This window comes from Grampus griseus, assembly GCF_964374135.1.
Source record: "Grampus griseus genome assembly, chromosome: 2".
Taxonomy (NCBI): Eukaryota; Metazoa; Chordata; class Mammalia; order Artiodactyla; family Delphinidae; genus Grampus; species Grampus griseus.
The window spans coordinates 28,885,202-28,957,137 of NC_139018.1; the positions used below are offsets into that span (position 1 = coordinate 28,885,202).

A 71,936-nucleotide genomic window follows, 5' to 3' on the forward strand; every position below is an offset into this window, starting at 1 on the left:
AGAAACTTGATGTGGGGAGCCGGGGCCCCAGCTCTAGAGGTACCACGCAGGTACTGAGTCTCAGTTTCCTCATCTGTAAAATGAAGACGACACCTGCCTCACAATGGTATAGAAGGAAAAAACAGCTGGCAAAACAAAAAGAGTTCTGTATTGTTTTTGAATTTTGAGAAAAAACACCTATCAGGAATTGCTTTACTGAAAAAGAAAGTTGAGGAACTGGAATACCATATCACAAATTAAGGTGTTTTTTATTTTAAACACATTAAGCTTTAGAAAAGTTCAGTAAGTTTAATATGGAACTATTTATATCAAGTGGTACAAAACTGAACAATTTATTTGCACGCTAATCATTATTAAAGTCACTTATGAAATTCATCTAAATGTTTTACCAGCTTTCAAAATAACTAGATCACAAAGGTCCATATGTGAAGATACAAAAATAACTTAAAATACACTTGCATGAGGAGAATGCTTACTCATTCAAGGAGAAGATATCAAAGAACTAAAACCGTACTTGCTTTGAAAATTTTTAGTAATTTTTTTCATCTAAGTAGTTCTATAACTAGTAATTTACAGCTAAGATGTTCACTTCCATTCTTAAATTAGAAAGTCAGATCTGATAATATTTTTGATATTTTGTATGCTTTTCTTCCACAGTAGGTAATCATTTATTTATAAATTAATTATTAAACAAAATCAATAATAAATTATTCAAATAATAACTAAGCACCAATTGTGTACCAGGTATTACTCTTTTCCTTTCAGAGCTAAAGTCTTGTCAGTTATGTGTTGTTAGACACTAAAGGGCATGCTTTCTCCACCTGTTGTGTTTTCTGTAGAATCACTCTCCTCCCAAACAACTGAAAAAGTATGTAATTTAGAAATATCTTGAAAATTTCTTGGTACATTCACTTTAACACTGAAGTAATTATCAAAAAGAAAAAACCTACACATATACACTAATTGTGGCAGCTGTCCCCGGGATAAACGATTACAGCATTCCTGGGATTGGCCCCTTTTCCCCACCCAAGTGTTTGTGGAAGAAAGTCTGGAGCTGCTGCCAAGCATCCACCTGGGCCCTGGCATGAGCCCTGGGCTCCCCTCCCCAGATGACAGGACTGCCCACCAAGGTGTGCAGGGAAGCCCGGCACATGGGGAAGTAAGGAGGCTCAATGTAGTGTCCCGCCCCTGGGTAACAGATGATCTGGGGCTTCGCCTTACTATGGGCCTGCAAGCGTTTAGAGGCCTCATTAGCATAGAATTCACTCTTCCAGTTGTGGTCATCCTGACCCACAAGGAACAGGAAGGCACACTCAGCCCTTTCCACAGGAATGAAGCTCTTCTGATCAGGTCCTTCCAGAGGGCTGTTCAGGACATCCAAAATGTCTGTTAGGCCATCTGTGGTCACCTTGAATCGACTTCGGCTGACACCCACAGGCGGCAGTGTCTCTCCCTTGTAGTGTAAGGTTCCGCCGACACTGGCCACAGAGCCATTGATTATGACAGCCGCGGTGATGCCCTTCAGGAACGAGGCCATGGAGAGGCAGAGTTCGCCTCCTTTGGAAATCCCAAGCAGCCCTACCCCTGGGCCCTTTACCTGAGAAAAGGCCAAAGGGAAAAGGAGAATGAGTCCGTGAACAGTGCAGTGTGGCGAGTAGCGCCTGGACTTGAGAGTCGGTTAGAACTGAGCGTGGATCTGGGCTCTCCCACTTATCAGGGTTTGCAGCCTTGGGATACTGACTTAGCCTTCCTCTCTACCTTGCTTTCCACAATTTCTCCATCACCATTCCTGGTGTCTTCAACCATGTGGACGACAACTAAATACTTTGGCCTCTCAGTTCCTTGACCTCCAAACCTCCCATTATCTTTTTCTCTCCCCGACCTCAGACACACACTCCCATTGTCATAACCTAAGTCAAGTCATCAATAAGTACATCATCTCCAAAACATCAGCTTCGAGCATTCTACTGTCTAATCACCAACTTATTTACCTCCAGTTTAGCAATTCTAGTACTGCCCACTCCCACCTCTTTGAGACCCTGACTACCATTTTTTCCCTATCAGTACCTCTCATTTTCTCACTTCTCACCTCATCCGGCTTAGATTTCAAGCTTAGATTTCAAGCTTCATCGTTATTATCGCTCCCCTGCAAACACTCCTAACTCCCTTAATACCGCTCTCCCTTTGGTCCTACTCGCCTAGAAAAGTGCTCACCTCAGTTAGCACCTGTTATTCACTTCCTCCTGGCCTGCATTTGTGCAAATGAACACTGCTGGAGGAAAAAATGCATGCTTGTTGGGCTTCCCTGGTGGTGTAGTGGTTAAGAATTCACCTGCCAATGCAGGGGGCACGGGTTCGAGCCCTGGTCCAGGAAGATCCCACATGCCGTAGAGCAGCTAAGCCCGTGCGCCACAACTACTGAACCTGTTCTCTAGAGCCCGCGAGCCACAACTACTGAGCCTGTGTGCCTAGAGCCCATGCACCTCAACAAGAGAAGCCACCGCAATGAGAAGCCTGCGCACCGCAACGGAGTAGCCCCACTTGCCACAACTAGAGAAAGCCTGCACGCAGCAACAAAGACCCAACGCAGCCAAAAATAAATTAATTAATTTAAAATATATATATATGCTTGTGCGGACAGATCTTACTTTCATGTCATGAACACAAATTTCAAATAAGCGTCCATATTGCCCCTCAATCCTGCTTCCCTGATGTTTGCTTTCCACTTCTCCAAAAGGCCATTCCACCTTGTCTCCTACCTCTGTAAGCCCCTTTAACCCCTATTCCCCTTCACTAAAAATAGAAGCTATCAGGTAGGAACTTGTCCTTAATTTTCCCTTCCAAGTCTACATAGTTCTACATGAATCAAGCTCTCCTCCTTCCTTCCTGTTTCCAAGGTATCTCTAATTCAAGGCCACCCTCTGCTTGTGCTTGGGATCCCATCTATTCTCATCCTCAGGGACTTTGCTCCTGCAATTACTTCCTCCTTCTCTCCTTCATAACTTTCCTCTCTACTGGCTCATCCCCGTCAGTGTACCCCAGGCTCTAGTACCTCTTACATTTTAATAACAATCCTTTGAGCTTAAATCCACTCTGCCCCAGTTTTCTACTCCCTTTCACAGCAAAACTTGTGGGAAATTTTGTAGTTATTTTCTTTCTTCATTTTCTACTCAATCCCCTCCAGGGTAATTTGGGTATGCCCTATTCCATAAGGACTCTTCTTGTCAATTACCAAACTCTTCTGTTACAAATGCCTTTTTATTGACCTCTCAACAGCACTTTTTGTTGTTGTTGTTGTTGTTATGGTTTCTACAAGAGCACTCTTAACTGTTTTCAGCCACTTATTTCTCATAAAGATACTCGGAATGGGATATTACTGTCATCCCAACTTTTGAGAGGAAGAAACAGAGGCCCCAAGGTCATGAAGCTAGTTAAGTGGCAAAATCAAACCTCAAATTTAACTTTTCTCTATCAAACATATTGTGCCGGTTCCACTACACCCCATCACATTTTCTAAGAGCTCCAGCACTTCCATCCGCCTTGAGCTCTGACTGAATTATAAAATAAGCAAGGTCTATCTTCTAATCCTCTGATATCCTGAGCCCTCCAAACGCTCCGTACTACCTAGGTTCTTTGTCACCAGGTTCTTTAAAACTGAATCCTCTGCTCTCAGAGGGGCACATGGAGGAGAGGTTTATTAAACACAAACATTTAAACTAGAGACACTGATCTCGTTCCCCTTTTCCTCTACTTCCTGTGTCAAACCCAGGGTTCTCAATGTGTTTGGGCTTGTAATGAAATAGTATAAAATACTGGAATTTAAAATTCCATAATTCCAACTAGGACATCTTTACTAGCAGGAAATCTATTACGGCTACATCTAATTGCATGGAAACTGTCTGGGAAAAGCGACTATGAAAGGTAGTGTGTGTTGGGGGCAGGAAAGGGCTGTCATGAATTTGTCAAGTTCTGTGAAAACCAAGAGCATTTAAGAGAAGGAGAACTAATAGGCAGAACATAAAAATTAGAGGAAGTTCCAACCTTAGGGTGATTAAGCAGGTAGTTCATAGCTTCTTCAAAGTACTCCAGGTGGAGGTTCTCTATGCTCTTGGGGAGGTCTTCATAGTTATAATAAGCCAGAGCCATCACAGCAAAACCCTTCCCAGCCAGCAGACTAGCTCGATATTCCGGAAGGCCACGTCCAGTTCCAGAAATGTCCACAATCCCAGGAAAGGGTGCAGGTCCTTGGGAGGAAACAAAACACAAAACTAAACTATACTTGAAACTCTTTGCAGTGGCGTCAAAAGCCATTTTTACCTATTTGGTGATGTCAAAGTTTTCTGTTGACAATCAGAAATGCTGAATGGCTCTGGTCTTCAAAGATCCAGACTGTGGCATAGGCTAAACCCACATTCCCTGCTATACCTGGGGCCTCAAAGCCCCACAGATTTTTACAAAGAACATGTACTATTTTTATGGTTAAAAATAATTTAAAGGGACTTCCCTGGTGGCGCAGTGGTTAAGAATCTACCTGCCAATGCAGGGGACATGGGTTCAAGCCCTGGTCCAGGAAGATCCCACATGCTGCAGAGCGACTTAAGCCCGTGCACCACAACTACTGAGCCTGTGCTCTAGAGCCTGCAATGAACACCCAGTGCAGCCAAAACAACAACAACAACAACAAAGACTCAATTGGCAGGACTTCCCTGGTGGCCCAGTGGGTAAGACTCTGTGTTCCCAATGCAGGGGGCCGGGATTCAATCCCTGGTCAGGGAACTAGATCCTGAATGCATGCCGCAGCTAACAGTCCACATGCTGCAACTAAGAAGTCTGCATGCCGCAACAAAGATCCCAAGTGCTGCAACTAAGATCCAACGCAGCCAATAAATAAATATTTTTTTTTTAAAAAAAGACTAAATTGGCAAAATTCATACAAACCCTCCAAATACCTTGGCCAAAAGCATTGCCGTTGGTCCTTCTAAATCTCAGATCCACCCCCTCTGGAACTCATAAGCTCTCACCCTTTGCGATAGTCACAAGACATCTAATGCACCTGGCCCCTGCCTCTTTTGATTCACAGCTGATAAAAGGAGGTATATTTCATACTGTAAAGACCTAGTTGCTTCCATTAAAAATAATCATGCTTTGGCAGAGCAATCTTGTCACAGAGCAATCCCAGGAGATGAAGACCTTAAGCATCATACCTTGTATCCTGGAGATTTCCTCTTGAAAAAGACACCTCCAGAAAGACTTTTTTTGACCCCACTGGGAAGGCCCCTTTCAATTACTTTCAATTACTGCTAAACAACCCTTGTGCTGCCAAACTCCAGGGAACAGACTCTTCACTTACATGACACATCTGAAAAAAAGCACCAAACCCTCACTGGACCTCACATCATAGGATGACCTGAACGTAAAGATTTCCTAGAATTGAAGCGCACGACATCTGACCAGACAGCTTTGCTAAGACGTCAGGGCCAGTACTGTTAGAAAGTTCAGGATTCACATTCGTCTTTTCATCTGGACTGTTAACTGACTCTGGATTCTTATCCAGATTCAGGGTAACTGAACTTGCAACCTCACATGCTATGCCAGTAATAACACATTTGGTTACAAACAGTTCTTTTAAGGTAAGAATACTGTTTTAAAATGTCTTTGAAGTTTTGCTATCTTCATGAAGAGTTCATTAGCTGTTGCCTCATGTTTATGCCTGCACTGTACCTTCCTGAATGCACTTGGTTAACTGTTTTAGATTGACGATGCCCTTGTTGTATTTGCTAGTCTGTTTTGCTCTCCTGGCTGCTTTAAACGGGGACTTCCAGGAGGCATCCATGGCTCTGGGTTCACCTCAGTAGGGAGAACTTTTCTCCCCGAAATCAGAGTAAGTGCCAATAAATATTTGTTCAGTTGGCTATCTTCAGGCCTAGGATCCTGGTTTAGAATCATCATACAATTTGGAATTGTCATGTTACTTTTGATTCTATACTTGTTTCCTGTCAAACCTCTGTAAAAATGATATATACCAAAAGAGATGATCTCTAGTTCTTAGGGTCTTGAGAAATATGGACTATAGATGGAAAGTTCCTGAAAGTTCTCCCTCCTACCCCTCCTTGTTACTCAAATGTGACCTCAATAGGTTTCCACTCTGTGCAGTTTCCCTCTAACAAGGGACATGACACCCAGGAAAGGTCCTTCCTGACACAGAAGGACAAAAAGCCACTCCACTGACTCTTGATCATCGATGGTTTTGGAGAAAGATCGTGATTAAAAGGGAGAAATGTGAAAACTAATAAAGGGAAACCTCACTACAATGGCGTAAGGAGGACAGAATTGGGGAGCTTTCCCGCAGTACCACTCCATGTCAGTTATAGGAAGAATTGTCAATTACATCAACAGGAAAGAATCATCAACTACAGGCCCCAACAGCAAAAGATGTAAATGGCCTCCCCTCCAAGAAACTGACTACCCCAACAACTCAACAGTAAAAAATCACCATTATCCCAAACTCTCTTTTCTCTGATGGACTTTTGTTCAAAACAACCCCTCCCAGCTTCCTCCTTTTTCTCTATAAAATAGCGTTCTTCTCCTTGCTTTGTTGCACTTGCCTATGGTTTTAGCCGTAGCTTGCTTGTTCCAATTTGCAATTCTCTGCTGTTCCCAAATTAACCCATTTTTGTTAGTCAAGTAACTAACTTTTATATTTAAGGGCAACAGTGGGGGTGCAAAATGATACAATCACTTTGGAAAACAGCTTGCAATTTCTTATAAAGTTAAACATACACTTAGGTTATGACCCAGCAATCTCACTCCCTGGTATTTACCCAAGAAAAATGAAAACTTGTGTTCACACAAAAACTTGGATGCAAGCGTTTCCAGTGACTTTATTCTTAATCTCCAAAGACTTGAAACCCAAATGTCCTCCAACTGGCGAAAGAATAAACAAACTGTGCCACATCCATCTAATGGGAAACTTCTAAGACACAAGAAGAAGGAACTACCAATATATGGAGCAACAGGAATGAATCTCAAATACATTATGCTAGACTCAGACAGCTACCTATGGGCTTCCCTGGTGGCACGGTGGTTGAGAGTCCGCCTGCCGATGCAGGGGACATGGGTTCGTGCCCCGGTCCAGGAGGATCCCACATGCCGCGGAGCGGCTGGGCCCGAGAGCCATGGCCGCTGAGCCTGCGCGTCTGGAGCCTGTGCTCCGCAACGGGAGAGGCCACAACAGTGAGAGGCCCGCGTACTGCAAAAAAAAAAAAAAAAAGCTACCTACTGTGTATAAGTCTAGTTATGTCACATTTTCACTATTTACATTAAAAGTTTGTATTTAATGTGCAAATTTTAAGGACAATTTATAAGGCAAGTACTTTATACTCAGAACTTTAATAATTCAGTACTAACCATCAAAGCCCTGTCAGTACCTGTTCCCCTTCCCTCACTTTCCACTATTCTGAATTTTATCAATCTCTTGATTTTCTTTACAGTCTTACTACTTGTAAGTATTCCTTAAATGGCATTTTGTTTATTTTGCCTAATTTTTGAATTTTATCTGAATGTAATGATACTGAATGTGTTCTTTGGGGACTTGATGTTTCCATCAACACTGTTTTTGAGGTTCATCCATTTTGATTCTTGGTTTTTAAAAAATATTTATTTTGGGCTGTGTGGGGTCTTAGTTGCTGTGGCACGTGGGCTTAGTTGCCCTGCGGCATGTGGGATCTTAGTTCCCTCACCAGGGATCGAACCCGTGTCCCCTGCATTGGAAGGTGGATTCTTAACCACTGGACCATCAGGGAAGTCCCTTGATTCTTGTGACTATATTTCAATCACTTTTGTGCTATAAATATACCTCAATTTATTCATCAGTTTTATTGCTGATGGACATTTAGGCTGTTTCCAGTTGTTTTTGCTCTTACAAACATAAATACCTATTGGTGCACGAGGAGTAGAATGACAGTCAACTTTCTAAGTAAAAGCAATTTTTTCCAGAGTAGATGAATAATTGTGTTCCTTTTTTAAAAACAATTATTTATTTTATTTATTTTTGGCTGCGTTGGGTCTTTGTTGCTGCTGGCAGGCTTTCTCTAGTTGCGGTGAGCAGGGGCTACTCTTTGCAGTGGGCTTCTCAATGTGGTGGCTTCTCTTGTTGTGGAGCGCAGGCTCAGTAGTTGTGGTGCACTGGGTTAGTTGCTCTGCGGCATGTGGGATCTTCCCGGACCAGGGCTTGAACCCGTGTCCCCTGAATTGGCAGGCAGATTCTGGGTTCCTTTTAGCAGTGTATGGGAGTTCCTTTTCCTCCACATACTGGTCAAAAACTGGTAATGTTAGACTTCTAAATTTTGAGGGTGTTGAGTGTAGTGTTTAGTTTTACTTTGCATTTCCCTGATCCTAATCAGGACAAGCATCTTTTAACTTTTTCATTGGCCTGTTGCTTTTTATGTAATGGTAAAATTAACCAATAATTCAGAAGATTTCCAGTGGATAGCAAGAGGCCTTCTTCCTTCATGGTAATTTTCTTAAATCTTAATATACTCTGGGAGTTAGAAGCAAAGTTGTAAAACTGAGAAACTTTAGAAAGAAAACTTTAAAAACTGCAAACTCCTTATACTTTTTTTTTTTTTAATTACAACTGTCTTTACCCTTTCCTCGCGATGTCTTCGTTCTGACCTCTGTCTTGGAGCAGCAGAGCCACCTCCCCAGCCAGCCTTACGTTCCATTCTTGTCTACTCGAAATTTTCAGGCCCCACAGACCTTCGGAATGTTGGGAGCTACCTACTTACTACCTTTCTCTCCCACAGACAAGATAAACAGTTAGGGAAGCAGGGGGCTTACCCGGCGGCAAGAAGAGCGTGGCGCGCACCCGGCCCGAGCGCACGGGCTCGCGCCGCACCCCCGGCGCCAGGAAGTCGCGCTCGTGCACCGCGCGGCCCAGGAGCCCTCCGGCCTCCGGGTCGTGGCCATGGAGCACCTCCAGCTCCACGGCGAAGGGCGTCTGCACGTCCCGCTTCACCAGCCGCAGCAAGGGCTTCTCGGGCTCTAAAGCCCAGAGGAGCCCCATGGGCTCGAGGCCCGTGAAGCTGCCGCCCAGCGCGGGCGCGCGCTCGAGGTCCAGCTGGCCGTGGGCGTCGGCGCAGTAGCGCGCGTGGGCTCGGAAGAGCTCGTCCTTCTCGTCGCGCAGGGACGCGCGCAGCGTGACCGCCTGTCCCGGGGCCAGGCCGCGCACGGCGATGCTCACCGGCTCGTCCCAGCGGCAGCGGCCCGCGGGCTCCAGCGTCACTGTCACCGCCATCCTGGCAGGGGCCCAAGAGTTTGGGTCACCGGTCCTGAGCTTTGTAGGCCCTGCCAACCGCGCCCAGGGTGTCGGGTCCCATCGACAGAGTCGGAAGGGTCGCAGGAGAGCCGGAAATGAGACCACCATTTTGCGCCTTTTTCAGATCTCAGGTCAACTTCAGAGGGCTGTGAAGAAGGTTAGAAACTAGAGTCCCTCTAGCGGCAGGCTGCCTACCTGCAGCCTAAGGCCTCATGGGGCCGAGCAGCCTGCTATAACTCTTTGGAGGGCCGCGAAGTCCTGCCGATCAGTGGCCGACCTTTAAAAAGCAAGAGCGAAAGCAGACACACAGGAACTTTATGTTGGGAAGAATTTTCCTAGTTTTGCCTCTCAGAAGTTCTTTGGCTCGTGCAGCGTGGGCTGGACCGGGCTGCCCCTGAAGGAACCTGGCACTTAACAAAGTGTCCAGTCTCCAAAATTAATGTAATAGGGCAGGGCGCGCCGGCCGGACCCCGGGCCTCTATGATGTAGGAGAGTGCGGCCGCCGCTGCCTCCTGCAGCCATCCGCCCGACTGGCTCCGACGTGGGCCCCGGGCCGACCGGGGCGACCCCGGTCTCTGGCCCCGCCCCCAGCCCAGCTGCTAAGGCAGACGGCAGCTGAGGCAGCGCCGGCCCCTCGGCGGTACCGAGCCCCTGAGCCTGCCCGGGATCCTGTGGTGGAGCGGGGCAGCGAGCAGCCCTTGGCGCGCAGCATTTGCTGCACGCAGTTACTCTGGGTGACCGGTTACCGTGAGAACCCCAAAGTGGGAAGGTTAGAAAGGCGATTAGCGGTCCTTCTCCGCCAACTGTCCGACCGGCGGTGGTCCTCCAGAGGAGAGTGAGGTAAGAGGTGGATCAGACCACGGCCTTCTCCCTGGGGCCCTCCAGGCCCTCCGCAGCCTCCTGCCAGCAGGTGCGCTGGGGAGCCCCAGGACAGGCTGGGGGCTGTGTCCTGTAGGGCTTCAGAGCCCTTGCCAAGAATGCCCACTGGCGGGGCCCAGGCCTTGAGGCAGTGGTGAAGCTCTCCCCCACGCCCGTCTCTGCGACCTAATGGCAGCGGTAGTCTGCCTGTGTCGCAGTCTGTGGGACCTGACCTCCGCCTTTTGGGCGGCCTGAGGAGCCTGAGGGCCAGTTGGGTTCTGGACGCCTTGCTCCCTCAGTGATGACGGCTGGTCAGGGTCTGGGGACCCGGCCCTGAGGGTGAAAGTTGTGCCTTGGGACCTTGCCCTTTCAGGCCGGAACAGAGAATAACATTTGTTTGGTGGAGATTTATGAGAACATCGTTACCTGACCTTGACCTAACCTGACCTCAAGAACAAAGGATCTGGGACATCCCTGGTGGTCCAGTGGGTAAGACTCCCTGCTCCCAATGCAGGGGGTCGGGGAACTAGATCCTGCAAGCATGCTGCAACTAGGACCTGGTGCTGACTAAATAAATACATAATTTTTTTTTTTTAAAAAAGGATCTAACATCAAGAAGTTTGCAACTAACCACGCCCCCTCCACCTTTCCTATAAAAGGTCTTTGCTGAAAGCTTTAGGGGAGTTTGGGGTTTTTAAGGCATGAGCCACCAATCTCTTTGCATGGCCCTGCAATAAACCTTTCTCTGTTCCAAACTCCAACGTTTTGGTATTGTTTGGCCTCACTGTGCGTCAGGCACATGGACTTATGTTCGGTAACATTAATTGCCAGAGGAGTGGACTGGAATTGAGTTTTGTCACTTTGTTGAGTAATTCACACCAGCTAATAATCATGTCTTTTCTTTTAAAATGTGCACCATAAAAAAAAAAAAAAAAAAAAGACCTCCCTGGCGGTCCAGTGGCTAAGACACTGCCCTTCCAATACAGGGAGCATGAGTTCGATCCCTGTTAGGGGAAGTTCTCCATGCTGTGCGGCACGGCCAAAAAAAAAAAAGAAAATAAAAATAAAATGTGCACCATGGTGTTTTGCTTGTATGTTATTTGTCTATTATGATTATTTTTCCACACCATTCCACAACTAAGGGGCCTGGCGTCTTACTAGCTGTGTGACCTCACTTTCATTCCTTATGGGTGTAAAAACAGCCAAATGAGGTAATAGTTGTTATTTTGTTATCTGGACTCTTATATTGCTCCATTTAGGCAAACGTTATCTCCCTCTCGCCCTGGACTGCTCACCTTTTCCCACTATTTCATAAGCTATGGGTTCCATCCAGTGGTGAATTTTTCATCAAACTTAACTGCAGGCCCCTTCCAAGGCCTTGTACTTGATTTTACATTCATGAATTCATATCCTTTCTATTAGAGAAACCTGCAAATTGTATAAGCTTCAAACCCACAAAACCTGTGTTTGCCTCTGCTCCTAATAAGGCCACCCCCATGAGCTTCCCAGACAAGACTTTTTACCTAGTTTCAAATGTTCTCCTGTCCTGCTGGTCATTAATCATGCAACTCCCTTTAGCTCTAATTACTTTTGTACTGGTTCTGTGGGATACTTCACAGTGTATTTTGTGCACGAGACTCAAACTAAAGACGGTAAATAATAATAGCTAACTCTTAATCCTTACAAGAACCTTATGAGAAAATTAAGGCCCAGAGAGGTGAATTGATTTGCTGAAGATCACACAGCTAGAAAGTGGAAATGCTGGGATTTATACCTTTGCAATCCAATTCCAGAGCCTGTGCTCTGAACCATTATGCTTTGTTTCTCACATGATGATGTCCTAGTTGAGAAGATTTGGGAAACAGACATTCATATACTGTTGGTGGATGTACACACTGGTATGAGCTTTTCAGAGCAACCTGGTTAAAAATATTTAAAAGATGCATTCTCTTTGACTCACAATTCCACTCTAGAAACTTTGCCTAAATAAACATTCATAAATGTGTGTAAATATTTGGCTATAATAATGTTTACCATATCGTTGTTTTAACAGAGGAAAAAGAAACTAGCAAGATAAATTTGGTTTAGTCAATTTGATTGTAATGCAGTAATACAACAGAAGAGATGTAGCCATTAAAAATGATATAGCAGAATATGATGAGGAAATTTTCATGACATTGAAAGCAGGTAGAGAACAGTTTGTAGAACTTTATATATATATATATATATAAACATTAAAAAAAAAAAGACTAGTAGAAAGCTACCCTAAACTGTTGTCTCTTAGGCTTTGGGGTATCATGAGTAGTTTTAATTTTCTTCTTTGTGCAGAATTTCTATCACCAAAAAACACATGGCTTTTATAATTAAACAGGGTTGTTTTTTTTAAACTGTGGTAATATACAAAGATAAAATTTACCATTTTAAAATGCATAGTTACTTAAGTACATTCACATTGTTGTGCAACCTTTAACCCTATCTCCTTTTTCATCACCCAAACTGAAATTCTGTACCTATTAAACAACTCCTCATTCCTCCCTCTCTACCACAGCCCCTTGGACATCATTATTCCACTTTCTGTAGCTATTATTTGACTATTCTAAGTACCTTAGATCAGTGGAATCATACAGTATTTGTCCTTTTGCGTCTGGCTTATTTCACTTTGCATAATATCTTCCAGGTTCACCCATATATGTAGCATGTACCGGCATTTTATTCCTTTTTAAAGCTGAATAATATTCTATTGTATGTATATACCACATTCTGTTTATCCATTCATCCATCGATGGACATTTAGGTTGCTTCCACCTTTTGGCTGTTGTGAATATGCTATGAGCATGGGCGTACAAACATCTGTATGAGCCTCTGCTTTCAGTTCTTTGGGTATATACCCAGAAATGGAATTGCTGGATCACATGTTAATTTTAATTTCTTGAGGAACCTTAACCAGTGTTTTTGTTTTTGTTTTTTTGCGTTACGTGGGCCTCTCGCTGCTGTGGCCTCTCCCGTTGCGGAGCACAGGCTCCAGACGTGCAGGCTCAGCGGCCATGGCCCACGGGCCCAGCTGCTCCGCGGCATGTGGGATCCTCCCGTACCGGGGCACGAACCCGCGTCCCCTGCATCGGCAGGCGGACTCCCAACCACTGCGCCACCAGGGAAGCCCTTAACCAGTGTTTTAATATTTAATTTCTTAATTCTTTCATTCATTTCATCTCAGAGAACATGTCCTTTCACTCTTTTGTGAGGGACCCAGAGTCTGAGCACAAACTGAGCCCTGGTACTAAAGTTAGTGTTCAGGTTGGTCAGCAAGAGATGGTAACCACCTGAATAGCACAGCCCCAGATCAACGAGACAGACAGAACATTATGGCCAGAGATCTTCTTTACTGTCAGGACAAATTAGTTCTCTTCACAAGGGGAAGCCTGAAGACCAGTATTCTGTAGGCCTGGAATTTTATTATTAAAAATATAGGACCTGAAGAGTCCCCTTGTAAAAAAAATAGTGTTATTGGCTGAAAACCTAGCCAGAATTTGGGAAGCAGGGGAGATGGAACTGAACTGTGTGAAGGAAGGAGATTAAGCAGGGGCAGAGACGAAAGGGGAATGGGAAAGGTCCCAAAGACACTCATTCTGCTTTACCGTTTGTTCTGTCAACCTGGTGGTCTGAAGCATGCCAGAGCTGGGTGTTCATGTGTTCCCTTGCTCTGTCTCTTTCTCAGTAGGACTTATGAACGAATGGTGGGGCGGGGGGGTGGACATTGAGCTGCATAGACCTAGAGGTTTATTTTTCAAAGGATGACCAAGAAATCCATTTTGCCACCAATCAGTGAATACAATGCAACTTCCCAAAGTTCAATTTACAAAGAAGGAAATTTAATAAATAGCTGAAGATACCCCTGATTGAACCCATAGTTTCTCTGAGTAGACTCATGGAATTCTAAAGAGGTGGTTGCCTAGTAACCAATATAAGCAGCTTTGGAACCTAAAACTAAGGAAGGTTTAAGATGGAAGAAACTTGCTTCCCTTTGAAGACTGTGTGTGGGAAGCCACTTTGAAGGTAATTTCAAAACACTGCTGCTTCACCAGTATGTGAAAGGAGCTTATTAGCATCAGATGAATGATAAGAGACAGACAGAAGTAGTTGAAAATATTTTGGATTAAGTGTCAAAGTATCAGTGTGTTGCTTCAGGTACTAAGCAGTGCTGTGATCTTAGTCACGTCTGCTCTCCAGACCTTGGTTTTGAAACCTAATATAAAAGAGTTTTAACAGATTATCTTTATGGCAGCATTTCCAGAGTAATCTCATGAGACAGCAGTGTACCTGTATGAGTGCATGGCAAAGAATGGGAATTAGAAAGTAGAGGGGAGGGAATTCCCTGGCAGTCCAGTGGTTAGGACTTTCACTGCTCTGGCCCAGGTTCAGTCCCTGGTAGGGGAACTAAAATCCCCCAAGCCACTCGGCATGCCAAAAAAAAAAAAAGAAAGAAAGAAAGAAGAAAGTAGAGGGGGAAAAAAATGAAGGGAACTTTCTGTTAAGAAAGAGGCAGCAGGGAATGGTTAAAGAAGATGTGGCACATATATACAATGGAATATTACTCAGCCATAAAAAGAAACGAAATTGAGCTATTTGTAATGAGGTGGATAGACGTAGAGTCTGTCATACAGAGTGAAGTAAGTCAGAAAGACAAAGACAAATACCGTATGCTAACACATATATATGAAATTTAAGAAAAAAAATGTCATGAAGAACCTAGGGGTAAGACAGGAATAAAGACGCAGACCTACTGGAGAACAGACTTGAGGATATGGGGAGGGGGAAGGGTGAGCTGTGACAGGGCGAGAGAGAGTAATGGACATATACACACTAACAAACGTAAGGTAGATAGCTAGTGGGAAGCAGCCGCATGGCACAGGGATATTGGCTCGGTGCTTTGTGACAGCCTGGAGGGGTGGGATAGGGAGGGTGGGAGGGAGGGAGACGCAAGACGGAAGACATACGGGAACATATGTATATGTATAACTGATTCACTTTGTTATAAAGCAGAAACTAACACACCATTGTAAAGCAATTATACCCCAATAAAGATGTTAAAAAAAAAAAAAAAGAAAGAGGAGCAGGGACCTCCCTGGTGGCGCACTGGTTAAGAATCCACCTGCCAATGCAGGGCACACGGGTTCGAGCCCTGGTCTGGGAGGATCCCACATGCCGCAGAGCAACTAAGCCCACGCACCACAACTACTGAAGTAGGCTCTGAGCCTGCGCTCTAGAGCCCATGAGTCACAAATACTGAGCCTGCGCACTACAACTACTGAAGCCCACATGCCACAGCTACTGAAGACTGCGCACCTAGAGCTCATGCTCCGCAACAAGAGAAGCCACCGCAATGAGAAGCCTGTACACCGCAACGAAGAGTAGCCCCTGCTCGCCGCAACTAGAGAAAGCCCATGGGCAGCAACGAAGACCCAACACAGCCAAAAAATAAATTAATTAATTTTAAAAATACTTAACTTAAAAAAAAAAGGCAGCAGAGAGAGGGTATTTGAAATAAGCCAGGTTAAAAGGCTGTGTTCCCTGATCCCACTCTCCCCACTAACCAAACTTCCTTCACAAATCTGACAGATACATTTTGGAGCTATGGTTTCTCTAAATTTAATGTGTATAAAAACCTCTGAGAGCTTGTTAAAATGCAGATCTTCTAAGCTTCAATTGCAGCCCACTGAATCAATATTCTAGAGTGTGGGACACAAGAATATGCATTTTAACAAACTCCTCAGGTGACCTTGATGCAGAAGGTCCTTTAACTGTATCTAACAAGCACTGTCACAGAAGCTGACTGTCCCCTCTTGGGCCCTTCCTCAGAACTTCAGAATCTGTGGATGTAGATCAGAGTGTATTACTTGTCTAAAACGCTCAGAAGATGGGACTTCCCTGGTGGTCCAGTGGATAAGACTCCACACTCCCAATGCAGGGGGCCCGGGTTCCATCCCTGGTCAGGGAACTAGATCCCGCATGCCGCAACTAAGAAGTCCATGTGCCGCAACTAAAACCCCGAGTGCTGCAACTAAGAAGATCCCACAGGCTGTGACGAAGACCCTGCGTGGTGCAACTAAGACCCGGCGCAGCCCAAATAAATTAAATAAATAAATTAAAAAAAAAAAAACAACCTCTCAAGATACTGTGCTAAGGTTTATAGCCTTTCCTTCTGTGGCAGTTTCCACTGCTTTAGTAACAGAAGGAAAGAAACAAGATATTTCTCCTTTCAGCATGCATTATTTAGCCCACTTCAACTATTTCTGCAGAATAAAGGCAACAGACCAGGGGGTGAGGGTCGGGGACTGGGAAGTGAACAGAAGAGTGGAACTAAATTTGGAACCTCTGAGATAGCATCCATTTTGAGTCTGGATTTTTATATCAGGTGTTAACTGGACACATGTGGCATAAACCTTCGAGCCCCACTCCTGCCTGTCTAGCCAAGTTCCTAGAAATGCAAGAGATAATCTGGTGGTTGCTGCTTACCAGATTACAGGGCCTGATCTGCAGTTATGCCAGCTTTGAATAACTGTAGGATGCAATTTATTCAATTTCTTATGCTGTCAGTGCACAAAAGCACGCGGAACCTGCCACTCTGCTTTTGGTTCTTAAGGGCTATTTGTTGGGAGGGAACCCTGCCTCGATGTTAGTCCAAGTAATACTTAAGTTTGGATAATATGGAGCTTCCAAACTCTGTTTGTAGGTCTTTTCTTCCCTCTCTTAATTGCCTAGGGCCCCAGTATTCCTAAACTTTTCCCTAAGTGCCCAGTGCATCTACCTGTGGGGCCCCAGAGACTTGCCTTCCAAGGACAATACTCCAGGCTCTAAATCAATAACAATTCCTCACAGTTATGTAATACTTTGCAGCTTGCAGAGAACTTTCATACATGTTCCCTAATTTTGAGCTTCATATCAACACTAAATTAGAACAGGTATCAGACTCTATTTTCAGATTGGCAAACTAAGGCAAACCAGGGATATTAAATCGTTTAAACATGGCTGGGAAGTGCAGAACCTGGCCTGACACTTGTCTTCTGACTCTAAGTCCGTCCAGGACAGACCTCTTTTGACCAAACCTTAGAACATTTTGTCCTGTCCCAATTCCTTTACAAAAACATATCTATCATGTGTTCATCCTTTTTCAACAAGCCATTATCTTAGATGATGATAACTATTCCTTGAGAATTTATAATAACTGATAATGATAACATGGTATTCTTTCTGTGATGATAGCATTGTAACCAAAGATTCTGTATGTCACAGGCTAAAGGGCATATATCTGGGGACATCCCAAATCATTCCATATAGGTAGTCATCTTAGGGTGAAACCAGTCCTCATTCTGTTTTTCAAGTGTTTAGGCTCAAAATGCCCCCTGACTTAGGAGCAAGATACTGACACACTGATATGTTAAGAATAAGATGTTCTATTAGGCAATACACAAGGCAGGAGAACACTAATATTGTGTTCATCTCGCAGTTCATTTTCAACCAGTGAGAGTAGACACTGTTTAAAGAAAAACAGCACCTTGTGACCACCCTCTAGCCTTGCCCTAATTTTTTTAGGCTGACTTTTAAAATACTCAGTGCCCGGTGGCCATGTTGCCTTTGTGACTGTGAAGAGATGGAACGACTAAATTTAACCTTATGTGCAAAAATTCCTGGAGGGACATCACATTAATCATATGTGACTTAATGTGAGTTAGGTCATTAATTCTGGCCTAGTGACATCTAGGTAAAAGCTGACCCTTAACAAAAAGACACACCAAGAGGACAGATTTAATACACAGAAGACAATGGAATAAATCAAGCCCTAAAAAGAGAAGGTACTGTGCTGGGTGTTGTGGAAGAGAGAGAGAAGAGTCAGATCCAGGCTAAGGGGTACCTTGTGCACAGGGCAGGAAAGGCAGGAGTTGGCACTAAGCACAACAGAATAATGGTCTCACCTTCATGCTTGGGGCAGAGGTTGGGGGGCAGTGTCACCTGCCCCTGGGAATGGCAAGGCCAACAAAATGAGTGGTATGGAGCCAAAGCCAGTGTGGCACAGAAGTTAAGTGCTCTGGGGTGGAATCTGGCAGCTGACTTTGAAGCCTGGCTCTGCTACTTATGGCCTATGTGATCTGAAGTAATTTACCTACCTCTCTGAGCCTCAGCTTCTTCCCACAGGCAATAAAGACCATAATATCACCCCAGTGTAAAGCCCTTAGCAAAGTACCCATAATTGTCAATTATTATTATTAGGCCAAGGAAGTGCTTCAGAAGGAAAAATTTTTAAAAAGCACTAACTCTGGGCAATTGTTCTCTACAGTGTTTTCCATGCTAGCTAAAACCTGGAAACAACTTGCCTGATAATTAAGAGCTAAGGTGATTTACCTATTTGATAAAATATTCTGTAGCTGTAAAACATTTTAACAATGAAGACTATGTAACAATATGGAAAAGTACTGGGTGACTCTGAAGGACAACAGACTGGAGACGTGGTCCTTACGGTGCAGTTAAGGAGCCAAATATTTAACGATGTGAGGTGTCACAGGGTTAAAAGTTAAAATAACTGGAATGGACTAGGAGTGATTTGTAAATCTGTGTATGACAGGGAGGCCTGGATAGGTCAAGAAAGAGTTACGGAGTAGGCAGGAATTGAGCTGGGCCTGGAAGAATGGACAGAATTTGTGTCAAGTATGGAAGAAAGGCTTCACATGGCACAGAAGGAAGAGCTACTTGTGGAGGGAAGAACACTCGGAGAAGAGCTAGGAGAGTCGAGAGGAGAGGTTACATGTCAGGACAAGGTCATAAACTGGGGTCATACTCAGGGAGAACCCTGAATGCCAGGCTGAGTTGTCTGAACTTTACGCTGTAAGTTCTTTGAACAGGGAGGAAGCAACTTTTGGGGAAAAACTGGAAACCTGGGATACTGCTGAAAAGCAGTAATCCCTCATAAGGAGATGAGGGTCTGAGCTTTGGGACAAATGTGAGAACTGGAAGCAAAGGTCTGAACAAGGACCATTTCAAATGTTGCAGCATTTCTTTCTTTTGTCTTTCTAATTCCCATGGCTTCCCCCCTCCCCTACCTGTTCTCCAAGTTCTTTTCTTACTGACTGCTATGGGCTACCAATTTCTACTGACCTAGAGCTCTCACCAGTTCTTGCCATCCCCTTAACAGGTGCCTGGTCATGCCTCCAGGTCCTCCTCTGGATCAGGCAGTGTGGAAGGAAGCATTTGCTGGGAAACAATGACTAAGACCGAGAAGGGAAAGACCTTTCTCTCCCAGCATTTCCGTCAGTCACTCCCCCCACGGCTGGGATGGGGCATGATTTTCTCCTACTTAAAACCAAGAAACAAGGAGGAGTGCGCCTCCGTTTCCAGTGTGCCTCCAGTCTTCCACTCCAGCCCGCAGCACTGTGCAAACCTCAAGAACCAATATTTGAAACAGGCAGCTGCAAACCTCACCTTTTCTCGGGAGGTGGTGCAGCAGCGAGGGCTGGCCAGCATTCCTTACAGCCAAAACAGCTTTGACCATCTCTACGATGCAGACGGCATCATCCAGCCTCCCCAAGTCAGGAAGCCCCGAGCTGAGAAGCCCGTCAGCTTCAAGTTCCTGGATTTTTCAGGTCCCTCAACAAGGGTCACCTCCCAGGCTATGAAGACGGAAAGCTCTGCCAATCTTAAGAAGCTGAAGAAATCAAAGCCAGCAAGCGCAGTCCAGGAAGCATCTGGTCCTCTCAGTCTTCATCCAAGCAGGGAGCTAGACGTGCTGGATCTGTCACTTTCTCCAGATGTCTACCTGGAGGAGAGGGAAACCTGGCTTCCCCCTTCTGAGAAGGAGGCCAGAGCATGGCAGGCTGTCGTGCTGGAAAAGCTTAACAAGCGCACTGCCCGATGGATCCAGAACAAGAGTCCTCTGAGGCCTGGGGTGTCCCCCAGTAAGTGGCAGAGCTTCTTGCACCAGCAATACGACTGGAGCCACATCCGGGATGAGCTCACTTCCTCCAGCGACCTGGAGCTCTTGAAACAGCTGGAGGAAGAAGAGACAGCAGAATTTGAGGATCGAAGTGTCGTTCTGCCCACCCAGGAGGAAAACAAGCCAGAGCTGCTGCTTCCTGTCTATTATAGGTAGACTGGCTGGGGCCTCGGGCGTGCCTTTGAGAATCCCTGGCTCCCCTTCAAGGACTCCTGGGTGGCCTCACACTCCTTATTTCAGAACACACTGTCACATTAACCTCTTGTGTTTTCCACCACCAACCTGCTAAGATTTCCACAAAGTAAGGTTTCGCAACCTCAGCACTCCTGAGGTTGGATAATTCTTTGTTGTGGGGCTGGTCCTGTGCACTGTAGGATGTTTAGCAGCAGCCTACTGCATGCCAGTAGCACTCTCCAGGTGTGACAACCAAAGATGTCTCCAGACACTGACGCATGTCCCTTTGAGGGACAAAGCTGCTCCCAGCTGAGAACCACTGCCTTTAAAGGAATGGGTTCTCAGCCTTTCCCAGCAGACTGAGCCATTCTGCTGTTCCAGGTACTATCCAGGTGCTCCTAGAAACGAATCCATGGTGGGAGTGAGGAAGGCAGAGACCTCATGAGGTTTGGTCCTGCCTCAGTCTGAATAAGGAGCCAGTGTGTCAACTGACTTGAAAACTGACTGGCGCAGGATGGAGAACTAAACAAGCTTAGAGAAGAGGATAACTGCACGTTTCTCACATTGCTTCCTTTTCATTTATAACTCTAAGGAAGACTGGAGCTATAACATCCCTGATTCCTAAAAGTGAACTAAAGATAAGTGGAAACATTTATTTATTCATCTATTGGACAAATATAAATTGCATTGCCACCACTTTCCAGGCACTCTGCAAAGTGCTGGGAATACAATGTAAATGAAACCGACACGGACCTATCCTTTAAAGAGCTTACAGTCTGTCCACTAAACAACCACACACATAATAGGTAAAGTGAGGTAATGTAGGAGGTGGGTTCCCTTCCCCAAGTCCATGCACCCTCTAAGGGCACCAGTTTTAAAGCTACCCGTCCCCCCTTTTCTCCCCATGTCACTCATTCCAAGATTGCCCAATTACTTGCCGCAAGTGCAGACAGTTGAAATCACACCTGGCATCAGTAAGACTGCTGAGGACATCGATGGAAAGGGGAGCATCTACCAGCCCCCAAGGCAGAGCCACTTCCGACAGGTGAATCCCCGAGCTGGAAAGTTTGCTTACTCCACAGACAACACCTTTGAACAGGAGATTTACTTTGGTAATGGAGCTTGGGCCCTGTAGTGGGGGCCTAGGGGGACATGGAGCAGGGAGGTGGAAGGTAGCTGGGGGATAACACAGTCATGGGTGTGGATGAGAGGCCCTGGATGAACCAAGTGTTCATGTTGACACTTCCTGGTTACTAGCACATGAGGTTTTTTTTGGGTTTGTGGGGTGGAGGCCGGGGACAGGGGGTAGGTATCTGATAGGAAGGAAACTCTTCTTCCTCTTTCCCCTCTCTCTATCCCTTTATGTTTACTAAAGAGGTAGTGGAGGTAGGATTGCAAAGTAAGCAAGATTCAGCTTTGGGAACAACCTACCTCTTCTCTGTTCTCCCTTCTCTCACTGAGATAATTCCCCCAATGAGGTGCTGTGTTGGAAAAAACAACCACAGGCTCTGGAGATCTGAGCTTAAATCCTGGCTTAGCCCCTTCCTACTAACCTTCAGCAAATTATATAAGCTGTCCAAGCCTTACATACCTTATTTGTAAAACAATATTAACAAAAATGCACTTTAAGTAGACAAGAAATATAGTGCTTCTTGCCCAATACCCATGAATGTCCACTACCTTCCCCTTCCATCCTGCTACCCTTTAGATGCCTGGGCTTCCAGGATACACAATCTAGGATTGCACGTTCCAAGCTGTTTATTCTTCCCTACCCTCATCTTGTTCCGAAACTGCTTTCAACTGAAAGTCTTCTTAAAATGTTTAACAAAATTATTCAGACAAAGGTATTTATGACTGATAAGAGATGAATTAGGTAACCCTTCATTAGTATCTAGCTTTTCATAGCGGACAATGCCTGTAAGTTAGGTTCTGACTTGGCTTCCAGGCTTTTATGAGGCCACCAGGTCATACTTCCAAGCAACAGTCACCTTCAAGGGATGCCCCCAGAGCATGGTAGTCATGAGTCCTAGAGGCTTAGAGTAGGGCAAAAGGAAACTTGGTTGATCCTGGTGACCAAAAACCCAGGAAGAGAGGAAGGAGGCGGGTTCTAGGGACTCATTATTTATCTGTTCACAGATAAAGTCCAGATCATCCACCAGATTGGTGCAAAGAGAGACCAAATTTTCCTGGAAAACCTCAATCGATACAGCAAGCAGCTATCTAAGGTCTTCCCTGAAACCCCAGAAAGGTGGACTTCCCAGCCAGTTCCTGAATCATGTAAGCACGAAGCTGATAATGGGGGTAAAGGTGGATGTAGGGTTAGTTCTTTAAGGTCCCTGTTTCATAGGCTGGGACACCACCAGCATCTAGGTGAGTCCCTTCCTACTAACTAAAAATCATCTCATAAAATTATAAAATACTAATTGTAACAGGAAAAGCCTTTGTGGCCCATACAGCTGAAATGAGATGGAACTTAGTTGTAACCAAGTGGTTTAGGGCCAGTAATTCCTAATAAGACAGATCTCACCTTAATGCTTCCAAATGAAGTACATCAAACCCCTGATCTAGCACTCTGCCCTTTTTCCTTGGGCTGGCTCTACCCTCCCACTCCATTCTCAGGCCCATACCTGCTTCAGGCCCTAGAATCAACCTGTGTTTCAAATTTCTGTTTCATGAGTACATCATCCTTCATTCTGTAAGTTAGGTAAGGTAGAGGGAAAGGAGTTAACCAAGAAATAAACTTATGAAACAAAAAGTGCCCATCCTCGGGCTTCCCTGGTGGCACAGTGGTTGAGAGTCCGCCTGCCGATGCAGAGGACACGGGTTCGTGCCCCGGTCCGGGAAGATCCCACATGCTGCGGAGCGGCTGGGCCCGTGAGCCATGGCCGCTGAGCCTGCGCGTCCGGAGCCTGTGCTCTGCAACGGGAGAGGCCACAACAGTGAGAGGCCCGCGTACCGCAAAAAAAAAAAAAAGTGCCCATCCTCCAGAGACTACGTCTCCATTCCCCATGACTCTTTTTTTTGCAGTGTCACTGTTCAGATGGGCCCACTGGTGTGCAGAAACTAGCAGCAGTAGTGAACCATTCTTTTTCCTACCAGCCCCAAACCTCTGTCTCTAGTGCTGCCTGGCTCTAGAGGCAATAGCCACTAGAGCAGAGGAGGTGCTAATGATGGCAGATGTGGGCAGCTTCCACCAAACTCACACAGCCTCCTCCTTTGTTGAGGGCTACGATTATAAAGCAGTGAAGAAAGCATGTAGCAAAGCCTTGGGTTGGGTCTTAGCAAGTCACCTCCCAGGGCTTCAGCTGCCTCATTAAAACTGAGACACTAATCATTCCTATAGCAAGGCACTCGTAAACACTTAGCTTATAGCACCATTCCTCCTCCCAAATTAAAAACATTAAAAAGAAAACAATAAATTAGGAATTAATGGCCAATTACATTCTACTTTAAATGGCAATATATCAAGTATTGAATTTTATGAGCAAACGTTGTTACATATAAACATATTTATATTCCTAAAGATTTATTAAACTTATAAAAAGGCTTATATGTATCTCAACTTTTCTTCCCCAAATTTCTCTGCTCCATCATCATGGCTTTATCATGTTTGTAGTCAGGACTTGTCATAACTCCCTATGGGACTTGTACTCAGTTTCCTACATAATCACAGGAAAGTTGGCTCTTGACAGTTTTGTTTTGCCTTAGTGCTAGCCAGGAATAGGAATGTGATGCTGGCTGGGGACACACGCTTAGGGCAGTGGGCAGAATACCTCATACTGCTGCCCCGCACAGCTTGCAGGCCTGTGAAAGGAGCCAGGCGCTGGACAGCTCTGCCCATACCGGCCAAGGATCTGCTGCTGCAGGTGGGTGAGGAGGACATGCCCACGAAGACCAGGAGACTGAAGAAGCAGGCAGAGTCACTGAAGGAGAATGTGACTTGGGAACTGGTGGTCCTGCGGAGGATGCTGCAGGAATGGAAGATGGCCTGGGCTCTAAGTGAGTGAAGGGGGTGGGGCGGGCGGGGGTCCTGACATATCAGCATGTTATTTGTGAAGGAGGAGGTTCTCACCTTGGACTAGTGTTTCTCAGTCTTTGAAAATCCATCCCTCTCTTGTGAGACATAAAAATCTGGTTGCCTCATCAAGGTTAGACTAGAAAAGAGCTTTTCACACAATGACAGCTGCATTTATCTAGATACTTTTTGCACGGGCAGGTTTTACATCAGTAATTTGTGGAAACTCACTATGCTGAGAACTCTTCACAGGCCGAGACCCTATCTTACTGACCTCTGAAACTTTACACTCAATGAGTGATGCGTGAAAGAAAGGCTGAAATGTGCCGCCCAAGCAATGGAAATGCAGTGATCAAAAGAAGCTTCAGTTGGCCGCGGTATATGCAACCCTTTTCCAAAATTCATTTGTAAATTTGGGATTATCATATATTTACTTTGCCTTCAGCGATATGGGAATAGAACGCTGAGTGCCTGGGACAGAGGAAGGGCCCAGCAAGGAGTGTTGAAAGCTGCAAGATTTGAGGACTCAAGGGCTGCTGGCTTTCAGAACATGAAAAACTAGTTTAGTTAGTGCAGGAAAAAGAGAGGTGATTCATCACATAAACTGGTTCAGGTAAACAAAAAGAGAGTTGAAAAAGAGATTCTGAGTAAAAGCTACCAGTGGGGAGCACCTACAGGTGGTGGGAGCACTGAAATAAAAGCTCCAAAGCTATAAAGAGAGCAGTTAGCAATAAAAGGAAGAAGCCCTTGAAAGCCAGATGGAAGAGCCCTAGAAGTCAAGGAAACCTAATGATAACCACAACCATTAACATGTGAGCCCTTATTATCTTGCAGGCATTTTGCTAAACACTTTGTCCAGTTAACTCATTTAACACTCAACGTAACTCAATACAATGGGTTCCAGCATTATTCTCATCTTACAAATGAGAAATCTCAAGCCCAGTGAGGTTAAGTAATTTGTCCAAGGTCACATAGCTAGTAATTGCGATTCCAAACCAGGTATGTCTGATGACTAAGTCTCCTTAACCGCTATGTTTTATTGTACCTAACTATTTACCAGGTGATAACAATAAAGAGTTATTTAAGCCAAAAAAAAAAAAAAAGAATATAGGATGGGATTAGGAGTTTTGTTTGGGAACTACCTAAGAGGGTACATGGATCATCAGAGAAATAACTTCCCTCAGGACAGGACTCCATCTCTGGAGCCCTTTATTCTTCTGAACTGTTTTGCTTGAATTGTCCTAGGGGAAGGGGACTTCTTGTCATCTGCCTGCAGCACAATATCTAGCCCTAACCAGGTGGTTCTCTTCTAATTTTCCTCCTCATGGTAGTCATCGAGTGGCACCATAAGACAATAGAGGGCCTGCTGCAGAGCTTGGTGGACATCCATGATGACGTCCGCATCCAAGCCATCATCACTTGTGCCACAGCTGCTTTAGAACGGCCCCGTACTGCCATCAGCCAGGGGGACTCAGGTGAGAGCCAGAACTGGACTGCTTGAGAATATAAGCAATTCGCAGAGCCATAGAAATTTTGAACTGGCGGAGACCCTGAAGCTTATCTGAGATCATTTCACAAAATGGAAACCAAGACCCAGAGACTGGCCTGAAAAACCAAGACCCATCTCTTATCAGCAATAGAGATGAATTTAAAATTCCTGACTCCTAGTCTAGTGCTTTTTGCATGAATTTCATCACCCTTTGATGATCAGTAGCTTACAAGTAAGTTCACATTGTTCTACCTTGAGAGATCCCATTCATAATACCCAAAAAGTATGTGTATGTGTGTGTGAATGCACACACTTTTCTCCCGACTCCACTTTAGCGCTTCTTTTGACAGCACATCTCAAACTCAACATGTCCCATACTGAACTCATCACCCTCTCCACAGACCCCTCCCCACATTCCACATCGCAATCGGCATCCCCACAATCCATGCAGTTTCTGAGCTAGGACCCTGGGAGTCATCCTGGATAAAATCTTTCCTCTTCCCACAACCGATCGACCAATAAATTCTACAGATTCTGCTTCCTAAACATTTTTTTTATTATGAAAGAAATATAAAGTGTCATTATCAGTCAACACAGAGGAGTATAAAAAGAGGTGGGACTTCCCTGGTGGCTCAGTGGTTAAGAATCTGCCTGCCAATGCAGGAGACACGGGTTAGATCCGTGGTCCAGGAAGATCCCACATGCCACAGAGGAACTAAGCCCCTGCACCAAAAATACTGAGCCTGCGCTCTAGAGTCCACAAGCCACAATTACCGAGCCCACGCAACTACGGAAGCCCGTGTGCCTAGAGCCCCTGCTCCACAACAAGAGAAGCCACCGCAATGAGAAGCCCGCGCACTGCAACAAAGAGTAGCCCCCGCTCACCACAACTAGAGAAAGCCCGCACGCAGCAAAGACCCAGTGCAGACAAAAAAATTTTTAAAAAAAGAGGTGATTACCTTCCCCCAACTCACTTCCCAGTCCCAATCCCACCCCCATGCCATTCCCCAGGGTAACCAATGTTTAGTTTGGCATTCCACCATTTTCCCTATGCTTTTACAAACATATGCCAACATACATGTGAGCTTTTCTATTTATTACAAAAATGAGTGCTGAATTTTACCAGCCATTTTCTAGTTTCTTCTCCTTTAATTTGTGGATATAATGAATTCTGTTGTTAAACTCTTGGAAAAAATCCTAATGGATCTTTCTTTCACTCCACTGGGTTTGATTTGTTAATATTTTAGAATATTTTACTACATTTGTAAGTGAAATCGGTAGTTTTGTGTTTATTTATACTATCTTTATCAAGTTTTAGTTTTTACTAGCCTTTTAAAATGAATTAAGGACTTGGCCATTTTCCCCAATGGTCTGTAATCTTTTGAAAAAGAAATGTCAATAGTTTTTTCTTTGCTAGCAATAAGCAGTTAAAAAGGAAAATTTCCCATCTACAAGAGCCAGAACTGTAATCTACCAAGGAGCTGGCTTAACAAGACACAGGACCCAGATGACAGAAACTATAAAATGCTGCTGAAAGGACATAAAACCAACTGACTTACTAACCCCCAAGTACCCTCTCAGATACCACCTTTTGTGAGAAGCCTGGGCTGATACTTCTTCCTTCTCTGCTGATGGTAGCATCTTTTTAAAATTTTTATTTATTTTTAATTTTTGGCTGCGCTGGGTCTTCGTTGCTGCGTGAGGTCTTTCTCTAGATGCAGCAAGCGGGGGCTACTCTTTGTTGCGGTGTGCAGGCTTCTCATTGCGGTGGCTTCTCTTGTGGAGCATGGGCTCTAGGCACATGGGCTTCAGTAGTTGCAGCACACAGGCTTCAGTAGTTGCAGCACGTGGGCTCAGTAGTTGTGGCACAGGGGCTTAGTTGCTCCATGGCATGTGGGATCTTCCCGAACAAGGGATTGAACCTGTGTCTCCTGCACTGGCAGGCAGATTCTTAACCACTGCGCCACCAGGGAAGTCTGGTAGCATCCTGATATTATTCTGCCCTAACATTTATCATTCTGTCATAATTGTCTGTTTACTTTTCTGCCATCTCTACCAAACAAGGAACTTCTTAGAGGTGGGAACTAATTTTATCTCTACAAAGTTGTCAGGTTTTTAAAGTTTCATTTCACTTATTTCCTGTCTTCTGAGTTCCAGATATGGGCATTTTAACTCCAGGTTTTCAAATTTGCTGCTCCCTCTGCTGGGAAACTCTCCCTCTCCCTCTTTACCTGATTAACTTCTATACATGCCCTTCAATTTTCAGCTAAGGTATCACTTCCTCTGAGGAGTCTTCCCTGCCCCACCACCCAGACTTGGTTTGATGTCCCTGCTAATATGCTTCCACATGTACACATCCTTTATTTTAAACGCTTATTTCCTTGGGTATTAAATGGGATGATGTATGTTAGTGCCTGGCACATAGAGAAAACCTTCAATAGGTGGCAAGAGATATTATCTTATCCCCAAATCTTCCACATACATTAGAGAATACCTTTGTCTTTCCCTTTCATGTGATCCCTTTCCTGGGTGTCTAGATTTTGATTTTGTCTTGTTTCCTCCCCACAACTTCCCAAAGAAAATTATCTTACTCATTATTTCTTGAAATAATTGACTTCTGTCTGTTCCCCTGAAATGCACATATTTCCACCTAGCCCGTTCTTAACAGATGGCACAGTGGCCCACAGTAGTAGCAAAAAGGACAGATCAGAAATTCTAAAACCTTAGCTATAGAACTAGCTCTGCCACATCTTGGGAGGTCAGTTAACCTCTCTGAACTTCAAATTCCTTATCTATAAAATGAAACTAGTTGTGGACAAAAGGTTAACAAAACACTTTCCCCTCTTACTTGAGAAATGAGCTTTAGTTAAATGCCTACCTGTTGTCCCGATAACCTGATAAGGATAGGAACTATCTTTGCAGGCAACATTGCTTATGATAAAAATGAACCCTGACTGATAAATTACATCTGGACTGGGAAGAACTGTAAGTGAAATATACATGCCTGAAGGAGGCACCATCCTTTGGGCTCCCATGAATGCTGTAACTTGTCAAAGCATGCCCTTTGAGGACCTTGGAATTATATCTATGGAGTTGTTCTATAAAAGAGATAATAACTCCGGTGGAACATAAGACACATACCTGGGGATCGATTCCATGCTCCTGAACTGTCCCCAGAAGGCTCTATGGAATGCTAGACAAACCACCTCAAGAACTCTTGCCAAAAGGAACGCCTGATGCTGTCCTGTTGGCAAACTATGCTTCCATCCTATTTCCTTCCAAAGATTAGTGCCATGCGTGGCCTATGATAGTCTTGTGAGACTGTGTAGTTAAACCTGAAAGGACTCCTGCAATACACATATTTCAGGTGAGCTCTGCAGTCATACCTGCCTTGCCTACTTCAATGAGGGTTAGAAGACTGAATGAGATAATGAATATGAAACACCATATAAGCAGCAAAGCACTACCTAAATATATTTGCTATTATTATTAAAAGTACAAAAATATTTAAATAGGTTGATTTTCATCACTAAAACTAATGGTGATGGTCACCATAGTCTAGCTGGAAACATTCTCCTTTGGCTTGAATATAGCTCTGTAGAGGCCAGATGATAAAGGATTGGGAACAGGAATACCCAGCACAAAAGTCAGCCTTAAAATCCTGCCCATTGTAGGGGCTCAGCTAAACTCTAATTATATTAAGAAGCAGTAAGCATGTGCAACTGAGACTGAGGTTGGCCACCATGTGACTACAGGAACAAGTTCTGTTTCAGAGGAAAGCAAAGGGGCTAGCTAGCACCCTCTTACTGGCTTTCTTTTGATCACAGACAAGGAAACCGTCAAAGCTCCACCTATCCAGGACTTGCCAGAGGTTCTACAGGCCCCCCTAAAGGCTGCTCTTTGTGACAAGAACGCCAGTGTGCGGATGGCAGCAGCAGTATGCCAATATGCCATGCAGTCAGATAATCTTCTTGCCCGGGAAATCATGCAGACTGCCCTTTTGAAGGGTGAGTAACTCCTTCTTACTTTTGACCTGGAAATATGGGGTAAAGAGAGGACACCTCACCATCAGCTTTTCCTAATCCTTTCCTCTCCACCATCATGCTCTATGATGTCTACTGTATTGGGTCTGGGCTTCCATTTAGATACTCAGAGATTTGTTCTTCCCAGGTACTTTACAAAATAGGTACACTGCCACCTAGTGGTACCTGGGCTAAACGTTTCATAAGTGCATTTGAACAGAAACCATGTCCCCTTTCATAAACCAGATTTTCAATTGAAAAGATAATGTAATATTAAAGAATACGTTCTAAAAATTTTTTAAATCACTACTTGAACACATCTTGCTTCCATTTTTGCACATGAACTTACAGGCATTGTCCACAAGCATTGCTGGAGTAATACAAGCAGAAAGGTTCTGTCAGATGATAGGCCCAAGGTGCCCAAATGCTCTGTCTGAAAGATGTACCTGCTCCTTGCGTGGCGGCAGGGGTGGAGGACAACTGGCTGACCAGTTTGGCCTTCAGCATGGAGATACTCAACGATTTAATTCATCTGTCTTAAGAAAGCCTCCACTCCAGACTTCCCAATCTCTAGTGAGGGGGACAACTGTATCTCTCACCCAGGCCGGGAAGTGCCTTCCTGCTGTTACCTAACAAAAACATATTAGGATTTGACTTTGCAGGTTAAGATTTTCAGTCTATATTTAGAACCTTGATACAATCCATTTAAATATGATTTAAATAAGGATTGAATTTTGAGACAGGGGGCAGAGGGAAGTGAGATATCAGGCAGGTAGCAGCCTTGTGTACCAACCCAAAGGCTGCTCTCTCTGTGGGGAGAAGAGATCGCCATTCTGGACTCCTTTTTCACCCCACTGTGGCAGGTAATAGCGTGGACAGCTGGGCTGCAGCTCAGTGCCTGGCTCTGGAAGGTGCTGCCACTTACCCCGTGATTACGAGGATCCTCCATCAGCTGTTTAACAAGAAGAATGAGGACACTGAGCAACAGTCTTGTATGCTCTTGAGCCATCTAAGTGCAAAGACAGTATGTGTCCATTACGGGGTCAGAGAAAGAAACCGAGTTTGGGGGGAACAATTGGGTCTTTGAGGTCGGTGCATGTAAGGAACTGAAAATGCAGGTGGTTGGATAGGGATCATCTCAAGCACAGGTAAAACCGGACTAAGTGTGGGTGAACCAGCGTGTATACAAGGAAGAGTGACAACAGCTAGCTGAGAAAGGTGAGAAAAGTAGGCTGCAGATGGCTTTTAACTGTGTAGGCAAGGAAAGTTGTGATATGCAGAATTTGCTTCTGCTAGAAGTTTACCACTGAAAACTACACAGACCTACAATTCTGTTTACTTCCAGTAGAAATGTGAAACTCACAGATTGAGGCATATACAAATCATTTTAGGGGGAAAGATAGTTAAGAAGAGAAGGTCCTAGGAATTTTCTGTTCAGATTACTAAATCTGTATATTGTTCCCCAGAAATCAGTTGGCTTGGATGGAAGAGTGCCCCATTGTAAACCCACTCTCCTTTGCTAGCAGCGGGCATCTCATGTGTTTGTGACATTAACTATGCTGGATGCCAGGTTAGGATATAACTTCTTCAAGGCCCCATCATCTCTAAAAGTGATCTTGGATATCCATACACGTCTTCCATTTCCTCAGACCCTGATACATACCATGCTTGCCGTGGAGCTGAATAGCCATCAATGGAAAGACCGGATTGTAGCCTGCCGAGCTCTCTCCCAGATTGGTGGAAATGTCAATGTGGTAAGCCTTCTCTTCCTGTGTTTCCAGGACAGAAAGTCTAAGCAAAACTGAGCTAGGAGGGGTCTTCCCTGGTGGCGCAGTGGTTGAGAGTCCGCCTGCCGATGCAGGGGACACGGGTTCGTGCCCCAATCTGGGAAGATCCCACATGCCGCGGAGCGGATGGGCCCGTGAGCCATGGCCGCTGAGCCTGCGCGTCTGGAGCCTGTGCTCCACAACGGGAGAGGCCACAACAGTGAGAGGCCCGCGTACCGCAAAAATAATAATAAAAAAACTGAGCTAGGGAGCTCTTCCACTTTTTGCTGCTATCTAGTATCCCATTCTTGCCACACAGATCTCTGTTCCCATACTGCTACCTCTTACTCCTAACCCATAATTCTCTTCAAATGCCAGCATATCGTTCTATTACTTAAGACACTGCTTCTCAGCCTGGTGGCAGTCCACAAACTGTTTGTAACCTACCTACAATGAAGTAAGCAAGAAAAAAAAAAGAGAAAAGTTTAGAAACTTTTATAGTAATTTGACATTGCCTCCACATCAAGGTACTTTTATAAGTATCAGTCAATACTGTCCCTACTTTCAAAAACCTGACATTAGAGTTAGAGTAACAAGACTAACATACACAAATGATTCAAGAACAAGTGATAAATGTAATGTACTCAAAACTTTTCAGAGAGAGATTAGTGTGGGCTGAACCCATCAGTTAAAGTTCTGTGAAGGAAGGAGTGTGGGTCAGCTGAGCAAGACTTGGGACAGAACTGAAAAAAAGACTTCCAGGCACGGGAAACCCTGACCATCATTTAGGCTTTCACCTGACCTCCTTCTTGCCATTATTTTAAAATCAACTTCAGCTGTCCAAATGGGATTTTTCCCTTCTTCCTATGTGCCACTATCTTTTCCTTATAACACTAAGTAACTCCAAAATGGCCCAGAACACTGCCATTCCCACGAGAAGAGAGCACCCTCCATCCTGACCCTCACATTTTGATGTGGGAAGCACAAAACCTGGCCATTCAGTGTAATCAGTATAATTCTAGTCTGGGTTAATTCTGCCTCGACTGCCATAGTAGTACCCTGCTGCTAAAGTCTTGGACCAGCAGCATAGGTATCACCCGGGAGTTTGCTGGAAGTGAAAAATCTCACCTCTGGTCAATTCAATCAGAACCTGAATTTAACAACACCATTTTAACAACATCTGATTAATTTGTACATTCACCTCCTCAGCACTTGTTACTCAGGATGGCCAGCTGAAAGTAAAAAGCCATGCAGAGCAAGCAGGGGACGGGGTAAAGATGAGAACCTCACATCAGACTGCTGGGGTTAAGCAATATGTCCATCAGTCCTTTCACTCATTCAGTAAGCAAGCAGTTTCTGACCACATCCTACACGCTGGGCAGCATGCTACCACTGGGGATGCAAAGATAACAGAAGTAGCTGTAGAGTATTATGGGGATTTCCTATTGCTTACAGAAGGCAGAGGAGAGTTCACTGAGGAGATGCTTTTTGAGTTCAATCCTAAAAGAACAGGAAAACATCAGGTATCAGATAGGGGTGGAAAAGCGAGATGTTTCAGGCAGGGAGAATAGCTTTGGGCACATTACATAATCACCAACTAGTAATCTTCGTCCCTTTCCCTTTGAGAGATGTACTAACACATAGGGTGGCCAACTGTCCTAGCTTGTCCAGTACATAGGACTTTCAGTACTAAACCCAGGAAAAGTCCCAGGCAAATTGGAATGAGTTGGTCACCCTACTAATGTATCACTTTCAAATTTTAAGAGTCTCAAGTACAGATATAATACAGTAGTTTAAAGCGTGAGCTTCGGGCTTCCCTGGTGGCGCAGTGGGTAAGAATCCACCTGCCAATGCAGGGGACATGGGTTCGAGTTCCTGGTCTGGGAATATCGCACATGCTGCGGAGCAACTAAGCCTGTGCACCACAACTACTGAGCCTGCACTCTAGAGCCCATGAGCCACAACTACTGAAGCCCGCATGCAGCTACGAAGACCCAGCACAACCATAAATAAACAAATAAATAAAATAAATTTATGAATAAATAAAGCATAAGCTTCAAAAACAGGCCTGGGTCTGAGTCCTGGCTCCAGCACTCAGCAGGTTAACCTTGGGCAAGAAATCTAAGCCTCCATTCTGTCACCTATAAATGGTAATATCTGCCTTATGGGATTGTTTGGGAGGATTACGTGACAGGTAGAAATACTTATTAGCACAGTGCCAAGTACAAAATTGACTTGGTAATAAATGGTAGCTAATTATTACACCTCTGTGTAGGATGTGAAACATAAGTTGATCCAGCTGATGTTGGGTGACTGGAATAAGAAAGTGAGACAAGCAGCTGCCCAAGCTCTGGGGCAAATGAGCCTTGGGAAAGAGGTGCATGACACAATCAGGTAAGACCTTGTCAACATGGAGAAAGAAGCTTTTTTATTCTTAAAAGTGTCCAGGGAGCCTGGGCTCCAGCCAGCCAGCATTTGTTAAGCTGCTCTGTCTGCTCAGCATTGTATAGATCCCATTGCAGAATTTTTTTGTTTTTAATAAAATAAAACATTAACAGCCCCTACAGACACTAACAATGTAGCTAAGGGAAGAGTCATTAATTGAATGCCCGCTAGGTGTTAGGCACTGTTTTAGATGTTTGAGAGTTCAGATGTATGCCATGATTCTGATTATACAGGCAAGATACACAAATGCCTAGCAAAGTCAAGTTTCATGAAGGATGGGTAAGACTACGTAGGCAGAGAGAAGGTAAGACCTTCCACACTGGGAGCCAAATACAGAAATGAACATGGCACATGTGAGGGCAGTGGGGAAGAGAACTTGACTGTAGCAAGAGATCCATGTTTAAAGTTTCCTTTATTCAGTCATTCAACAGAGTTTAGCGCCTAGCATACTCTAGGTAATAGGGATTCAAGTAAATAAAACAGTTGAGGTCTCTCTACCTGGTGAAACTTAAATTAATGTGCATAAGGCTAAGTAGGAAAGGGTGGGAATGGATAATGGAGAGCCTACAGAAGTTGGATTTTATCCTGAGGGCACTGGGGGTGGGCGTAGGGAGAGGGACCAAAAGTTTAAGGAGGGAAAATAAAAGCACCTGTGCCTTACAGAGTCAAGCTGGGCCAAGGAAACTCCCAGGAGCGTGTGGAAGCCCTCTCCCTGATTCGTGGGCTCAAGCTCATGACCGCCAAGCTTCTCCCAAGCTTTCTGAACTGCTTCTCTGATGACTTCACGGCAGTTCGGCAGGCAGCTTGTTTGGCTGCTGGTGCCCTGCAGATCCACGATAATATGGTGAGTCAAGGAGACATGTACCCATCTTACCTGATCAACCCAAGAGGGCATTACCCTGTGCTTCATTCGTACATAGCATACTCACCATTCTGTGGGGACACAGAATGAGAGATCAGAACCAGGAAGGTGAGGAGATATATAGGCCACACCAACAGTTTGGACCACACTTAGCACCAAGCCAGCCTAGACTTCACTTTAGAGCACACCCCTGAATCCTGTTCTCACCTCAGTTAACTAGCTTCTCATTACATGGGTGCTGATAGGCTTAGGGATCGACTCCAGTGAATCGAGTTATAATCCCTAGTTATTAGTGGAAAACCTGATGGAGGTATTCAAAAGAAGCCTATATGGCCATAGATCTGTGAGCTGGGAAAATCAATCTACAGACAGGAGATAAGAGCACTCTGTGCCTAAGCCAGTACTTCTGGCTCCAGCTCATTTTTTCACTAGATTTGATAGAGGGCCACTTTTCCAGTTAAAGCACATTTAGACAAGAGGGGTCCCTGTCTCTGGTTCATTCTTGCTCTGATTCTCTCCACTCAGCACTGCCTTTTATCCATCCCAGGTCCTTGAATGCCTTCTGAATCTCACACAGAGAGATCCCTGCTGGAAAATCAAGGCCTTTGCCATTCGAGGTATTACAGGAGTGGCCCCAGCTCCTCAACCTTCCCGTATTTTAGTATAGATGATCCCCAGAACCTCTTTAGGAAGAGAGTAGAGCGTAAGGGAGGGGATAATCACAGCTTCTCAGAAGTTCCTTGCCTGAGAAATTAAAGATTATTTTCTTGTTCTTTTTAATTTTTAGTTAAGGCGTCTAGGTCTATGTCAAACGCTTTAAGGCAAAGGGCTGAAAGGACAATCCCTGCCAACAGAGTTAGGTATGAGTTCCAAGTAGGTATCCACTGTTGGATATACTTGCTTTCTCTGGAGGTTTCAACCATAGGACTCTGTAAAAGTCAGACCAGATTCAAGACTGCTACAAACCTAAAATCCTGCCCTCAAATTTCCTAGAGTTTCTTTTTAGGGATTTTTGGCATTGTTTCTCTCTGACAGTCTGGCAGGTCCCTTTAAGAATCTGCCCTGGGTTAAGCTGTGAAGTAATTGTGCCTTCTTTCCCCATTACCCTGCCTTGACTAGGTTGGTCTTCTGAGTTATCTATCCCATATCTCATTCCTAGATAAATAGGTAAATTAGTATATTCTCACATCCTAATGGACAAGGATGGCGTGGAATACCCCCCCCTTTCTGGGAATTCTCTGGGGATAATGTCCTATTCTAACCCATTCCTAAAATTCTAATGGTAATTGTCATCTAAAAGGGAAGGTAAAGACAAAATACTTAGTTTAGTATTTGCAATATTTAATTGCAAATTAAATAATTGCAAGTGGTTGCCTATACCTTATTATTATTATTAATTAATAAGGCCATTTCTGGATGCTAGGATATAGCAAGCTCAATCTTAAGTGACAGTGGAACACGCTGCCCTCTAATCTCTGCAGCTTTGGGACAAATTGGCCACGTGAATCCCCAACTGATAGACTCCCTGCTCTGGGCTATACACTATGAAGAATCACCAGGTGTACGACTAGAGGCTTGCCGTAGCATCCTAGCCCTCAAACTTCAAGGAGACCGAGTCAGGGACACCTTCCTAGACATGCTGCTCCTAGAGAACCATGATGCTGTTCTAAAGTAAGCACTAACCCTCTGGTTCCTGCCGTGACCTCTTTTACTGCCAACTCTCCCAACCTTGTTAACAGAGTATGTGCCTGCCTTTCCAGGCTGCTTAATGGCTGTAAAAAGCACAGGCTCACCTGGGCCATTCATCTACTGAGCAAGTGGGTAACAGAAAAACTGGCCTGAATTAGATTAAAAGTCAAGCTCATGTAGTTTACATACTTGTTCATCATCCCAGGTGGGTTTTTTTATTCAACTAACATTTATCAAGTGCCTACTTAGTGACGATAGGCTTTAGTGCCAAAAAGACCAGGATTTGAACCCCAGCTCAGACATGTGCTAGCTCTGTGAGTCTGGGTAAGTTACTTAAATTCTCTGAGCCCATTTTTTCATGTATCAAAGGCAGACGGCACTCTGCCTTATGGGTCTGTGGTGATGAGTAATGAGATAACATGTTAGTACCTGTCATAAAGGTGTTCAATAAATAATATCTACTAGTACCTTCAAGTATATCATCTCAAAAACTACAGAACACCCCTACAAGCTAAGCATCATACAATTTTTGCAAATAAAGCTCAGCAAAACTGCAGTTAGGATTGGAACTTAGGATTCTTGTCTGATTCCAAGTCCTGTATTTTCCACCTCCATGCTTTAAGGATAGGAAGAACAGCCTAAGAAGTCCTTCTTACCTTTCAGAGAAATTCACCATGCAATGAAGATACTCAACTTAGAAAATGAAGGAAACCAAGAAATGCTTCAGAAGATCAAGAACAGGGTAGATAAGTACAAGCTATGTTTTCAAGAAAAAATTCAGGGCTCTCAAGGGTTCCTCAGACCCCTTTTTCCCCCTAAGCATGTACGTACCCTCTTCCCCAACACAGAAATACTTTCTACAGCCCCAGATACAATATCTCACTTGAAGATACAAAATACATCTGTGCAAGATAGGATTATAAAATCCTACTAGTAAAAAGTAAAACAAAGCAAAAATCCCCTTAGGCCTGTCAAGTAGCCCTCAAAATCAGCTGTTTCTGAAATATTGTTTCCTTTCCTTCCCTTTTTCCCCCCACCATCCTCTAAACTCAAGTTCTTTCTTTTTTGCAGATAGGCATAAAGAAGGAATGAGGGACTGGAATAGGCCCCCTAGATTTTTTTTTTTAATTAATTAATTTTTTTGGGCTGTGTTAGTTCTTCGTTGCTGCGCAAGGCTTTCTCTAGTTGCTGCAAGTGGGGGCTACTCTTCGTTGCGGCGCACGGGCTTCTCACTGCGGTGGCTTCTCTTGTTGAGGAGCATGGGCTCTAGGCACACGGGCTTCCGTAGTTGTGGCTCGCCGGCTCTAGAGCACAGGCTCAGTAGTTGTGGTGCACGGGCTTAGTTGCTCCGTGGCATGTGGGATCTTCCCGGACCAGGTCTCAAACCCATGTCCCCTGCATTGGCAGGTGGATTCTTAACCACTGCGCCACCAGGGAGGTCCCTAGATTTTCTTTTTCCTTCTAAACTTTCCTTAATTCCTAATCTGGGCTCTTTCATCAAAGGAACTCTAGCTGAACAGGTGGTTCTAATTTTTCAAAGCTGTTAGAGGAGATGAAAAATCGAGGGAAAAGGACTTTAAAAAGGCAAAAGAGGGCTTCCCTGGTGGCGCAGTAGTTGGGGGTCCGCCTGCCGATGCAGGGGACACGGGTTCGTGCCCCGGTCCGGGGGGGTCCCACATGCCGCGGAGCGGCTGCGCCCGTGAGCCATGGCCGCTGAGCCTGCACGTCCGGAGCCTGTTGCTCTGCAGCGGGAGGGGCCACGGTGGTGAGAGGCCCGCGTACCGCAAAAAAAAAAAAAAAAAAAAAAAAAAGGCAAAAGATTCTTCATATGATTCACAAAACCAATTTCACATCAAGCAAGCATTTCTTAGCAGATTCCTTTCATCATGTCCAAAAAGCTAAAGTAAATTTTTCAATAACAGATGTGAAAAATGTCCAACCAATATCACCAGAGAACAATGTTCTCAGGCATTTACATACCACCTAATACTAATAAGCATGATGCAATGCTACTTTATTAACGCTTTTTGATGATTTACAGCCTAGTATAGTTGTTTTTTTCAACATTTGTTCTGATTCAGATTCAAACACTAAGCCAAAAGGAACTGTTGATACAGAAAATATTCAAGATTGAGACAGTCATAGGAAAAGTGAAGGAGGAAGCAAAACGTGTTTACATGCAACCCAAACAAGGGCAAAAACCACTGAAATTCCATACTTTTCTCCAAGAAACTTTTCAGGGTAAGTTTTCTAGGGGTGAGTCCTATGCCTTGACTCCTTTAACAAGCCTTTTTCATGACTGGATGTTTGGGGACTTAGTTGTGAGCCCTGTAGGATGAGAGCCAGGAAAGGACACTTTCTTTTCTTCTTGGCCACCATCCTCTCAGTCCTTCTGTTATCGTTTCCTTGTCCCCCTCCCCCAGGCTCTGATTTGCTATCTGCCCCTTAAAAAAAGAATGATGTAATTCTATCTGAACCAATTTGAAAGTTAGGTCAAAAAACGGACGCCTTAGAAAAACAAAACAAAAAACTGCCGTGTGTACGTCTGGTTAAGCACTCAGAAAAATCCTTGAAGCTTAACCTTGAATAGTAATATTACCTCTGGAAAGTGAGATTATACGTACATCTACGCTTTTGCAACTTTAAAAAAAAAACGATTTCATAAAGTTCTCAGCTTTACATAACTCAACCTATCAGTTACGGTGAAAGGATCTTAAAAGTTCCAGATACAACCTAAATGATGAGGTGTAGACATCAAGCTGTACCAAAACATACTTACAAAATCAGTGTGCCCAGGCGCAGCAGCAGCCTCAGGTCATTCAGCCAGCTGCCCACCAGCCACCACCCCAAACCCAGGTCTTCTGCTTCCAAGTCCAGTGCTCTCTCTGGTACACCAGGCTCTTTTCCACCAACCATGAGAATATTCACTTGCCAGATTTGGGGAAGTTTCTTCCAACTGCCAGAAAAAAATGAGAGTGGAAAGTAACTTGAACACCAGCCTTCCCTCATGGCCAGCTTGCTACAAGTTGGCTGACTGAGGCCTATGACAGCACAACTAGGTGACATTCTGTCTCTTTGGGAGCAGTGCCAGCCACTGATGCAAGCAAGCACTGAGCAAAACCCTAATACACTTTTAAAAACATAATATACTCAAAACTTTTCTAATAGGATTGTGCTGTTTGGGGTTCGAGTAACATGATTAAAATGAATCAATTACCCCCAAAGTTGCAGAATTGGCCCCAATCCTACAACCGTCCCAAGTTACCTTTCACCTCAGCTGTTGATTTTCCCTATCGACCTCCCTCCTCCCACGTTTCTTCAGACCATGCCACATAAGAATCTAGCCCTAGAAAAAGGAAAACATTCTCTGGCATTTTAATAACTTTTCTAACTTTCACACAGACTCACAGTAACAAACAGGATACTGACCCCAACCCTCCCCCCAAACTGATGAAAGAGAACTCAAACGAAGGATGCAAATTCCAAATAAAAACTTCTAATGTCTCAAGCAGAGTAACACAGCAAATGCCACACAGTACACGGAAGCCTGAGGGTGATGATGAAGTTGGTACTCTCAAACGATCAGGAATCAGGGTTACTTCAGAACAAGCTCCTTCTTCCACCTCCAACTTCTGCTTTTACTTTTGTGCCTAGATGAGGTGGTGTTTCCTAGAAGACCGTCTGAGTTGTGTGACATTGAAGCAGTCATAAAGGTAAATGTAAGCACAGTCATGGTTATTAAGGTAAGAACGAATTTTCCCCCCCAAAAAAGTGGTGGTGGTAGGAGAGAATCGCTACTGTCTTGTTTCTGGCAATCAAGGAGTAGCTAGTTCAGGTTAGAGGCATCTTGGTGAGCAGCAGCCCCTTGTCATATAACATGGTCGCCAGGGAAAGCTGGTCCTCCACACTGTCGCACGGCAAGTCCGCTACCCTCACAAACTCTGGGTAGGAGCGGAGCAGGAGTTCCATGGCATCAGCTTGCTGGGGGTATATCTCCAAGCACTTGGGCTCTTCCAGATGATAAACTCGGGAGTTTTCCACTGTATAATAGAGAAACAAATGGCCTCCCTCACCCACCAGCCGAGCTATACCATCCTGAAGCATGTGCACTTCTGTTTCTGTTGTCAACTGGGCCCCCACGTTTACGGGTTCCCCAGCCTCCCACCGAATTGGGAGCCCATAAACGCTTAGCGCCCTCTCCTTCTCAGTCAACACTGGGGGTAGAGAATCGTGGATGAAGTCTTTGGCTCTCTGGTCAGCCACAGCATCGACAGGGGCAAAGTGTCCCAAGCGGGCAACCAAGACCCGCACTTTCTCCATGAAAGCAGTTCTTCGCGGATCCTTAGACTCCGAATGCTGGGCCCCCATGTAATCCATAAAGTCTCGGGGCAGTCCCCTACGAAACTCCACATTTTCCTCCATTGCAGCCTGCACTGCCAGAGGCAGTACGGCCTCCAGGAAGTCGCCCCAGGTATTGCGCTGGTATGTGGACAAGGTCAGGTGCAGAGAGTGCACTCCATCCTGGCATTCGGCTTGGTGAATGAAGCCTCTGGGAAAATAGAGCAAATCTCCAGGTTCCAGCACCGTCTGCAGCACCGGCTCTCCTAGGTCGTCCTGACTGAAGTTGGGGCTGGATGTCAGGGCTAGTTCCTCGGTCGGAACCCGCGGTCGGTAGACCCGCCAGAGTTTCCTACCTTCCAGCTGCAGCACAAAAGCCTCGATATCGTCGTAGTGGGGGGCAAAGCCCTGCGAGTTGGGGGGCGTGAGGTAAACGTTGGAGCCTGCCATGCTTCCAAACTGCTCCTGGAGCACAGCCAAAAACTGCCACACGGTGGTGGAGAAAGCCTGCGGACAGAGGAGGCGCAGGGAGCAGCCGGCCCTGTACAGGGACCACGCGGCGGCGGGCAGGGCGCGGCCGGGTGGGTTCAGGGTCTCGCGCCGCCCACTGATGTAGCGCGCGGCGTCCAGGTGCTGCCCAAACTGCACCTCCTCGTCGCGCAGCATTGAGTCCAGATCGGCGGTAGAGAAAAGACCCTGGTAGTAGGTGTGGTCCTGCCGCCGCACCAGCACAGCCTCGCGCTCCCATAGGCGCCGGTAGAAATGGTCGGGCGGCATGGGCGCGATGAGCCACTCGAAGAGGCGCGCCGCCCGCCGCCGGCTGCTGGGGATGCGGTTCAGCTCAGCCAAGACGCGCTGCAGCGGGGAGTCCCAGGGCAGCTCCCCACCCGCGCTTTCCCCCTGCGGCCCCGACAGCGTCGCTGGAGCCACGGACGGCGGGGCGGCCGCCAAGTGCTGGGCAGAGCACAGCACGGCCGAGGTCTCCACCAAGCGCGGCGGGGGGCCCGAGGCCTGCACCAGGCGTGCCGGCAGGGCGGATGCCTCCACCAGGCGCGCCGGCGGGGTCTGCGCCTCCACCAAGCGCGCCGATGGGGTCTGCGCCTCCACCAGGGCGCGGGGAGTCTGCAGGGATCGGGACGCGGGCGAGGCCTCTAACAGCTCCGCGGGCCCGAGGTGGCCGTACGGCTCCCGCCGGGTCACATCCGAGAGGGCCGCCGCCCCTCCAGCCAGCGGGTCCCTGCGATCGTCGACCATCGACTCCACCCTCGAGTCCTCCGAGTCCTCGCTCGGCAGCGCCTGGGCCCTCAGCGCGGCCATCCGGGACGCGACACTTCTCCTCAGCTGCCTTCGGATCTTCCTGGGCCTCAGGGGCAGGGCCAGGACCGACCCGCTATGTGGCTGTGGCTGGCGCCGGCGCCTCAACCGCCCGCGCCTCGGCAGCCCAGCGCTAGCCCGGAGCCCGTCCATGGTCCTACCCTCTCCCGAGCCCAGCGGGAGATGGCGAGAAACCGGCTCAGGCAGTCGGCTTCCGCAGTGTACTCTGGGAAAGGGGTGGGCCTCCAGCCGCCTCTGGGTTGTCCCCGCCCACCATTCTTCCGCCGGCGCCTCCGGCTGGCCCCTTTAGAAAATGTTAATTCAATGCATGGCTTCCCGCTAGAGCGGCGGAGTCCCTGCCAAATTAACACGAATTCCATATTTAGGGGGCAGTTTACAAATCAAGTTGCCAAGGACTCCAGGAGAAAGAAAGTTAGCTACTGAACTTTTTCCTTCTAGTGTCTGCAAATTGCAGTGTTCCTCGGGAGGTCCCCGTTTCTGAAAAACACGTTCCCCAGCAGCTTTGCATGAGAAAGCGCACAATTCTTGGTTTCAAGGAATGCCCTCAGGCAAAGTTCTAGGTTCAAATTTCGATCCACCTGGGTCTCTTTACAGACTGATTGAAGCCCTAAATTCCTCCGCCTAACTTCCCTTCCTCCCCTCTCCATTACAAATTTTCAGTCATTGCTCTCTCTCTGAAAATGAAGCTACAGACTTTTCTACTTTTATTCTTTTTTTTATTTTATTTTTTTAATTTAACAAATGTTTACTGACTAGTAAGTGACAGACATTGCGATGGCATCGGAGTAACAATCATAGACAAGACAACGAAACAGACTATCACCTGCCTTCATGGGACACGTTTCAGAGGACACGATCAACCTGCAAGGAAATGCACACTTTCCTTTTTCTTCCCTTCATCTTTGCTAGTTTAATCCAGCTCAAACTTGAAGTTCATCTCCAAGGCTACTTCTTAATTAAACTGGAAAGGAATATTTTCTGACTTAATAATTCCATATTCAGTGAACATATGCTGACTCTACCTGCCCAGCATCCATCCCGGCCATCCACCCCCGCCCCCGCGACGAAAGACACTGAATTTCCTTTGAAGAACTTCCTCATCCTGTGCTGGGACTTCACTTGGTCTCCAGAAGTGCTGCAGAACACAGTGAATGCTCCCAGACTGTGGAAGGCCTGGCCACAATGATTGGCTTGTGCTTAACCAAGTGACCCAAGTTTCTCCAGTCAAAGTGACTCAGAGGAGCGTCACTATATATACAGGCTGCCTACGATTCTTTTTAGAGTCCACGTCTAGTGTTATCCTACTTCAGAAGGTCTTGAGAGGTGACCATATGCCAGGCGCTCTTCTAGACACCGGAGATGCAGAGGTGAGCGATATCCTCACTGTTTTTGGTGGCAGTTGAGCGTCCATCCAAAAAATTTCCTGTGTCCCCGAGCTGCTGCGGGAGACCAACTCTGAGTCCCACGTGTTCTCTCCAAGCTGCCCATGCTGTTTAGGAAGAGCTGCGCGCAGCGTCTTGGTCCAGGGGAACTTTGGTCCCTCGTCAATCCAGTTCACTCGGGCGGCAGGGGTGGGGAGGGGGCCGACCTGCGCCTCCTCAGGGGAATCGGGGCCATTCTTTTTTTTTTTTTTTTTTTTTTGCGGTAAGAGGGCCTCTCACTGTTGTGGCCCCTTCCGTTGCGGAGCACAGGCTCCGGACGCGCAGGCTCAGCGGCCATGGCTCACGGGCCCAGCCACTCTGCGGAATGTGGGATCCTCCTGGACAGGGGCACGAACCCGTGTCCCCTGCAACAGCAGGCGGACTCTCAACCACTGCGCCACCAGGTAAGCCCCCGGGGCCATTCTGTATTCTTGATAACTGCCCTTCACACCCACTCTGGGATTTTGTTTTATTAGCTACAACTTCTCTCTCCAGAATCTTCAAACTCACCTCCTCTGAACCTTAAATCGACTTCTTAAATCTGGGCCTCTCATTAACAGGCACTGTGGTAGGCATGAGGGTGCAATTGTTGAGAACATGGTCACTGTCCCCATGTAACTATTGTTGCTTTATACATAAAGATTACTTGTCTTCATTTGAAACATTTATGATAGATTACCAGGAATGGAATTGCTGGGTCAATTTAATTTTTGTGATTATTATAGGGCAAGATAATTTTTGTGATTATTATAGGTTTTACCAAACTTCCTCCCAAAGAGTTTACAACCTTGCAAGCAATTATGAGCAGGTTAGACTACATGGCCTCTAGGGCCTTTTCTGTGTTTCTGTTTGATCTCTCAATCTTCTTCCTCACATTCCTATCCAAACCCTTGAGAAAGCATTTCGATTTTACCCCTACCCAGGTGTCACATCTACACTTTTAATTTCTCACATGGTCTATTACAGTGGTCCTCAAGTGGGGGCAATTTTGCCTTCCCAGGGAACACTCAAATATCGTATATTAACACATATATGTGGAATCTGAAAAAATTGGTATAGACGATCTTGTTTACAAAGCAGAAATAGAGACACAGGCATAGAGAACAAACCTATGGATACCAAGGGGGCAATGGGGGGGGGGGGTTGGGATGAACTGGGAGATTGGGATTGACATATATACACTATTGATACTATGTATAAATTAGGTAACTAATGAGAACCTACTGTATAGCACAGGGAACTCTACTCAATGCTCTGTGGTGACCTAAAGTGGAAGGAAATCCAAAAAAGAGGGGATATATGTATACATATAGGTGATTCACTTTGCTGTGCAGTAAAAACTAACACAACACTGTAAAGCAACTATACTCTAATAATGATTAAGAGAAAAAAAAAAAGAAATTGCAAACTCTACAGGCAGCTCAACATGTGGGTTTATACTGGGCCTTGATGAGAAACAATGTTGCTGGTTTCCCCTGCCATATTCTCTGGAACTCAGAACAAGAGACTTGATCAAGAATAGGAGAGAAACTTCAGTTCAAGAAAGAAGCCTTTTGACCTCATCAAACGTATAAGCTTTTGCACAGCAAAGGAGACCATAAACAAAACAAAAAGACAACCTACGTAATGAGAGAAAATATTTGTAATGTGACCAACAAGGGCTTAATTTCCAAAATATACAAACAGCTCATACAGCTAAATATTAGAAAAACAAAAAACCCAATCAAAAAATGGGCAGAGGGACTTCCTTAGTCATCCAGTGGGTAAGACTCAGCACTCCAATGCAGGGGGCCTGGGTTCGATCTCTGGTCGGGGAACTAGATCCCACATGCATGCCACAACTAAGAAGTCCACATGCTGCAACTAAAAGATCCTACATGCTGCAACGAAGATCCCGTGTGCTGCAGCTAAGACCCAGCGCAGCCAAAATAAATAAATAAAAATAAATAAATCTTTAAAAAAAAATGGGCAGAATACCTAAATAGATATTTCTCCAAAGAAGACATACAGATGGCCAAAAGGCACATGAACAGGTGTTCAACATCACTAATTATTAGAGAAATGCAAATCAAAACTGCAATGAGGTATCACCTCACACCAGTCAGAATGGCCATCATCAAAAAGTCTACGAATAATAAATGCTGGAGAGGGTGTGGAGAAAAGGGAACCCTCCTACACTGTAGGAGAGACTATAAGTTGGTGCAGCCACTATGGAGAACAGTATGGAGGGTCCTTAAAAAACTAAAAATAGAGCTACCATATGATCCAGGAATCCCACTCCTGGGCATATATCCAGAAAAGACAAAAACTCTATTTCGAAAAGACACATTCACCCCAATGTTCATAGCAGCACTATTTACAATAGCCAAGACATGGAAGCAACCTAAGTGTCCAAAAACGAATGGATAAAGAATATGTGGTGTATATATATATATATACCATAAAAAAGAATGAAATTATGCCATTTGGAGCAACATGGATGGACCTAGAGATTATCATACTAAGTGAAGTAAGTCAGACAAAGATCATATATCACTTTTATGTGGAATCTAAAAAAAATGATACAAAGGAACTTATTTACAAAACAGAAATAGACTCACAGACATAGAAAACAAACATGGTTACCAAAGGGGAAAGGGGAGAAGAGGGATAAATTAGGATCTTGAGATTAAGATTAAGATTAATATACAGGGGCTTCCCTGGTGGCGTAGTGGTTGGGGGTCTGCCTGCCGGTGCGGGGGACGTGGGTTCATGCCCCGGTCTGGGAGGATCCCACATGCCGTGGAGCGGCTGGGCCCGTGAGCCATGGCCGCTGAGCCTGGGCGTCTGGAGCCTGTGCTCCGCAACGGGAGAGGCTACAACGGTGAGAGGCCTGCATACTGCAAAAAAAAAAAAAAAAGATTAATATACACATTACTGTATATAAAATAGATAAACACCAAAGTCCTACTGTTTAGCACAGGGAATTATATTCAATACCTGTGATAACCTATAATGGAAAAGAATCTGAAAAAGAATATGTATATATCAGAATCACTTTGCTGTATGCCAGAAACTAGCACAACCTTTTAAATCAACTATATTTCAAAAAAAAAAGGAAAGAAAGAAGCCTTTTAATTCTACCTAGTGGGCCTTCTACATTGCCTCCCAAATGTTTTTCAAACTGCTTTGGGGAAAGTAATAAATGTTTGTGATTAAAAAAAAAAAATGGGGCTTCCCTGGTGGCGCAGTGCTTGAGAGTCCGCCTGCCGATGCAGGGGACACGGGTTCGTGCCCCAGTCCGGGAAGATCCCACATGCTGCAGAGCGGCTGGGCCCATGAGCCATGGCCGCTGAGCCTGCGCGTCCAGAGCCTGTGCTCTGCAACGGGAGAGGCCACAACAGTGAGAGGCCCGCGTACGGAGGGAAAAAAAAGGTCCACATCAAAAAAATCTTAACTAAAAATAAGTACCCTTATTAAAGCCCATTTCACATTCCATCTCCTCCCCAAAGGCTCTCCCATCTCCCTAGTCACAGGAGGACTTTGGCCCTTTCACATTGCTTTAGCACATTGTGCATGTATTGGTGTATTATATATCAGATTCCTTCTTAAACTTCCTAAACTGTAAACTCCTTCGAGCAAAGGACTTCCTTATGCCTCTTTCTCTTGCTTTTAGCACACTGCTCTTCACAGAGAAGATGCACAGGAAATGTTTGTGGGAAGCAGACCAACCAGAATTGAGTCCCTGCTACTCATTATCTGTGGCATTAGCTCAGTCAAGTTACTCTCTCAGATCTCGGTAATCTCATCTGTAAAGTAGGAGTAGTCATTGAACATACTTCTTCATAGATGTATGGAGAAAATAATGTTTTATTGTGAGCATAAAATAATGCATGCAAGGCACTTAGCACAGGATCTGGTACAGATCTAAACACTTAAAAAATTGTAGCTATAATTTATTATTATGGAGCAAGGACCTGTATGATGGCTTTTGTGCCTCTGGCCTAGTTCAGAGAAACTAGGAGTGGGGGAGTCAGAGAAGTTCTTGAATTGGCCAGGATGACAGCATGGGATGGGAAGATTAAGACTATTTTTGCCTGTGCCCTGTGGAAGTTTAAATGGGTGAGTGGGACCGTTTCAGACAAGGCCATCGTGTGAGGTATCGCTCTGCACAAAGTTACCTGGCCAAGGGCCAGAGTAGGGTCTGAAACCAACCGATGTTATCCTCGAAAGTCCTGTGCCCTACTCTAGGGCTGCAGTGTCTGGAGGAAGGGCCAGCAGAGGGGGAGCCCTCTTCCTAATTGACATACAGTCTGTGTGTGCTGGCCAGACCCTGATATCAGATTCCCCAGGGAAATATTGCAGAGGGCAGGTCAAGGATGGCACTGGGAGGTTTCATTGCTTTTTCAAAGGGAGCGGTTTTCAATAGACAGTGGACACATCCTGTAGTGAACTGGGGGGATGAGCTATGCTTCTCTGCTGGCAAAGCTGGGAAACACTGGGCTTAGCTAGACGAGAGCTGTAAATTTGTCTTTTCCACATCCTGTACAATATCTCCTCCTCTTAGTCTTTCCTGTGACCTCATCCTTTTCTTTCTTCAGCATTTTGTGATTTCCTCAAGTAAAGAATGTTGTTGCTATCTGTCTTCTAGTTTCCCTTGTGACTGGGAGACACCTTTTGGAGACTGACTTACTTTTAATTTCATCATTTTCCTGTGGCTCTACTTAGTTCAACAAAAGCAGCTATTAATAACCATTTTCAGAAATATATTTACTGGGACTTCCCTGGCGGCGCAGTGGTTAAGAATCCGCCTGCCAATGCAGGGGACACAGGTTCGATCCCTTATCCAGGAAGATCCCACATGCTACAGGGCAACTAAGCCCGAGCGCCACAACTACTGAGCCAGCGCTCTAGAGCCCGCAAGCCACAACTACTGAGCCTGCGCACCTAGAGCCCGTGCTCCACAACAAGAGAAGCCACCGCAAGGAGAAGCCTGCGCACCGCATCGAAGAGTAGCCCCTGCTCCTCACTGCAACTAGAGAAAGCCCGTGCACAGCAACGAAGACCCAACACAGCCAAAAAAAAAGAAAGAAAAAGAAAAAGAAATATATTTACTGACATGGAATAATGTTCTCAATATATCATTGAATAAGAAAAAAAGCAGACAAAATAAGTATTATGGTAGGATCCCATTTGGGAGATATATATGTGTGTGTCGATATGTATGTGTATTTCTATCTATCTATACATCCATCCATATATACGTACTACTGAAAAAAGTTTGGGAGTCTTTATGCCACAATATTTAACAGTGATCGTCTTTGGATGGTGGGATTCCAGGTGATTTTTATTTTCTTCTTCTTTGCATATTTGCCTGGTCTGGGTTTTCTACATTGTACATATCATTTGTGCAATTAAAAATATAGTGTTTTTTTGGAATTCCCTAGCAGTCCAGTGGTTAGGACTCTGTGCTTCCACTGCAGGGGCAAGGGTTCCATCCCTGGTTGGGGAACTCAGAACCCGCAAGCTGTGGGGCACGGCCAAAAAAAAAAAAAAGAAAAACATATATAGTGTTTTTTTAAACAACAAACTTCACTCTCCCTAATTCATTTCATTTCTTCTGATCTCTAATCATTGCTTGCCTTGCTCTTATTTTTTTGAATTGATATTATCTTTGTTTAATGAAAGAAATTTGACATTGAGATTACAGAAGTTACTAATTGTTCATCAGAGAAGCTGCTGTAGAAAAGAGGTTGAATAGAGCCAATCCCATGTTTAAATCTACATAGAATGATCTGAATCCTCTCAGAAAAGTTATCTCCCCCACCATATCCCATTGTTAGATAGTTATACCCTTGGATAAGTCATTGCCTTTTTCATTCATTCTTTATTTAAAATTCAAATACACTGGGAAGGTGTAATAATTTGCCAGGGCTGCCATAACAAAGTACCACAGACTGGCTGACTTTAACAACAGAAGTTTATTTTCAGAAAACAATTTCTGGAGGCTAGAAGTCCAAGATCAAGGTGTTGGCAGGGCTGTTTTCTGGGGCCTCTCTCCTTAGCTTGTGGATGACTGCCTTCTCCCAATCTTTACATGGTCTTCCCTCTGTACAATTCTGTGTTAAAATTTCTCCTTTTTATAAGAACATCAGTCATATTAGATTAGGGTCCATTTTTACAATCTCATTTTAACTTAATAACCTCTTTAAAGACCATATCTTCAAATACAGTCACATTCTGAGGTACTGGGGGTTAGAACTTCAACACATGAATTTTGGGAGACACAATTTATCCCATAACAGAGGGGTGATATACACTAAGTCACAAATTCCTTTAAGCACTTTTCCTTTTTAAAGGAAGGATAACATGATAAGTTGTTGAAAGGGGGATAGGGAGAAAAAGAAATTAAAGAAAAAAGAAAAACAAGTGTCCAGGGTAGTGGTTCTCAGCCCAAGATGATTTTGCCCCCCCTCCCTTCCAGGGGACATTTGGCAATATCGAGAGACAGTTTTGATTGTCACAACAGGGGAGATGCTACTGGCATCTAATGCGTAGAGGCCAGAGATGCTGCTAAACATCCTGCAATGTGCAGTACAGCCCCACAACAAAGAATTATCCGGCCCTAAATGTACCAAGGTTGAGAAACCCTAGGATAAACTTTTGGATGACCCCATCAACATAAAAGTGTGGATATCTTTGATCCAGTAATACTGCTTCTAGGAATCTATCCTACAGAAATATTCATCCATGTGTACAAACATATATAGATATAGAGATAGAGAGAGAGATAGAGACAGAGATATATACAGATGCTCATTGCTTATCATTTCAAAATTGGAAATGACTCAAATGTCGACTAAGTTTCAAGAATTCTTGTTAAAAATAATGACTAGGAAAGATGTTGAAAATATATTGTAAACTGAAAAATCAAATTGCAGCACAACATATATGTTGTCCCTTTTTTAAAAAATCCATATACATTTATATATAGTTTCTTTAAAACCACATATGTTGTATTTGTGTGTGTGACTGCACAGTTGAATATTTGAAGTCAGAGGTTGCCTCTGGGGAATGGCATTATTGGCAATAGAAGAACTTTCATGTTTAACTTTATACATTTGTGAATAATTTTGCTTAAGACCTCAAGGATATAGGACTTTGCTTTGGCAAATGTGAGACAGATTACAGTCTAACTTTGAGACTACTGACTCACTAATTTGTAAAACTATTTTACCAAATTACTGTAAATTAGGGATCAACAAATTATAACTCTCAGGTCAAATCTGGCCTGACTTCTGTTTTTACACACCCTGTGGACTCAGAATGATTTTCATATTTTTAAATGGTTGAAAAAAATCAAAAGAAGAATAATATTTTCTGAAATAAAATGTGTACAAAACTCAAATTTCAGTGCCCACAGATAAATTTTATTGGAATACAACCACACTCATTCATTACAAACTGTCTGTGGCTACTCTCATACTACAATAGCAGAGCTGAGCAGTTTTGACACAGGCCATCAGGCCCACAAAGCCTAAAATATATACTATTAATATTTGGCCCTTCACAGAAGTCTGCCAAGTCCTGCAGAACATCATGTAAGATGCTGTCTAGGATGTTGAACTTCCAACTCTTTTGCTCATGGACCCTCTAAAAGAATTGTGAAAAGCTACGTCACCTCTTCACCTTTTTTCATTGGCATCAAACATTTTTTTTAAGTTTAAATAGACACAAAGCATCTAATTTCTAACATCTACATAGTCCAGCATTTATATATATTGATATTTTAAATTAAAACTGTTACATCAGGCTTCCCTTGTGGCGCAGTGGTTGAGAGTCCGCCTGCCGATGCAGGGGACGCGGGTTCGTGCCCTGGTCCGGGAAGATCCCACATGCCGCAGAGCGGCATGGCCGCTGAGCCTGCGCGTCCGGAGCCTGTGCTCCGCGACGGGAGAAGCCACAGCAGTGAGAGGCCCGCATACCGCAAAAAAACCCCACAAAAAACTGTTACATCACTTTAAACATCCAACTAAATCTATAACAGTTCGATACCTACCATCATCCATTTAAAAAAATTATAAAATAAACAAGCTCTTCTTTGAAGTTGAAAATTTAATGTCTTTTTTTAAGCTTACATTTCCATTTTGAAATAACTTCCAGACAGAATTTTATTCTAATATACTATATGTTTATGCTTGAAAATATTTTTCATCATCATAACACTGTCTGTAACAAAAATATGTATTTAAATTGAGGTTACGGTTATATTCTCTTGTCATAGTCTGGGTTTTTCCTGGGATTCCCTGACCTCCTAAATGATTTTCTTTTTAATTTGTATTCATTAAGTTTCATTCTTGTGCTGTATAGTTCTACGGGTTTTCACAAATGCATAATGCCATGTATCCACCATTTCAGTATCATGCAGAATAGTTTAACCACACTATAAATCTTCTGTGCTTCCTCTTTTCCATCCTCTCTTCCTCCCCGCAAACAACTGACAATCAGTGATCTTCTTATTATCTCTGTAGTTCTGCCTTTTCTAGAATGTCATATAATTAAAATCATACATATGTAGCCTTTTCAGGCTAACTTGTTTCACTTAGCGATACATGTTCAAGGAGGTTCACCCAAGTCTTGTGGCTTGAGAGCTTATTTCTTGTCTGTGAACAATATTTCATTGTATGGATATACCACACTTTGTTTTTCATTTCACCTACTGAAGGTTGATTCTGGTTTTTAATGATTATGAATAAAGTTGCTACAAACATTCATGTGCAGGTGAGACTTACAAATTAAAAGTTAAAATGATATGACCCGTCACAATTGATTTATTCAATTTTTTAAGTAATGAAAAACAAGATAATAAATAATGTGTTGGTTCTTTTTCCTTAAATAGCAAAAATACAATATAATATGTAGCTAAAATTGTAAGTTATTTGTGAAATAAGAAATATTATACAAGGCATGGTGTTCTCTCTGCATATATGTAAGTGGGCATATATCAAACTTTGGGGTTAGGCTTTTGAGATTAATTAAAGAATAGTCAAGTATGGGTTGGCCAAAAAGTTCGTTCGGGTTTTTGTACCATCTTATGGGAAAAACCCGAATGAACTTTTTGGCCGACCCAATATAAAAAATCAGAAATAATCCCATTAAATTCATTAGACATCATAATAAAATTTTTCCTATTTATTTAATGAAGGAGGAAGATATATACATACACAAGGGACTTCCCTGGCGGTCCAGGGGTTAAGACTCCATGCTTCCACTGCAGGAGGCACAGGTTTCATCCCTTGTTGGGGAACTAAGATCCTGCATGCTTCACAGCATGGCCAAGAAATAAATTAATTAAATTAAAATTTAAAAAAATTCACCATTTGTAGTACCACTAGAGGTTTGCTCCCTGCAAATACACAATTCTGATGTATTCTATTTTGCTTGATCCTATCACAAAAGAAAAACATGGTGCATTTATTTATAATGCAGTTTTCCTGCACCACCACATTCTGGTAAGGAGCTCCAAAGACTGCAAAAATTCCAAATTCAAACCTGGTCTTTTTGTCAATGTAGGTGATAGTATGTATTTTAGTTAACAGTTTGGGGACTTCCCTGGTGGTCCAGTGGTTACGACTCCGTGCTCCCAATGCAGGAAGCCCGGGTTCGATCCCTGGTCAGGGAAATAGATCCCGCATGCCACAACTAAGACGCGGTGCGGCCAAGTCAATAAATATATATATATATATTTTTAAAAAGTTTGGGGCTTCCCTGGTGGTGCAGTGGTTGAGAGTCCGCCTGCGATGCAGGGGACACGGGTTCAGTGCCTTGGTCCGGGAAGATCCCACATGCCGCGGAGCGGCTAGGCCCGTGAGCCATGGCCGCTGGGCCTGCGAGTCCGGAGCCTATGCTCCGCAACGGGAGAGGCCACAACAGTGAGAGGCCCGCGTACCGCAAAAAAAAACAAAACAAAACCGTTTGTTAGCTTGATTTTTAAAAAATATTTATTTATTTATTTGGCCGCGCCCAGTCTTAGAAGATCCTGCGGCACGCGGGATCTTTTAGTTGCAGCATGCGGGATCTAGTTCCCTGACCAGGGATCAAACCGGGAGCCCTGCAGTGGGTGGGAGTCTTAGCCACTGGACCACCAGGGAAATCCCTACTAGCTTGATTTATAACATTTAAATATTTAGACGTTTAGTAAATGGAATTCCATTTGTACTTTGGCCCTAAGCTAAGAATAAATTTGGGAATGAGATAGATAACTCTCTTACTATTTCATAGAGTAATACAGAAACCTAGATTAACATTAGAACAGCCTAGATTCCTGGGAATGCTTTAACCTAGGTACAAACTCAACTACGGCCATCACTACTTTGGTTTATAAGGTGAAAATAGAGCAGCGCTGTGTCCCCAGGGGCTGTTCACCCTGAGTGAATCCACCTTAGCACACATGAAGAATAAAGCTCTTTAGTCATTGCTACTACAGTTCCCATAGCTGCTGCTACGACTACATATTAATAAAGACATAGAAAACACAGGCTAACCCCAAAGATCACCGTGTGGAGGTCCAAGCCTTGGGTGGGAAATTCAGGCATATTCTCCACATTAGGCTGCTGACTGCAATCAAAACAGGCAGGTCTTGGACTCATAGATTCTATTCTTTCATTTATTATGGTAGTTCACAGAGCTATTCTGATAAAACCATGGCTGAAGAGGCTTTCTCTTTGGATCTGTCACATGAGACCACATTTTGCACATGCGCTCACATGTTAATATCTCTCTGCAGCCTGTGAGGCCCCGCACACCAAATCCCTGGTCACAGAGTCCAGTCCCGGGCCTAAGCACAAGAAGCAGAGGTCATTCATCACTTGTCAAAGATCTACGCACTGCCCGGGAAAAAAGAATTGCGATGGGACCATTTGGATCTGACAACCAAGATCTCTAGCTAAGTAAAAACTCAAGTTTTTTCCAGGGTCGTGTCCTCTTCCCCTAGAAGGAAAGGTAATTATTTCTGGGATGAGCCCTTCTCTTGCTCTAAGACACAGGCAGCAGTGGACCTAGTCACATTCTTCTCTTTAACTGATGTTGTGTATCTCTTTGTCATTATGTTTATAAAGAAAAATCTGTTTAACAGTAAACCTGGCTCTTTAATGTGCACCATTTACACAGAGGGTTAAAGAAAATTGACAACACATTAGGTGACAGTCCATATTTTTCCATAACCCAGAAAAGTCCTATATTAAATATAGGTCAGAACTCCAAATTTTACTAGAATAGAAATATTCAAAGACCCAGAATCTTTTGTAAGCTATACAAAGAGCCCTTTGAAACCCAAACTAGAATCCCATTAATCTAGGAAAGAAAATCTTAAGTGATGTTTTCTATCTACAAGTCTAGTCTTGTTTTAGAGCAAGTTCTTTAACTGCAGCCCAGAAGGCAATAAGGAAGCCATGTCACTGGACTGTTACAAGAAAACAGAGCTAGTACAATATTTTCCACCTTGTACTGTGTGGGTGGGTGTGAACACTTTTAGATCCCTAGGAAGCATTGCTGCAGTTTCACAAGGCTGATTAGCAATTCTCATGAGCCTCCTTAATGTACTTAATGCTTAAAAGATTAAGGCATCATGGGAGAGTTACAAACGGTATCTGTATCCTAAGCTGGGATCCCGTAAGAGCACACAATATCCAAAAAATTGCCATGGAAGAGGAAAGATTCAGAACTCATAGTAGCAGAACTCATCCAGCTTTCTTTCCTAAATATTGATTGCTGTTTACACCCTAAATAGCTTTGGGACATTCAGTGATTAAAATAAAGCCAATATTAATTTCTCTCTCCATTTTTCTCCCCCTAATCAGATCCTCTCTTCTGGTTGCACTGTTACGATCAGAAATATAAAAAGCAATAATTTCCACTATGAACACCTAGCAGCTATTGAACATGGGGGAAAAAAGAACTTTGGGGGGATATCAGTTAAGTATGTAAAAGAAAATCTTCCCTTTTCCTGACTCATGTAACCCATGTTTTTATTTATTAGTTTACACACTTCAAGTTAAATACTAATCCAAAAAGCACCATCACATACATCAAAATTATTTCCACATCTATCAAGTCTGAAGATTCTGAGATCTGGCTGCCATGAGACATTTGAGACAATAAATAATTCTGTGTGAGTACTTTCTCAGCCCTTCTATCTTTGACTTTGTCATTTCATAATGAAAGGACTTTATTGTGCTCTCTGCATCACTGGCAGGAACAAGAAGCCTGAACGGAACCCTTCAGTCAGTCAGCAAGGCCAAACAGAGGGTCTATTAGGCCTTCGGTACTCTGGGAGATGTAGCAGAAGCAGCAGAAATGGCCCTTGTCTTTGAGGAGTGTACAAAGGGTTCTATAAAACACACATATAAGAACCTTTGAAAGACAGTATACTTAATCTAGTAGGAATTGTGGGGTACACAGAAGATGTGTTGTAGGAGTCCAGGGGAGAGGGGCGCTGGAGTAGTCATGGGTCTCAGGGATAGCACGAGCCTTAGATAGAGTGAGGGGAGGAGGGAAGATCTTCCAGGTGGGGGGAAGGACACGAGAAAAGCTGGAGGATGGAACTCGGCAGGGCTCCACGACATCTCCATTTTCCTCTTGTGTTTCCAAATCGGTTCACTTGTTGCTTCACAATAAAGAAGCAGGTCATCCATTCTCCTTGCCCTTGTGCTTTCTAGCTGTATCTATTCATATTAATAAACTGTTATAATGACAAAATATTCCAGAGATCCTTGCCTGTCCTTCCAGACTGAGGCAGTTGTAGGAGAGTTTTCCCACACAGAATGTTTTGGCTGTCTCCTTTCCATTGCTCTTTACATTTTTCGTCTCCTTTCTTCTGCCACAGACATTCGCTAACTCCACAGGTTGATTAGACAAGGGATTGCTGCCTATCCTACTTTAAAAGGAAGCTTCTGTTTGGCCCAATTTGTGGGAGAAACACTATGCTGACCTTCTCTTTGTCGAGATCTAGAGAAATTTTCCATTTTTCAGCTAAGATTCATGTCCTTATTAGTTTACATATTCCATCTAAGTTAGCATCCCTTAGTGAACTACATCAACAGAAATCTTCCGGACCAGACTAACAGCAAAGGGAGGGCGGTGGGTCGAAGGAAAACACCTGCGTTAGAATTTGTTCTTTAGAATTTGTTCTCTCCCATCCCACAACCTCCCATTGGTTATCACTTAATCCTCCCACTCCATCGTATCCTTTCTGGAAGAGCTATACTGTCAACAAATAGTTACCAAATGCATGTATTATACTTAGGCATCATGGCTGTGCCAGGAAGTGTAAGACAGTTTTTCTGACTCTGAGGAGTTTGTTTTCTTACTGGATAAAAGGGGCTCATTTGTTGGAGGCAGCAGCATCAGTGCCTCTCAGAGGTCAAGAGTGAGCTGGATACTCTGACTTTTTTGAGACTTCAGCTATATTTTTAAAAATGAAGTGCCAAAATGAAATTTCTAAAAATACAGTAGGTTTTTAATGTATCCACTTAAATTATTGCTTTTAACACAAAAAATTACAATGACTAACTTTTGAAACAATGTCAAAAATCTAAATTAACATGACTGTTCATAGCAATATTATTCATAATAGCCAAGAAGTGGAAACAACCCAAATGTCCATCAACTGATGGATGGATAAATAAACTTTGGTGTATCCATACAATAAAATATTATTTGTCAATAAAAAGTAATGAAGTACTAGTCCATCGACAGATGAAAGGATAAAGAAAATGTGATTTTATATATATATATATATATACATATACACACATATGAATGTATACCCACATATACAATGGAAATACTACTCAGCCATAAAAAAGAATGAAATAATGCCATTTGCAGCAACATGGGTGGACCTAGAGATTATCATACTAAGTGAAGTAAGTCAGACAGAGAAAGACAAATATTATATGATATCGCTTATATGTGGAATCTAAAAAAATGATACAAATGAACTTATTTACAATAAATTAGGAGTTTGGGATTAGCAGATACACACTACCATATACAAAATAGATAAACAACAAAGACCTACTGTATAGCACAGGGAACTATATTCAATATCTTGTAATAACCTATAATGGAAAAGAATCTGAAAAAGAATGTATAACTGAATCACTTTGCTGTATACATGAAACTAACACATTATAAATCAATGTACTGAAGTACTGATAAATGCTACAGCGTGGCTGAACCTTGAAAACACTATGCTAAGTGAAGGAAGCCAGTTACCAAAGATCACATATTGTATGAGTTCATTTATATGAAATTTCCAGACTGGACAAATTTTTTAATTTGTCTATTCCTTCTTAAACCAATCGTCTGTTGATGCGCACTTGGGTTATTTTCATGTCTCGGCTATTGTAAATAGTGCTGCTATGAACATTGGAGTGCATGTGTCTTTTCAAATTGGAGTTTTCAACTTTTCCAGATATATGCCCAGGAGTGGAATTGCTGGATATATGGTAGCTCTATTTTGAGTTTTTTGAGGAACCTGCATACTGTTCTCCATAGTGGCTTCACCAATTTACACTCCCATCAATAGTGTAGCAGGGTTCCTTTTCTCCACAGCCTCTCCAGCATTTTTTTATAGACTTTTTTCTTTTTTTAACATCTTGATATAGACTTTTGGACGATAGCCATTCTGATCGGTATGAGGTAGTGCCCAATTGTGGTTTTGATTTGCATTTCTCTAATAATTAGTGGTGTGGAGCATTTTTTCATGTGCCTGTGGCCATCTGAATGTCTTCTTTGGAGAAATGTCTGTTTAGGTCTTCTGCCCATTTTTTGACTGGGTTGGGTTTTTTTTTTTTTTTTGATATTGAGTTGCATAAGCTGTTTGTACATTTTGGATATTAACCTCTTGTCAATTGCATCATGTGCAAATATTTTCTCCCAGTCCATAGGTTGTCTTTTAATTTTGTTGATAGTTTCCTTTGCTATGCAAAAGCTTATAAGTTTGATTAGGTCCCATTTGTTTATTTTTGCTTTTGTTTCCTTTGCCTTAAGAGACAGGTCCAAAAAAATATTGCTACGATTTAGGTCAAAGAATGTATTGCCTATGTTCTCTTCTAGGAGTTTATGGTGTTATGTCTTATATTTAGGTATTTTAACCATTTTATTTTTGTATATGGTGTGAGGGAGTGTTCTAATTTCATTCTTTTACATGTAGCTGTCCAGCTTTTCCAACACCATTTGCTAAAGAGACTCTCTTTTCTCCTTGTATATTCTTGCCTCCTTTGCAGAAGATTACAGAATATCAAATTTATATAAACAGAAAGTAGATTAGTGATTGCTTAGGGCTGGGAGAGGTGGGAATGGGGGAGGGAGAGTTGGAGAGGGGAATAGGAATTGACTGTTAATGGGGTTTCTTTTGGGGGAACAGATATGTTCTAAAATTAGACTGTGGTGATGATTGTTCAACCTTGTGAATAAAATGAAAAAACATTGCATCATACACTTTAAATGGGTGAATTGTATAGTATGTTAATTGTACCTCAATTCGGCTGTTTTTAAAAAATCTAAATCGAAAGGCTTTTGTGACTGTGAAAGGCCCACAAGTGTAGGATGCTGTGCAGTGTGGAGTAGTGAACAGAACACTGGCTTTGGAAGTCAACATGCCTGAGTCCAAATATTTTGCTGCTTATTAATTATGTGACCTTTGGTGAGTGACTTAAATTCTCTGAGATTTATTATTTTTTAAAATAAATTTATTTTATTTATTTATTTTTGGCTGCATTGGGTATTCGTTGTTGCATGCTGGCTTTCTCTAGTTGTGGCAAGTGAGGGCTACTCTTCGTTGTGGTGCGTGGGCTTCTCATTGTAGTATCTTCTCTTGTTGTGGAGCACGGGCTCTAGGTGCACGGGCTTCAGTAGTTGTAGCACATGGGCTCAGTAGTTGTGGCTTGCAGGCTCTAGAGTGCAGGCTCAGTAGTTGTGGCACACGGGCTTAGTTACTCCACGGCATGTGGGATCTTCCTGGACCAGGGCTCGAACCCTTGTCCCCTGAATTGGCAGGCGGATTATTAACCACTCTGCCACCAGGGAAGCCCTGAGATTTCTTTCATTCACTGTAAAATGGTGACAATAATTCCTACTTCATAGGACTGGGTTTTGTTTTTTTTAAAAAAACATTGATTCAAAAAATATTTATTAAAGAGTTATTACATTCCAGGAACTGTTCTAGGTTCTGGGATATTGCAGTGACCAGGATAGTCAAGGTTTTCTACATTATAACTCATGCAAAAAAATCTAGATTTTTACATGAAACTTGTCCACTGTAAAACATTGGCAATTACTTTAAAAATATTAAAAACACTGAAAACTAACACTGTGCAAAACACATCTGGGAGCCAGATTTTGCCCTTGGGCTGAGAGTTTGTGACCCCTGATGTAGGCTTTTCAGAGGGTGAGTTTCTAGGCTATTGCTCACCTGGCTGAACCTCAGCACCCTCAGCCTGTTCCCATGTGCTGCCCAGCACCAACCAAAGAAAAATTCCTCAAAAATTCAGAGGAATCGTCCTAGCAAGTAATTGAGCTAGGCAGTGGCCTGGATCTCACCCATCTGTATAAGATGCTGCAGGCTTCCTCAGTGACCCAGTGAGGCCCCATTCATTTTCCATGCCTGGGCTGAGCTGGCACTTCCTACAGGATAGGTTTGGAAGGCGCTTGTGCTTCCCATACCTTTCAAGATCATCTGTCCTCTGAGAATCTCTTTGGGAGGCCAGTTTAGGACACAGTCTCAGATGTTAGGATTTAGCTCTTTCATTCTTCTTTATCTGCTGATACCTGTCACCTCAACTGTTTTTGGACAAACATATAAGTGCGCACTAGTTGTATGGGAGGCTGTTTCCTGGAACTCAGTAATGGATAATTAATCTGTTTTAGTTCTCTAACATATCCCAGATCTCAGAAAAGAAAAAAAAAAGCTCTAAATATATCTTGTAACTATTCAATTCAGAGTCAAACAAATTTAAATTGCTCATTTGTCCATCAACAGAGCAGTAGAGTTTAAAGCTCTGGGAAGAGGGATTCTATAGAGAGAATTCAGGAAGTCAGTGCCTTCATTAGGCCATTTTACCGTCTCAACACCAAAATGCTGTTTGGGGTACTTCACCCCATAGGGTCATGGAATTTTCCAGTGCCTCTGAGTTTGAGACTTTCACAGGCAGAAGCTAAGTGGAGTACATTAGACTTCCAAAAGCCTCTACCAAGACAGCGTGGTACCATACCTTTGATAAAGGGGGCAAGAGTATACAGTGGAGAAAAGACAGCCTCGTCAATAAGTGGTGCTGGGAAAACTGGACAGCTACAGGTAAAAGAATAAAATTAGAACACTCCCTGACACCACACACAAGAATAAACTCAAAATGGATTCGAGATCTAAATGTAAGACCAGGCACTATAAAACTCGTAGAGGAAAACATAGGCAGAACATGCTATGACGTAAATCACAGCAAGATCCTTTTTGACCCACCTCCTAGAGAAATGGAAATAAAAACAAAAATAAACAAATGGGACCTAATGAAACTTCAAAGCTTTTGCACAGCAAAGGAAACCATAAACAAGACGAAAAGACAACCCTCAGAATGGGAGAAAATATTTGCAAATGAAGCAACAGACAAAGGATTAATCTCCAAAATTTATAAGCAGCTCATGCAGCTCAATAACAAAAATACAAACAACCCAATCCAAAAATGGGCAGAAGACCTAAATAGACATTTCTCCAAAGAAGATATACAGATTGCCAACAAACACATGAAAGAATGCTCAACATCATTCATCATTAGAGAAATGCAAATCGAAACTACAATGCGATATCATCTCACACCGGTCAGAATGGCCATCATCAAAAATCTACAAACAATAAATGCTGGAGAGGGTGTGGAGAAAAGGGAACCCTCTTGCACTGTTGGTGGGAATGTAAATTGATACAGCCACTATGGAGAACAGTATGGACGTTCCTTAAAAAACTAAAAATAGAACTACCATATGACCCAGCAATCGCACTACTGGGCATATACCCTGAGAAAACCATAATTCAAAACGAGTCATGTACCAAAATGTTCATTGCAGCTCTATTTACAATGGCCAGGACATGGAAGCAACCTAAGTGTCCATCAACAGATGAATGCATAAAGAAGATGTGGAACATATGTACAATGGAATATTACTCAGCCATAAAAAGAAACAAAATTGAGTTATCTGTAGTGAGGTGGATGGACCTAGAGTCTGTCATGCAGAGTGAAGTAAGTCAGAAAGAGAAAAACAAATACTGTATGCTGACACATATACATGGAATCTAAAAAACAAAACAAAAAAATGGTCATGAAGAACCTAGGGGCAAGTCGGGAATAAAGAAGCAGACCTACTAGAGAATAGACTTGAGGACACGGGGAGGGGGAAGGGTAAGCTGGGACAAAGTGAGACAGTGGCATGGACATATATACACTACCAAACGTAAAATAGATAGCTAGTGGGAAGCAGTCACATAGCACAGGGAGATCAGCTTGGTGCTTTGTGACCACCTAGAGGGGTGGGATAGGGAGGGTGGGAGGGAGACGCAAGAGGGAGGAGATATGGGGATATATGTATACGTATAGTTGATTCACTTTGTTTTAAAGCAGAAGCTACACACCATTGTAAAGCAATTATACTCCAATAAAGATGTTAAAAAAAAAAGAAAATGTGATATAGAGAAAAATGGTAGAGTCGTGTTCAAACTCCCTTCTGCTACGAATAACTATGTGACTCTGTGAAAAGTACTTTATCATTCTGAGTTTTACTTTCATCATTTGTAAAATGGGAAGAATGATAATTATCTCACGGGTCTTTTGCAGTGGTTCTCAACCTGGTTGCACATTAACATTGCTTTTAAAAATGTGGCAGCCTGGGACTTCCCTGGTGGTCCAGTGGTTGGTTGAGATTTCACCTTCCAATGCAGAGGGTGCAGGTTTGATCCATGGTTGGGGATCTAAGATCTCACATGCCTCACAGCCAAAAAAAACCCCAAAACATAAGACAGAAGTGGGCTTCTCTGGTGGCGCAGTGGTTAAGAATCCACCTGCCAATGCAGGGAACACGGGTTCGAGCCCTGGTCTGGGAAGATTCCACATGCCATGGAGCAACTAAGCCCGTGCACCACAACTACTGAGCCTGAGCTCTAGAGCCCGCAAGCCACAGCTACTGAACCCACATGCCACAACTACTGAAGCCTGCACGCCCAGAGCCCGTGCTCCACAACAAGAGAAGCCACGACAATGAGAAACCCGCGCACCACAACTAGAGAAAGCCCACGCACAGCAACGAAGACCTAACACAGCCAAAAAAAAAAAAAAAAGAGAGAGAAACAAATTCAATAAAGATTTTTAAAATGGTCCACATCAAAATAAATTTTTTTAATTAAAAAAAAATGTGGCAGCCTGTTCTACAAATTAAGTCAAAATCTCTGAGGGTGAGATCCAGATAGCAGTAGATTATAAAAGCTCTGTAGATTATTCTAATATACAGTCAGGATTGAAAATCACTGGTGAGGATTAAATAATATTACTTGTGTAAAAAAAAAAATTGTTACTTGGGTAAAGCCCATCTTACTAGTTCCTAGTTACTCCCTAACTTAAATTTCAATCCAGCAATTGACTATACTTTTGGCATAGGTTCTAAGATTGCACCACCAGGTGTCAGTCTGACCATGCAAGTTGGTTCCTGGAAGCTTCTGTTTACCTGTTCTCACAGTAACAGCCATGTACCATCCCTACAACCATTTGTTGAGTACCTGCCTGCCTTATGCCAGCTATAGTGCTAGTGACCATGTGATTTCTAATCGTATGACAAGTAGGCAAGATAGTTATTGCCTCTATCGTGAGGAAGCAGAGGGTCAGAAAGATTCCGTGACTTGTACAGGATGCACAGTAAGCAGCAGAACTTAGATTCAAGCCTCATTCATTCATTCACTCATTCAAAAACACTGAACCTTACTATGCACAAGGTACTCTACATGGAATTGCGGATCCAAAGGCGAACAAAGTATAGTTCTTATCCTCTGGAAGCTCATTTTATCCTTTACTTGTAGGTACATTTGGGGAAAAAAAAGGGGGGGCATCTCATTTTACAGTTGTTCTTGGCCTCAGGCGAGCTACATCTAGAACTCAAATGCTATGTCCCTAAGAGGGTAGAATGGCCCTCATAGAATTTCCTGGGATGGCTGTTCCACTGTACCCAGCCATTATAAAAAAACAAAAAGAATTTGAGAGCCTATTAGTTACTTATGAAGCTAGGGACCACATCTGTTTTACCACTGTCTTATTTGCTTATTTACACCCTCAGCAGCAAACTATTAGCATAGAGTATGTGTCTAATTTTTAGTCAATGGATATTTACTGAATGAGTGAATGCCTAGTATTCTAAGCACTGCACACGAAGAGTCACAAGGGAAATGTTTAAAGAAGTCTGCACTGTATTCTGGTAAGCAGATTTGAATATTTCCTTCCAAAGGCTGTTCTAAAAAGCTCCAGTTGATTCATCCCTGAGGTGGGAAAGTCTCACAGATCTTGCAGAAGGTTCTAAATGAGCCAGGGGCCGGAGAATTATTATATTACTACATTTGATCACTGGATCCAGGGTCTAATGGCTACTCTGGAGTTTGGTCCGTATCACAAAGATACCAGCTGTTATGTCTCTGAGTTGGCATTCACTAACCAAGCAGTTTGACAGTTAGGACCATAAGGATTACCAGGTTGAGACAGACCTATAGTCCATTTAATATTCTCTTACCTTGGATGAAAGGTTATTCAAGTAGTGGTTCTTAAACCTGGTTATGAATCAGAATCACTTAGTGGAGCTTTGCAAAAATGAAGTACAGATCTCTGGACCCTACTCCAACCTAATGAAGTGGAACCCCTGGAACTAGGAAAGGGATCTGGGACTCTGCAGTAGGACCGGAGTTGAAAAATGACTGGTTCACTCATGTATGACTCTGCAATTCATAAATTTGCTCTAATCATTTCTGTATTCTGACTATATTCCCTCCCTGGATAATGAGCTCCATGCATTTATTACCTACACCTTAAAGTATTCTTTTTTTTTTACCAGTCCTCATCTTAACTCTACTGCAAGTTTGTCAATGATGTTATAATCCTAGGATTCGGGGATTTGAGAGCAGAGTTCCTGCTGATCTTCCCCATGCTGTTTGTGATACTATAGAGTTAGCTCAGCTCTCCCCCTAAAGCATGCCTAGCAGTCACGTGCCCATTCTTGAGATTTTCCTTGGTTTACAAGCAGCTCTGGCTTTATTAGGTGATCCATTCTGCATCAATTCAACAACCTTTGTCCACTTTGTGCAGCAGCAGAAAAATAATATCTGTTCCTGTGATGATTGTGACCTGGGATTGTTACTGCTTAGGTCATTCAGGACAGGTAAATACTTGTTACAGGCTCAGGTTAAAGTCCTGTTATGAGTCTAGTCAGCCTGTTAGCTTTGGAGACACCAAGAAGGGGAATATACTTTCACTTAAGAACTCAATGACTAACATATCACTTTGGAATGACAATCTGGTTGGTTTGTGGAACAGAGACCGGGAGGGGTAGTGGGGCAGGAGCATTTATAGCAAAGTATACAAGGGAGTGAGTAGAGAAGTAGAATACCAGGGTCACATACCTGCCGAATAGAATGAAAAAGGGTCTGGTTTAACCACTTCCTTAAAAATAAAAGGGCTAAGTGGTGGGAGATGGAGAGCCACAATTGGGGTGATCATTTTGGAGTCTCCAAATATCCTTTGATAAGTCAAAGTTCCTAAGTAGCCTTACACACATGTAAAAAAGAGGATAGGAGGGAGGGCTTAGGAGAGAGAGAGAGAGGGAGAAGTGTTACCAGGTCACAGGCTATACATCCCTCCACACAAATTAGGCCTGGCCAGGATCTGTTGCACAGAAAACTTACTGGTGCTTGGTTGGAAATTTGTAATACTCCAATGATGGGGATTTTTGGTTGTATTCCTTACAGACATCGGCAATGAACATGTTCTCAACTGAGGTTATTAGAAAACAGATCTCCAGGGACTGGTCCACCCAAGATGAAAATACTGTGGCCTCTGATTCCAATACAGGAGCTCAAAGATGCTCCGGGTCCTCTATGAATCAACAATCAAAATAATAACAACTTTTCCTGGCATGTCTTTTCATCTAGAGATTTCAAAGCATTTCACAAACATCTGCCTATTCCTTGGGTAGCTGATTAAGCCACATCTCTGACAATCATCTTTTGCGTGGGGTCCTTCCATCAACTGATGGCTGAGCAGGAAATAGAGTGTGGGCCTCCTGATCCAAGACCTCACACTCAACGCTCACTCCCTCTCTTTACTACCCAATCTGCAGCAATCTGTGCTCCCATGGGGCATAGTTCTTAGTAGGGCCTGTGTGTCAGATCTTCCTGCTTCTTTGCTGTCATCACTTCCCACTCACTGCATTTCTGATTCCCTGTGTCCTGGCAAGTGGGCTGTGCCTTGGTTGTTTGAAGGATCCTGTTTTAGGATCCCTAGGGATTCTTCATGTCTTGTCATCCTTCATCCCAATTCACAACTCCCCCACCATCTCAGGGCCATCAGAGTGCTGTGTCCTGTGGTGTATCCTTCCTCCTTCTCTATGTCCATCCTCACTTCCCCTCTGCAGAAGAAGAGGAAACCACAGACCAAGAGCTTTTGAGGTAGGAAGGAATGGGAAGGAAGAGTTTTGTCTTTTCTCTCAGTTTATCCTCTTGTTCCCAAGGAGGAGGCCAAGGCCATGAACAACGACCCCCAACGGGAGGATTAGCAGGATGAGTCTTTGCTTGCATCACTCATCCTGAGGGAGTTGAATTTTTTTGTTTTTTATCTGGAGCAGGAATGACTCAGTGCAGACCCTTGATGGGGAAATCCATCCCAGAGCCTGAGAGGGAAGTAGCAGAGGGCCACCACCAGCCCAGCATTTTAATTTAATTTTCAGACCAGAACAGTTTCACTGAGTCAGAGGAAACTGAGTTCTCCCTCTCCCCACTTTTGGCGACTGAAGCAATGACCCTGTCTCTCTATGGGAGTCCAACAGAGACAGGCAATGAGATTTCAAATTCATAATGCAGGGAAGGCCCTATACACACTGGTAGAAGGCTTTATTTAGTCATATCCCCCCACTGTGCTTTTACCAACTAATTAATGTAACCACTAGTGATCATTATATGATAATTAGCACATGCCTTTTTCATAACTCCCATAGCACCACCCCAAAATAAATGATGGTGTAGAGTGGGAAGGCTGCTTCTAGAGACAACTCCTGACTCATTCATTCACTGAGCATTTAGTGAGCTAGTTTGGGTCAGGCCTCGTGCTAGGAGCTGTGAGCAGGATGGATGAGTTTCCTGGTATCACAATGCTGCAGGGGGGATAGGCACTATGCAAGTTTACACATGGGGTGTGTGTATTCCACACGGAAGTGCAGTGTGTATAAGAGGGGCATCCAACCCAGTGGTGGCTGGGAGAGGAGGTGTCAGCAGGCCCCACTGTAGTAGTGACTTTGAAGGTGAGATCTGTAAGATGAGAAGCAGCTAGTAAATGGAATCTAACTTAGGGTAAGCCTATACTATTGGTATAATTTCCCCAGAACATAGAGTTAAACCCAAAGCTGCCTGCTTATAACAACCCTCCAAAGTAACTCCCAGGCTCCTTCAAATACAGTGCCTTGGAGTCTGCTTCTGTACAGTGTGATGAGACCATGGGAAAGTGTGAAATTCTACACAAGTGGAAGATGTAATTATTGTATCCCACTAGAGAGACTATTTCAGGGAGGAAGATGGCACAGGGAAATAGGTGTGAAAATCGGGTTCTTCTATTTCCACACCCAGGCTCAGTTCTCCGTGCCCTTGGGATGTGCTGGGTCTGCCTCAGGAAATATGTTTGTCTGCCTTCACTTGAGCAACAAAATCCTTCTTATCAGCTGCTGCTCTGAGAAGACACTGGTGTCCTTTTGCAGGAAACTAACAGGAAAAGAAAGAAAGCCTACCACTAAATACACTTCCTGAGGACAAAATGAAATGGCTGTTGCTCTGGCTGCCTGTAGGAAAAGGCTGAATAAATAAACACACCATCTCTATTGTGTAGGCAGACTTCCTGGGGGCAAGTCCTCATCTCCTCAGCCCCTTTCCCTTCTAAAATTGGCCATCCTGCATAAAAGCAGACAGAGATCTTCTCTGGCTGCTGAGTGGTACTGAGCCTTATTTATAATTCTCCCCTTTCTCAAACACAGAGGAAACATAGAGTTAGAAGAAGAAGAGACAAGAGTGACAGGAAGAGGAACTTGATGTTGCTATACACCTCTCCTTTAACCTCACAGAACTTTCCCAGCAACTTCTGCTTTGAGCCTTTCTGTGCACAAACTGGAAACACCTGGGAACACGCCCAGAGGAGAAGGGCCCAGAGCTGGTGCATCTCAGAAAATCGAGGAGCCTGTTTAAATCACAGCTGCACAGGTGACTTGATTTGGAGGCAGAGGTGTAACTGTTATTACCTGCGAGTATTTATTGAGCTCTAATGGTCTAGCACCACAGAAGAAACTGTTGGAGACCGAGGCTCTGGATCAGGAAACAGCTCCAGTTGAAAAGATCCTAGGGCATTTCCTTGTGATGATAGTTTCTTCTTCTGCCTGGAACACAGACAAAAGGAAAGAACACGTACAAATATAAAGAGAGGGAGGGAGGGAGGGAGGGAGGGAGGGAGGGAGAGAATATTTGAGTAGCTACTCCTAGCCTGAAAAGATAAGATGAGGTGAGCTATGCACTTGGACCTTTGTTCTTCTACAGTGTTTTCGGTTTAAAGATCATTTATACTTTAGGGGTATTTCTCTGCCATTTTTCTATATAATAATCATGGGTGAGCCCTGAGAAATGACTCAAAGCCAAAATAACGGGGTTTCCTTGATTATAGTTCCTCATTTTCTCTGGCCACTAGCCAGACCTCAATATCCTCCTCCCTTACAAGGAATCCACTCAACGCAGCCCTGCTGGGTCACTCTAACCTTGTAGTGATCTTTCGTTCATGTTGCAAACTGGACTCTCTTCTTTCAACTTTCTAATTGCAAAATTTCTCTTTCTTCAGTCTCTTGATTCTGACTTCTCCCAATCCAGGTGTGCAATCCACCTCTTGGGTGTCCTTACTCCATCCACGGAGCCTGGGTAGAATCCCCCTTTCTCTCATCCTCAGTTAACGACTGACAGCAGATACACCGTGACCAGCTTCTTTTGAAAGGGACAAAAGTCACACAGCCAAGTCCTTGCTCATTCTGGGCACACTCCCCTCTCTCTGGAACTTTAATGGATCCAGGCTCAGATTTCTGCATACTGGAAGGTGCTGCCATACTTAGCCCATCTTGCTTGTTTTGAGCATGCCTTTCTTAGTATAGCGCAGGCAGGAAATTACACTGGATCATGGCTTTGTTGGTCATATTTTATGAGCCCCAAATCTAGAATTGTGTTCTGGCAAGTATAGGGTACACATGGATAAATGAGGCAAAACATTTGAAAATTAGACCACTCTGGAAGTTACCGTAATCATAGCATATCTTTCCAGTAGCTTGGAGGGGCAACCAGATAGCATACACTCATATAACATTAATAATAATTAATGGTTACTGAGTGCTTACTATGCGTCAGGTCCTTCCTGAATTATGTAGATTATCTCATTTATTGCTCATAAAAGTTTCCTCCTAGTAGCTAGAAGGGAGAGAAAACCAATCATTATATACTCAATAATAACATTAATAGTAATAATAGTTATTGTATACACCAGGTACATAATATATGCCAGGCCCTGAATTGAACATATTCTCTCCCTTAATGTTTAAACAAAACCTACAAGTAGGTATTATTATTATTATTATTATTATACTAAGGTAGTCTGCTTCTAAAGTGACTCCAATGATCCCTCTTCTGGTATGTACATCCTTGTGTAATCCCCTTTCCTTGAGTGTGGGCTGGACCTAATGACTTGCTTTTAACTAATAGAATGTGGCAAGAATTTTGGGATGTCACTTCTGTGATTAGATTACAAAAGACTATGACTTGCGTCTCTTTAGCAGTCTCACTCTTACTGGCCCTCTCTCTTGCCCTCTTGCTGGCTTGCTCTGATGAAGTAAGCTGCCATGTTTTGAGGTGCTCTATGGAGAGATCCACAAGGCAAGGCACTGAGGGAAGTCCTGAGCTAACAGCTCATGAGGACCTAAGGCCTTAGCCTAAAGCCTGTGAGCTAAGGAACCCTGCCAACAATGATATGACTGAGCTAGGATGCAGATTCATCCTAATTGAGCCTTTTTTTTTTTTTTTTTTTTTGCGGTACGCAGGCCTCTCACTGTTGTGGCCTCTCCCATTGCGGAGCACAGTCTCCGGATGCGCAGGCTCAGTGGCCATGGCTCACGGTCCTAGCCACTCTGTGGCATGTGGGATCTTCCCGGACCGGGGCACGAACCCGTGTCCCCTGCATCGGCAGGCGGACTCTTAACCACTGCGCCACCAGGGAAGCCCGAGCCTTTTTTTAAAAAAAATTAATTTATATATTTGGCTGTGCTGGGTCTTAGTTGCAGCACTCAGGATCTTCGTTGCCGCGTGGGGGATCTTCGTTGTGACATGCAGGATCTTTAGTTGCGGCGTGAGGGATCTAGTTCCCAGACCAGGGATTGAACCCGGGCCTCCTGCATTCAGAGCATGGAGTCTTAACCACTGGACCACAAGGGAAGTCCCCCAGTTGAGCCTTGAGATGACTGCAGCCTTGTGAGACCCCCAGAGCCAGAGAACCCAGTTAAGCTGCATCAGGATTTCTGAACCACAGAAACAGAGATAATAATTGCAGTTTTAAGCTACTAAGTTTTTGCGTAATTTGTTGTGCAGCGAGAGATAACTAATACATATCCCATTTTGTGGGTGAAGGAACTGAAATTTAGGTAGATGAATGAACTTTCCCAAAGTCACACAGCTACGAATGGCAGAGCCAGGATCTGAACACATTTAGGTTCAAGAGTCTGAGTTCAAGTCTACTTTCTCATGAGATTCCAAGTGATTAGGAAACTGGAGCTCTAGAAGGTATTCTACTCTCTGAAATCCTTGGAGTGTAGCCATGTTTCCAGGAAACTCTTTGTGTGTGTGTAAAACTGGGATGGACAAAAGTTTAAAAGTTCTTTGAGCGGCCCACTCCCTGCTGCAGAAGAATGGCTGGTCCACCCATAGATCTGGTGATAGTAACCAGGGGTTCCATTCAATAGCACAATGGCAGAGCTAAGAGCTGCAGCCCATCCATTTTACAAGCACTCAAGCCATCTTACCTATGCTATGCAAGGTGGGTAGAGGGGTACACACACTTTTCTTGAGGATGAAAATTCATGCATTGAGTTATGAGAAGGTATGGTGTGCTATTTAAAAATCACATGAGCCCTGGAATTGGAAAGCAAATGGTTCTGCCTGAGGGAACACCCTCTTCCACTGACTTTTTTTTTTTTCCTTCTTCCCTCCATGGAACAGAGCCTTGAACTTTGAAACCACAGTGCTTTGTTCGAGCATGGAAAGCAGCTTGGCACGTCCTTTTGTTGGAAGCTCCCCAGTTTGGGATGGCAAAAACATCTTCTTCCAGAAAATTTCCCTTTGTTTATCCAGAGCTTCATGCCAGTGGTCACCTTTATGAAATCAAATGAAGATGCACTTGATGGCTGGCTGCAGGGATCTATCCTTCCTTGTCAGCTTTGCCCTGGTGCCGAAGCAGCACCTGGCGATTTCCAGGTGGCAGGAGAACGATGATCCCATAGGGTAGCCTTCTGGCCCCATTCTCCTTTCAACCAGTGGCAGAGGCTGCGCTTGGTTGGTGCAATTGTGCAACCTGGTGTAAAGTCCATAGCTGCGGAGGTGGGGGTAGGACTCTAAGCTGGCTCAGCACTCTGATTGTGGCCTCTTGACTCTTTCTCGATTTCATTACCCTCTTCTCTATGGGCCCTCTCTCTCTTTTTCTTTCTCTTTCTCAGTTCTCATTTCCTCTGTCTCTGTCTCTCTTTCTCTCTCTTTCCTCCCTTCTCTCCGATGCCTTCATCCCTGTCAACCTCCACCTTCAGGGGTCCCAAACTCAGGGAACCATCGCTTATCAAATATCACGGCTTTGCCCCTAACTTCTAGCAGCAGGCAGCTCTGGCCCTTGTCCGCTT

At 43.9% G+C, this 71,936-nt stretch overlaps 3 protein-coding genes across 6 annotated transcripts in view; 1 reads left to right on the forward strand and 2 right to left on the reverse strand.

The window, feature by feature from the left end:
- LOC309818024 (acyl-coenzyme A thioesterase 1-like) overlaps window positions 1-9,457 on the reverse strand; it is a 13,914-nt gene extending 4,457 nt beyond the window's left edge. For 2 of the 3 annotated variants that reach the window (XM_082647397.1, XM_082647398.1), the window contains exons 1-2: window positions 8,839-9,457; window positions 4,042-4,244 (exon numbers count right to left, since the gene is read on the reverse strand). In XM_082647397.1, the coding sequence (XP_082503523.1) occupies window positions 4,042-4,244; window positions 8,839-9,424 (789 nt within the window). In that variant the 5' untranslated portion in view covers window positions 9,425-9,457. Of the gene's footprint in view, window positions 1,598-4,041; window positions 4,245-8,838 lie in introns of all 3 variants that reach the window. The other variant, XM_082647396.1, reaches the window with a different exon arrangement.
- A 9,970-nt stretch (window positions 9,458-19,427) lies between these two features.
- Window positions 19,428-54,742, forward strand: HEATR4 (HEAT repeat containing 4; the record flags this gene model as incomplete). Its single annotated transcript, XM_082647391.1, has 16 exons — window positions 19,428-20,308; window positions 21,252-21,442; window positions 22,467-22,607; window positions 24,126-24,329; window positions 25,677-25,820; window positions 29,680-29,841; window positions 30,720-30,880; window positions 31,506-31,610; window positions 33,898-34,016; window positions 34,731-34,911; window positions 35,477-35,546; window positions 36,411-36,600; window positions 37,282-37,360; window positions 38,700-38,859; window positions 40,273-40,331; window positions 54,478-54,742. 16 exons carry the CDS (start codon window positions 19,428-19,430, stop codon window positions 54,634-54,636), a joined length of 3,006 nt encoding a protein of 1,001 aa, XP_082503517.1. The 3' UTR covers window positions 54,637-54,742.
- Window positions 39,995-42,423, reverse strand: RIOX1 (ribosomal oxygenase 1; the record flags this gene model as incomplete). 2 transcript variants are annotated; one of them, XM_082647393.1, is made up of 2 exons in its annotated part: window positions 39,995-41,967; window positions 42,064-42,423. In XM_082647393.1, the coding sequence occupies 2 exons, from the start codon at window positions 42,421-42,423 to the stop codon at window positions 40,450-40,452; spliced, it is 1,878 nt and encodes a 625-aa protein (XP_082503519.1). In that variant the 3' UTR covers window positions 39,995-40,449. The 2 variants fall into 2 exon arrangements, with proteins under 2 accessions (XP_082503519.1, XP_082503518.1); XM_082647392.1 differs by having other exon boundaries at window positions 39,995-42,423.
- Window positions 54,743-71,936: the final 17,194 nt, after the last annotated feature.